The following is a 72,089-nucleotide window of genomic DNA, read 5'->3' as shown; positions in this document are numbered from 1 at the left end:
AAATTTAAAAATTACTTAACAGATGTTTTTTTTTGATAGAGTATTACCCGTTTCCAGTTAAATTTCTGAATGCTGGGATTCAAATCTTTAATAAATATAAAATATAATAAATAATTCTAGATAGGTACTTATAAAAATAATTTTGTATTTAGAAGGCAAGTGGTTTTAATATGTTGCTATAATTTTGAAGTTCTAAAAAATATAAAATTGTGTTATGTAATACAAGATGATGCTAAGAGATTATAGAATAATATACAGTGTGTTCACAAATAGAGTTGAAAAAAAGGAACAATTTTTTTATCTCATTTTATGAAAAAGTTGTTCATGTTAAAAAATGTTGAGTCTATACAGAAATTATTGGGAATATGACAGTTACATTTAATTTAAAAAATGTCTCAAATTTAGAATCAATCGCAATTTTACAACTCGGTGATTTAACAATTAAAAAAAATATTATCTTCAAACTTTGTATATCGACATAAAAATTATTTTGATGTCTTATATGAAAAGGAACTTTAAATACACAAAAAATAAGTTTCTTACTTTTGACAAAGCCTCCTTAATAGCGGTGGCTGATATTTTAAGCATGATGGTTGTTCGGGATGATATGCTGTGACCTATGTGTCTGATCGCCACCAGTTACAAAATTACCTTTCACTAACTGTAGTTAGGAATCTTTGATCTGCCCTTGTTGTTCTCGGGCTAGGCTCAGTGGGTGCGGACCTGCTATCAAAACCTTGGCCCTGATGTTCATTCCAGTTCTTGTTGATTCTATAAGCCGCTAGGGATGGCACAACTCCTCAGATAATAGTGAACCTTTGATATATGCCCTAGCAGCATCTTACTATCGCATTTCAAATATTTCACTGCTCTTCACTGCTGGTATCTTCAGTGGCGACTCTGTAAATGCTCCGCCGTGATTTCTGTAACTGTCGGCGAGCAGTTACATAGGCCCATAGTATAACAACCCGGAAACCCATCGTACTCTGAACAAAGTCTACTTAATTTTTCATGAATAAAAATATACAACAAATTACTATGTACCTAATCATACAGAATTGTTTCCCAAAATGCCAAAATTTGGGCTTAAAATTTTTTTCGTCATCACAGGTTTTGACAATATGTGGACACACGGGGTATGTATATGTTAGAAAAGGTTAATTTTTGTGTTTCTTAACTGGCACATGTGTATTATTGAGTTTTAAGGATAAAATCAATTACATTTTTAGTAATTCCTTTGTAGAGGACATCCTGTTTATGCTGGTCTACTTACAACAATATTATTCTAGATTTGAACAATTGTAGAATTTTTTAATAGGAATTACTTTTTTTATATAAAATGCGAAATAAATCGTTGGATACTTATTTTGAACTTATGTTTGTTCTTTTTATGCAGTTAATATTTCCCGAAAAAACTGAACTAATTTTCAACTGATAAAAAGAGTACAAGAATCATTTAGAACGAATTCATGAAGTTTCAAAGTAAACTTGCTAGTATCTATTTATCATTACCATATTCTCTGTCACAAAGTAATACACCAATAATAAAAAAGTAGGTCCATTTTACTTGCAATGTAATATTTTTTAAATAATGTAGGTATGTTAAAGTAAAGTATCATCATTACATTTAAGCCCCAAGTTAATAAAATCTACGTTTGAAAATTTAACAATCCAATTTTTTTTTTTTTTGAAAAGGAAAGTGATTTTGGAGACGAAGACAATGGTGATTCAGATTATAGCAGTAGTAAAAAGTCGAGAAAATCGAGGGGTTCCACTAAACACAGTTCTGCTCCTGCCACTCCGGCGGCAGAATCGAATACATCAAGTGGAGGTGAGTTAGTTTGAAACATATTTTTAAATTACTCAGTTTTAGTATAAACTAATCTAAATCAATTCATTGTGGTTATTTTAGGGATGCCCACTATAGAAGAGGTGTGTTCCACATTTGGATTAACAGATGTGGACCTGGATTACACCGAGACCGATTTCCAAAACCTGACAAGTTACAAATTATTCCAACAGCACGTTAGACCTCTTCTCGCTAAGGAAAATCCGAAAGTACCCATGTCTAAGCTGATGATGTTGGTGGCTGCGAAATGGCGTGAATTCTCCAACATAAATCCAAACCTTCAAACAGAAACTGAACGAACTGAACCTTCAGCTCCGTCAACATCCACATCTGAAGAAGGAGGTTACTCCAAACCAAGCCGTTCTAGAGCATCCAAAGAAGCCGCACAAAAAATCGTAGAGGTACTGTTAATCGACGATAATATATCTAATTATTATTCCCATCTGGTATTTTTAGGCTGATTCTGAACCATTTGATGACGACGATGAAGACGAAGAGGATGATGACGGAAAAACCAAGAAGAAACGAAGTTCTAGAGTAAAGAAAGCATCTAAAAAGGCGTCGAAGGTTCCGACACTAAAAATCAAATTAGGAAAGAGAAAACGAGGAAGTTCGGTAAGTATAACTTGAAGAAGAGGCAAACTTAGTCTTACACTGACTGTTTTTTTTTTAGGATGAAGATGGCGATATGAGCGTTGGTGCGTCGGACAGAGATTCGGACGCCGAATTCGAACAGATGCTCCAAGAAGCGGAGGAACCGAAAACTAACGAGGCTACCGGCGACGCTTCTCAACCTGCCGAGGGCGGCGGTGAGGAAATGCCGCAACCCAGACGCAAGGCCAAGACGAAAATCGGGAATAAGAGCAAGAAGAAGAAAAAGGTCAAAAGTGGCAAGAACGAAGAGGAAAATTGTGATCACCAAGATTATTGCGAAGTTTGCCAACAGGGAGGAGAAATCATTCTGTGCGACACCTGCCCTAGAGCGTATCACTTGGTATGTCTGGAACCAGAACTGGAGGAGGCTCCGGAAGGCAAATGGAGTTGCCCGCATTGCGAAAATGAGGGACCCCCGGAACAAGACGATGATGAACATCAAGAATTTTGCCGTGTCTGTAAGGACGGTGGTGAATTGTTGTGCTGTGATTCTTGTACTTCAGCTTATCACACTCACTGTTTGAACCCTCCCTTAACGGAGATTCCAGACGGTGACTGGAAATGCCCGAGATGCGGTTGTCCGCCTCTTATTGGTAAGGTCGCCAAAATCTTGACATGGAAATGGGTTGAACACACAAGTAAAAAAGAGGGAGAAGAACCGAAAAAATCCAGGCACAGAGAGTTTTTCGTCAAATGGCATGAGGTAAGAAAAGACTTGCTACATGAACAGTTTTTCAATTTCGTTTTGACGTTTTACAATCAATTCGTGGGATAACGAGATGCAATTTGTTTGGGGGTTGTTTAAAGACGTCGGGCCTGTGTTCGTGGAAATGGAGATATTTTTGAACATTTACTCAAATAAAATCATTAAAAATTACTTTTTTCCGTTGAGCTTCGTGCCCCGACGTCCTTCCTTTGTCCCTTGGGGGTATTTCGGTGGAAGCTTCTCCGCGTTTTCCTAGATAAATTTTCATTTTCCCGGGGCTCCTAGACAAGAACGGCAAATTTTCGTTGTGGGTGAGAGACAGAACCCGACGGGAACGACCACCCACGGACGTTTCGAGGGTCGATTTAAGGAGGTTCGATACCAAAAGAAAAATGGTAAGAATGTTTTCAAAGCAATTGAAATCTGTTAATAAATATGCAAACTGACTTGTGTAAAAATATCAGATCGATTGACAACGTAGTTTTTTTTGAAAAATGAATTTAAAAATTATGCTCTTTTACACAGGCTCTTATGGGAGTTGGGAAAAAACTTTAATCAAACGTGAATATTGCTCTTAAAAATGGTTAGGATCGAGAAAATAAAATTGTAATTAAAGAATTAAATATTACTAAACATTTTAAAACAATAAAAATATGCACTTACAATGTAATTATTGAGATAATGGAATGAATAGATAACGTTTTGACAAATTTGAACAAACATCTGATCCAATGAAAGGAAATATGGCAACATTGTACGCTGTATTTAATGCTTCGACTGATGCGTTATATTTGAATAGCTCAATTATAGATTATAAAATTATTCCAGTCGAAAATATATGTAGTAATAATTAATATTAAATAAATTTTTCGTGATCTAAAGCAATATACTAGCAATTTGAAACAAAAATTGAAAGGATCTCTTTGCAAAACGAACGGTTTAGTTGTTGTCATAATCTTCAATTTGACAAGTCGACGTCTCACTATCATACATTGAACTTCTTGATAGTTATCATATGGATTCTCGGTTTGCACATTTTATTTTTTTCTCATCAATCCACATTCTGTTTTATACTCATTTTACACTTTTCAGTCATTACTTTTCCTTTGTACCTTGGTTGTTCATTCATGTTTACGGAATTCGTGCAAAGTTGACAGTAATGACAGTTGACCCAACTTTTACCACCACGCCATGGCAATGTTGCCAGATTTCATCCATAATTTTACAAGCTCGTAATGAATAAATAGACGCTTTTATTCAAATAAATAGTGAACTGACGTGTATTAAACACGAAAAAAATATGCAAGCTAATATGTGTTGTATAAATTTCATTCTAAATAGAATACTTAGTTCGCTGAAATTAATTTATGTAAGGTTGGTACTGCAACAAGACTCCCGTGTATAAACATAGGCATACTCTCCGCACCGCCCGCCCCGTAAGAGGTGTATCGAACGTCCTTAAAATACTAAAGGCTTTTTTCCGAGGACCAAACGAGGGTTTGCTCAGCTTTTATGTGCGAGTTTCGTCCTTTCTTCGTCACCACGGGACGTTTTCGAAGGGTATTTTTTACTTTTTAACGCCCAAATTTGCTTTTTAAAAAGGTTCTGTATCTTGCATCTCTCTCGCGAAACCCCAATATTTTCGCAACATTCTCTCTCTTCTGTATCGCCCTCAACTTTTATTAGGTCAAATGTAACAAAATTTAAGACGAGATTAAGAATATTTTGATACAAACTGTCACCGCAGTAGAAACGTCAGAATTGTCCGATTTCGTCGTTCCCAGGGGCGGCAGTACGACGATGGGCGATTATTTTTATGTTTTATACCGTTCCGAGTCCTTCGCCGACGATTTTACGGCAGAAAACTGCAATTTTTAACATTACGAAAATGCTTGTTTACTTCGGCTATGAACAGGAATTCAAATACCGATACGGACAAACTTTGTCTAGAGGCAATGATTGCCTCAGTGATAAAATGGTCGCGTTGCGACCTGGAGGTCGACGGTTCGAATCTCGCACTGGATCCTTAAGAATTTTTTTTACTTATTGCTGTATTATACCTTCATTATGGTGTTTTCTTTTTGAATCTTTCCATAAGAAGAAAATATAACTTTTCAAATATATGTATACACAGGATGTCTAAAAACATTACGTTGAATTTCGAATGGTTGAGAGATAATTATGAAGTTACGATGTTGATGACTTTTATATGCAAATTAAAAATATTTCTTGAAGTTTAACGCCCTGTATCTTTTTAACGAAGCGTCCTAGATAAAAAACCATATGAAAAACTCACCTTAAAATTCACCAAAGAATACGAGGTTTCATTTTTGGTCACCATTTGTGAATCACCCTGTATATTCTCGTTGTTCCCGCGTTATTGTGATAGCACAAGTTCATTGTTTTCATAAATGCAATCACTATTTTAAAAAATGCATAGAAGAATAAACAATTAAAAAAAAAACGCTTTTATCACACACATTCAACACTCATAAATATAAAAAAATTATTAAACCGATTGTCTAATACTAAATAATTTTTCTCTTGTTTTACAGTTATCTTACTGGCATTGCAGTTGGATAACAGAGCTACAATTGGACGTATACCACCCGCTAATGTTCCGCAGTTACTACAGAAAATACGACATGGAGGAACCACCCAAATTGGAAGAACCGATGGACGAGTCTGACACACGCTGCAACAGGCTAGTAAAGATGGGAGGCACGCAAAATGATGAAGAACTGGAAGAGAAGTACTACAAATACGGCGTGAAGCCAGAATGGCTCATAGTCCATCGGGTCATCAATCATCGCACCATGCGAGACGGCAGAACTCTTTATCTTGTCAAGTGGAGAGAGTTAACTTACGATCAGGCGACGTGGGAGGAGGAATCCGATGATATTCCGGGGCTTAAGCAAGCTATTGAGTATTATATGGATTTGAGATCGGCGTGTATGAGTGGGGGCGGTAGCTCCAAGAACAAGAAAGGCAAAGGCAAAAAGATCAAGAGGGATCTTATCGATGACGATGATAGAACTACTCCGTAAGTAAAATTGTCGTACGTACGAGTTTGTACATATTGGGCCAACTAAACAGCTTAAGGCGCATTTTAATATCAGTTTAACTCTTTCAGGCACAGAAATTATATTAATTTTTTTACTCAAGCGTCACAAAAAATTAAACTATAGCTTTTGTGAATTATAATGATTTTATTGTAAAGAATACTTAAAACTAAATACATTACAGCTGATTTTGTGACCCTGTGTTAGCTCACAGACTCCTGAGGGGGGGGGGGGGTACAGGGTCTGTAAAACTATGGCTGAAGGGAAATGATTGTTAAATAATTTTTAAATGTAAGTACTTAAAAAATTCTGGTACAAAATATGTACCACCAAGACCTGGAGGAATAAAAAACGGTGGTACATTTTATGCACCACTGAGACTGAAAGAGTTAAGAGATTTTAAGTAATTTATTAATATTTATTTGAAGTTTATCAATATTTTTTTGTTGTCAAACAACTTCAATTTGTAAACATTTTTTATTTTTGTAAGGCATATGGATTCTGATGGGAGTAGTTCAAACGTCCTAAATACTTACGACCACAAATATTAGCCAAAAATAAAAAATACCCTGTATCTATTGTACATCAAGGCAGTTTCTACCAATTCTTGTAAATGGGGTCGTTTGAACTATTTCCTATCTCGCGAAATTGAAGAAATATCCCCAAAAGTTCATTGTAATTAATAATTTTTTTTTTTATTTTTCAGTCGCAGATATACGCCCCCTCCAGAAAAACCTTGCACTGACTTGAAGAAGAAATTCGACAAGCAACCAGCCTATCTGGACGAATTGGGCATGCAACTGCACGAATACCAATTGGAAGGTTTGAATTGGTTGCGTTACTCTTGGGCTAACGGAACAGACACCATCCTCGCTGACGAGATGGGTCTGGGAAAAACCATCCAAACCATAGTCTTTTTGTATTCCCTATACAAGGAAGGCCACTGCAAAGGGCCGTTCTTGATTAGTGTGCCCCTCTCGACCATCATCAATTGGGAGAGAGAATTCGAAACTTGGGCTCCAGACTTCTATTGCATCACTTACGTCGGTAAGAGCTTAAGTGATAATCCGATATTCTTTGTAACTGACTTTTATTTTTTTTTTTTTTCTAGGCGATAAAGATTGCAGAGCTGTGATCAGGGAAAATGAAATTAGTTTCGAAGAAGGCGCTGTTAGAGGCGGTCGTGCATCCAGAATAAGGGCAAGCTCCATTAAGTTCAACGTTTTGTTAACCAGCTACGAGTTGATCTCTATCGATGCGGCTTGCTTAGGGTCCATCGATTGGGCTGTTCTGGTCGTAGACGAAGCACATCGTCTGAAAAGCAACCAGTCCAAGGTAAACATTAAAACATTTGATCTAATACTATTTGGTCCTTCGAACCGGATATTTAATGATCCTACAAAAATTCTTTCAAAAAGCCATGTCCTCAGATATTCTAATCTAAACTAATTAGTGTAATGAATATTATAAGGAAAAAGGGATCAAATAATTACATCTTAAAAAAACATGGTATATTGAAGTGCACTAATTAATAATTGTCTCTGAGTTGGTTACCGTTTCTTGAATTGTACTCTCTGAATATTGATCCTTGGTGTTTCCATGGTGTTTGGTGAAATGAATAATGGTCCGAATATTTCGAAAATACTTCTTGTTGCATATTTTTGGGAAAGTTTCTGCACTCTGATGGATAAGTTGAATATTTGTGACGGTATACAGATTTTCATTAAAAAATAATAAAGATTCAAATTCAGTACAAGAAATTTAGAGGTGCATTTTTGAAGTCAAAATAAGCCTTTTTTTCCTACAAACGTGGGTCCACAAATGCTTAGTTTTCGATATACAGGGTGTTAAAGTTTTTTATTTCTATTTTTTAGGAATAATTTCCAAACAGATTTGAATGTTGGCATAGAACTTGGTGTACGGAAGTTTTTTAGGAGGCTAAATTTAAATATGTCATTGCTTTCGATGCTGCTTGTAGAAGGCGCCACCTATAAGGTTACGCTTGAATTAAATTGGCCCTAACTTTTTTGCTATCCTGTACATTGACATTTCGTATTAGTGTGTTTATTCCTCTATCAATTTTGGAATACTTGGTCAAAATCTCTCAGACCAACCATTTCCGAGATATTGGCTGATGAAGAGTTAAATATACACCATATTTTCAAGTTTTATTAACTATTTACAGTGAAAAATTTTTAAATTTATTTTCACCATCATCAGTAACGCAATGAATGATCTTAAATTACCGTTTTCAAGAAAATCATTGCTGACTAAACGGTAGTATTGTCATCAAAATACATACAGAAAAAAACATAGTAGGCTATGACTGCTTAGTTTGACAACTATTCCTAGAGGTTTTCTGTTGAAATCTAAGACTTGGGGAAAATACAGGCAGAAAACAGTTTATTACAAAAAAAAAAAAAACTAAATAAAAATACCCAAATTTATTGAACCTTAAAAATAATTTGATCGAAAATATGGTGCGCATTTAACTCTTCATCGGCCAATATTTCGGAAAGGGTTGTTCTGAGAGATTTCAACCAAGTATACCTGCTTAAAATTTCAGGGTTGCTTTCGTTGTGTAGCAAATAATGAAAAATTAAAGTATTTTTATTGAAAACAAAATTTGTGAAAAAGACGTGTTGTCGGGGCGAGCGTTCGCTGGAGAATCCCCTTGTGTGGAGTCAGTCGTATGTATCTGAGTAAGCATCTGGTCACCGGCGCCAATTCACCGTGGACCCTTCCTGGAACTCTGTTGCGTCCGAGCGGTGTCAGGCTGTCGCTCTTGACGTAATTAAAAATGGGTCACTTGCGGCATGTGTATCCACAAATTGATAGGGGAATAAAGCACTAATACGAATTGTCAATGTACAGGGTAGCAAAAAAGTTAGAGCCAATTTAATTCAAGCGTACCTTTATAGGTGGCGTCCTCTACTAGCAGCGTCAAAAGCAATATCATATTTAAATTTAGCATCCTAAAAAAAACCCCGTACCCCAAGTTTTATGCCAACATTTAAGTCTGTTTGGAAATTATTCCTAAAAAATCGAAATAAAAAACTTTAACACCCTGTATATCGAAAACTAAGCATTTGTGGACTCATGTTTATTATAGGAAAAAAAAAGTATTATTTTGATCTTAAAAATCCGTCCCTAAATTCTTTGTACGGAATTTTAAATCAGCCTGTATAGAAGGATAGGTTGTTCAAAGCATGAATGAGTGTTGGTCGATATTTATTTATTTCCAAATGGCCCATTGTTAAGTTTTGGTATAACTACTATTTGCCTTATTTTCCATTTACTGGGAAATATTGTATGTTGCAAATAAATCCAAGTTCTTTTTCTCTTAGAAGTCGTGATTATGTGTTTGATGGTATTCCCTTAGCATTTTTCTTTGTTTTAATTAATTTAAGAGTGTATGAAGGCAACATGTGGGAGAGTAATGTTTTGGGGTGGGGTATATTAAACTCTTGTGTTTTCTATTGATACAAGAATGAGGGTATCTTCTTCCGACAAATTTTTTAGGGGCTAGTGAAATTAAATCGGTATATAAATTCATCCAATTCTGAGACATTTTATCCAAAATCCAAACTAAATGGTCATAATTATGTTCTGCTTCTATATCTGATACTACTTCAATATTGGTAATAGAATCTGTCAACGAATATTTATATTATTGAAGTTTAGGATATTTATTTAGTTATTTATTTCAGTTTTTCAAAATATTGAACAGCTACAACATCACCTATAAACTTCTCCTTACCGGTACCCCACTGCAAAACAACTTGGAAGAATTGTTCCACCTTTTAAATTTCTTGAACGGACAGAAATTCAACGACTTGACAACTTTCCAAGCGGAGTTCGCAGATATATCCAAAGAAGATCAAGTCAAGAAGTTGCATGAACTTTTGGGGCCCCACATGCTGCGTCGTCTCAAAACTGACGTACTTAAAAACATGCCGACAAAATCCGAATTTATCGTACGTGTAGAACTGTCCCCCATGCAGAAGAAATACTACAAGTACATCCTGACCCGTAACTTCGAAGCTTTAAATCCGAAAGGAGGCGGCCAGCAAGTTTCTCTGCTTAATATTATGATGGACTTGAAAAAATGTTGTAATCATCCCTATCTGTTCCCGGCGGCAGCAGAGGAAGCTCCATTGGGTGCCCACGGCAGTTGGGATGTCCAACACCTTGTCAAGGCCTCAGGAAAGTTAGTGTTGCTGTCGAAAATGTTGAGGAAATTAAGAGAACAAGGCCACAGAGTGCTCATCTTCTCTCAGATGACGAAGATGTTGGATATCCTGGAAGATTTCCTGGAAGGGGAGGGTTATAAGTATGAGCGAATCGACGGCGCCATCACGGGTGGCTTACGTCAAGAGGCAATCGATAGATTCAATGCTCCGGGAGCTCAACAATTCGTATTCTTGTTGTCGACAAGGGCTGGCGGTTTGGGAATTAATTTGGCCACCGCAGATACAGTTATCATTTACGACTCGGATTGGAATCCTCACAACGATATCCAGGCCTTCTCGAGAGCCCATCGTATCGGTCAGGCCAACAAAGTCATGATTTACCGATTCGTTACCCGTAACAGTGTGGAAGAAAGGGTAACGCAAGTGGCAAAGAGGAAGATGATGTTAACCCACTTGGTGGTACGGCCTGGTATGGGAAAGGGGGCCAATTTTACCAAACAGGAGTTGGACGATATCTTGAGATTTGGTACTGAAGAATTGTTCAAGGAAAATGAAGGTAAGTTTACTTATTGGTCCTTCGAACAGGATTTTTTTTTTTGACATGTAGAACTAGAACTAATTTTATAGTAACTTCATGAAACTGTATTGAGTATCTGTCTTTCAAATTCCCTTTTTCTTTTAATATTTTTGTATATTATTTATTGTTAATGTGATTTCAGGGAAGGAAGATGAAGCTATCCATTACGATGACAAAGCCGTCAACGAACTGTTAGACAGATCGAAAGAAGGTATTGAACAGAAGGAAAGTTGGGCCAATGAATACCTCAGTTCCTTCAAGGTGGCCAGCTACGTCACCAAAGAAGGTGAGGCTGAAGAGGAAGTGGACACGGAAATTATCAAGCAGGAGGCTGAGAACACCGACCCAGCCTATTGGATAAAACTCTTGAGGCACCATTATGAACAGCAACAGGAAGATATCGCCCGTACCTTGGGTAAGGGCAAGCGTGTGAGGAAACAAGTCAATTATAATGACGGCGGAATGACTACCGATACCCGCGAGGATTCTACGTGGCAAGAGAATCTCTCGGATTACCATTCGGACTTCTCTGCTGGTTCGGACGAAGACAAAGAGGACGATGACTTTGACGAAAAGAATGACGGCGATCTCAGCAGGTAAAGGAATATTTTCTATATTACAATTTTGAAATATCCTAAATTTTTTGTGCTAATCCCACTTCTGATTTTCAACATTTCATTTTAGACGAAGCAGAAGAAGAATGGAACGTAAAGATGAACGAGACAGACCTTTGCCGCCCCTCTTGGCTAGGGTTGGAGGTAACATCGAGGTTTTGGGTTTCAATGCACGTCAAAGAAAGGCATTCCTAAACGCCATCATGCGATATGGCATGCCGCCTCAGGATGCTTTCAACTCGCAATGGCTCGTTAGAGACTTGAGGGGAAAATCGGAGAAGATATTCAAGGCGTACGTATCGCTGTTTATGAGACATTTGTGCGAACCCGGTGCAGATAACGCGGAAACGTTTGCCGATGGCGTGCCAAGAGAAGGTCTGAGCAGACAACATGTTTTGACCAGGATAGGAGTGATGTCGTTGATCCGGAAGAAGGTGCAGGAATTCGAGCACATAAATGGAGAATATAGTATGCCGGAGGTGATCAAGAAGTCGATCATGGATCAGAATAAGATCAGCATTACCCCGACTGACGGAGAAACTCCTAAGAGCACCACAACCAGCACAAGCGCTACTCCGGCGACTAGCGCAGCTCCCAGTCCGGCGCCCACTCAAGTCGATCCCGATAAGGACAAGGACAGTTCGATTGAAGAGAGTAAAGATGCCAAGTTGGAAAAGGAGGGTCTCTCTGAAGAAAAAGAGAAGACCGCTTCTGAAGAGATTAAGGAAGAATCGGCCAAAACAGAATCGACGGAGTCCTCGGAAGCCGACGTTAAGTCTGAGATTAAATCAGACGCAGATTCTGCATCTATCGCCAGTGACGAGAAGAAGGAAGAAAAAGAAGAGGACATTAAAAATGAAGAGATAGAGATAAAAGATGAAGTTAAAAAGGATGAAGATGAGAAGGAGAGTGAAATGAAGAAGGAAGAGGAAATTGAGAAGAAAGAAGAAAAACCAAAGATTGAAAAGAAGGAAGAAGAGGACGTGGTTGTCGTTGAGCAAGAGGACAAGGTAAAAGACCGTGCTTCTCATTAACTTTGGAGTTGTTATTATTATTTTCTGTTTCAGAAGGATAAGAGAGAGAGCGAACCAGAGACTAAAAAGAGATTCATGTTCAACATCGCCGACGGCGGCTTCACGGAACTCCACACTCTGTGGCTGAACGAGGAAAAAGCCGCCACCCCGGGTCGGGAATATGAAATCTGGCACAGGCGTCACGATTACTGGCTGCTAGCAGGCATCGTAACTCACGGCTATGGCAGGTGGCAAGACATCCAAGCCGATGCTAGGTTTGCCATCATCAATGAACCCTTCAAGATGGACGTTGGTAAAGGCAATTTTCTTGAGATCAAGAACAAGTTCCTGGCTAGGAGGTTCAAGGTAAATGGACTGTTTTGATTTAATTTAAAATAATGGTCCAGTTTTACAATATTTAATTAACTTAAAAAAAAATAAGATAATTAAAAATTGAAATAAAAACTCTACAAGTACTAGTTATCGTCATTCTGAAAATGAATTGTCAATTAATTTAACTGCCACAAGAGGGACAAATATCTTAATACAACCTAGTATTGGTTACGGGCATTGGCATTTCCAGACCTTTTAAAAAACGGAAGCTGTTTGAAAAAACTGTTCAAAATGAAAACAAGTTGTTCTATTTTACATTTTACTTATTTATTTTTTCAATGTAACTTTTATATATGTAAAATAATACAGGGTGATTCACAACTTATCCAAAAAAATTTGGGAATGCGGCATGAGAAATGGAGTCAATATTGTAAAAAAAAATTTTTGTAAAATCCTTATAGTTTCCGAGAAAAAAAAAATATTGAAATTGTAGTACTTTCAAGCATTACATCGTTGGACAACTGTAGTCTCTGGCGTCATTTACAATATGCGTGGGAACCATGTGTCCTCAGCGACTCCGAAAACCGAAATCCGATTTTACAATTGTGTTTACAATAGTTTTTTAGTAATTAGTGTCAAAACTGGCTTGCGTGTATAGCAACTCGGAATGGATGGATATTGTTTTAATTTGTAAACATTTGTTATGCTGAAGCATTTGTGTTAGTTCGTAGAAACTGAGTAAGACGGTCCCAAAAGTGTTACGTTAACATTAGTTGAATGATTTCCGGGCTGGTTGCCACGTCATCGATTTACAACTCTTGAAGTTTCAAGAGACATTGCTTTCTTCTTCAGAAATTACTCTGTAGGAAAAAAATTATCTTTTGAAGTGACAGTGTCAAAGGTATTGAATATGACTAGATTAATATCAATTGTTTTTTTTCCTTTTAAATCAGATTGAAGATATTTTGAATCACTTTATGTATTGAAATATACACAGGATGTAATGTTGTTTGTTGAATGGTAAGTGCTCTTAAGATTTTTTTATAGACATCATAACGAACTCAAACACATCCAAAATTGTTAAGAAATGGTTTTGTGAGAATAATGTGCAAATTTTAATATGGCCGAGTTAGTCTCCAGATATGAATCCCATTGAAAAAATGTACCCAAGTATTTCATGAAATTCATTATAATGAAATTAATTCAAATATGGTTACCTCAATGGTATATGCAGCCAATAAGTTATCAATAATAAAGATTTCTGAACGTTTAATTATTTGTTTTTATTTTTTGTTTTGTATAGAGTATTTTGTAACATCAGAATTTACTTGGATTTATATTATAGCACTAAAACACTAACCCCGCCTTGTAGAGTAGTATCATTAGCAGCAAAACATCACGACTTACTTTCTCTTCACAGCTCCTAGAACAGGCCCTGGTGATCGAAGAACAGCTACGCAGGGCGGCATACCTCAACCTGACGCAGGATCCCAACCATCCCGCAATGTCACTTAATGCCAGATTTGCCGAAGTCGAGTGCTTAGCGGAATCTCACCAGCACCTCAGTAAAGAATCGTTGGCAGGCAACAAGCCGGCGAACGCCGTCCTGCACAAAGTGCTCAACCAGCTGGAAGAGCTGCTGTCCGATATGAAATCGGACGTGTCCAGATTGCCTGCTACTCTAGCGAGGATACCTCCTGTGGCGCAAAGGTTGCAGATGTCTGAGAGGAGCATCCTGTCTCGGCTGGCAGCCACGTCTTCATCTAATACTCAAACGACAAGTAAGTGCCATCGAGTTTTTTTTTAATTCTGGCTAAATTAAGACATAATAAATAGGTGTGCCTCGAGATTCTCATTTAGGGGCAGTTTTCTTTAATATGCTTTCAATGATATTCACAAGAGCTTCTCATTGTAAATTTTTACTGATAATTTGAAGTTATCTTGGATATCCACAAGATTTTTTTTTTTTTCATATACTTTTTAACAGTATTTTGACCCGCAGAAGACGATGGAGCCATCTGAAATTCTCCATCACGCCAGGATTTTTCTTTAACTTTAAAAAATAGCTCAAAATTGGTGAAAATCTCGATTATTTTTTGTTAAAATAGTTATTTTGAAATTAAAATACACAGACGTGTTAATAGGATCAAAATAAAAACTTTTATTCCTGCACTTTTTTCTCTAAAATACCTCCTTGTCGATTTTGAGCCTTATTAAAATGCCTATAACTCCTCAAGGATGCACTAGAGAAAAGAGTGGAAGAATAAAAAGTTTTTATTTTACTCGATGAATGCAAACCGTAAACTAATAAAAAGGAATAATCCGGGTATGCCGATATTTTAAAATTAAAGTGTGTTCAATGGGTTAAAAAGAGATTTTTAATTTTCTCTTAATAAAACCGAAATGAATAGGAATTATATTATTTTTTTAAGAATGTTCATTACTATTAAATTTTGCATTATTATCTAGTAGTGATAATTAAATATGGTTCAGTAAGATTAAAAAATAAAAATGGGAATATTCAATACAGTCTCAAAGTTGAGTCATTTATTTTAACAGCTGGTAAAAAAAGTCGATTTACCAAAAATCGTTTATATAAAAGTTGTCAAATAAAGCAATTATTACCAATTATTTAAAAAAATTGAAATTTAAAAACTTTATAATACAAACCTGATTTATTGTAATTTTCGACCAATCCGTTGTAAGAGCATAAATTGTTTGTATACTACTGATACTGGGTATGTATTTTTTTTTTGTAGTTGCATGGTTTTGAGTACACACTTTTCGATTTGACAGTGCTAAATAATGCGAGATATTGTTTTTGATTTGTGGGTGTTTTGTGCAATAAAAGTGGCACATGTTTATGAAAACAATGAACTAGTGGATATAATATTAACTTACGGGAAGTGTCAACAAAATGCAGCTGCAGTATGTCGCTTGTACGCGGAAAGGTTTCGTTTACGAAATTGTAAATTTAGTTATTACTGTTATTAGACTCTGCGATACAGGGTATTTAAAGGAACAACAAGGAACGCTGGAAGACCTCCACGCGAAATGGTGGAGATCGAGGAAGAAATTTTAGAAATTGTCGAAAATGACCAAAAACGAGTACTAGGTCCATGTTAGTAAACAAACTTTATCTTATAACTAAATTAGAGTCGCGGAGCCGGATGATTTCGTAAAAGAAACCTTTTTGTGTACAAGTGACATGCTGCGGCTGAATTTTGTTGACACCCCTTAAGTTAATATTATGTACACTAGTTCATTGTTTTCATAAACATGTGCCATTTTTATTGCACAAAACACCCACAAATCAAAAATAATATGCATTATTTAGTACTGCGAAATCGAAAAGAGTGTGCTGAAAACCGTGCAACTACAAAAAAAAAGACATTCTCAATATCAGTAGTAAACAAACAATTTATGTTTTTACAACGGAATGGTCGAAAATGACAATAAATCTGGTTTGTGTTATAGTTTACATTCTACGACTACATAGCTGGACAACTGTAGTCTCTAGCGTCATTCGCAATGCGTGTGGAGAGCCACGTGGCTTCAGCGACTCCGAATACTGAAATTGGATTTTGCTATCGTCGTTGCAATAGTATTTACCCGTTACCTGTGGTGTTTACAATAGTTTTTTTAGTAGTTAGTGTCAAAAATGGTTTGCGTGTATAGCAGCTCTGAGTTGATTGATATCGTTTTAATTTATGGTGAAGCATTTGTGTTATGGTGAAGCAAGACAACATTTGTGTTAGTTCGTAGAAACTGAGTAAGACGGACCCAAATGCGTTTACACGTTGGTGGATAAAATTTTGAACAATTGTTGTAACATCGGGTATGTCAAATGATTTTATTATTTAAAAACACAAATTAATTGTATTAATTAATAAAGGCAAAAGCTGTTGAATTTACCAATATAAAATAGGTGCGATAAAATTCTGTTTACATATTTCTTTCCTTGCGAAAGTTTTTGTCCGTTTTTATCACACCGTGATGCCGGTCGCATTGTTCGAGGTTGGGTTTTACAGTGGACCAGTTTCCAGTGACGTGCAGAAGTGTATTTTTAAATCATTTTCGAACTGCCCTTTTTGATTTTTTCTTTACAAAATTGTATTTGTAAGGGTCCCCTGTACATCCAGAATTTTTTTTTGGATAAGTTCTGAATCACCCTGTATAAACGATTTTTGGTAAATCGACTTTTTTATGAGTTTTACCAGCTGTTAAAATAAATGACAATTTTGAGAACACCCTAAACTTCCCATCTGGAAAATAAGGAAATTAAAAAAGCAAAGCAAAAAAAGCCTGAGACACTTCGACTTTTTTTTTTAAGAGGGACACGTGATGGTGTAAGTTTTGATATCCTGGAAGCTACCCCTTAGGAAAGGATGTAAAATACCCTTAAACTTTAGTAACGCCCTATGTTGAGTTGACACCTCATTTTAAAGCTTTTTCAATTCTGCTCATGACAACATACGACTTTTTAAATTTTGGTTTGGATATGACGATAAAATCATCACTTATATAGAATAAGACAAAATATCAATGAATGAAAGAATGTTATTGTATTGAATGTTCAAATTGGTTTCCCTCCACTTCCATACAATAATAAAAACTTTGCTCCACTTCCGAACGAATAATTCGAAGCATTTCGGGCCTTCTTCAACAATTAGCCGACAAAGCTCCTCAAGTGAGTTCAGTCTTGTTGAGTAAATTTCCGTCTTTCTGTCCACATACAAAAAAGTCTAAAAATCGGAAAAACAGATTGAGTACAAAAAATTTGCATTCCTTGAAGCACGATCATTCTTTTCTTCACAGAACTGCAAGCGGCGATCAGGATCGTCTTCATCTTGTACCAAATTAATTTTGTATGGGTGATACTTATAAACAACATTATGAACTTAGGTACAGTAATTTCTGAAGTACTTGCAAGATTCCTGAGACTCAAATTTGGTTCCATTGCAATGTGACCCAGTACAACTACCAGATTACTCTCATTACGTATGACCTGTTCATGTTGATGTTTTCTGTTTGGAACCGATCCAGTTTTATTTTTTTTAATTTGGATATTTCCAGGTGGGAAGTTTTAATTGGAACACCCTGTATATTTTCAACTGTCTGCTATTTATAATTTTTTTGCAACCAGTTACTTATTGACTAATGTTAAACAAAATAAATAATTTTCAGCGCAAGTGATGAGCCAGTTCCCAGCAGGCTTCAACGCCGGCAACATCCAATTTGCCGCGGCGGCGGCCAATTTCGGCAACTTCAGGCCACAATATTCTGTACCCGGCCAACCACCCACCGGTTTCCCATCATAATAGCTTTGTAAGTTCCTCCTTGGGTAGGTTAAGCATTAAAATTGTATTTATTATCATTTTCGTTTCTCCTCTTTGCAGAATTCTAATTTATTGTGGAAGGGTATTGTCATTACACACACAAATACACACTCTTTTTGCTCAGACAGGCCTGGTCGATGTCCTAGTAAAATTTATTTAATTTAGTTTCATTTCTCCTCAAACTATTGTAGTAGTATTTTGGCATTTTTATTATTTATTACACGCGTGCGCATTATGTGTTTTCATTGTTCTTTGTCGTGACATATGGGATGAAAAAGACAATCTTAGCGTTGGTTAGCCAGTAGCGACTATTATTTTTCATTTGGAGCGTTGTGATTACGTTGAATTTTTTTATTGCATATGTTACCGGTCTGTGAGGACACAAAATGTCATTCCAAATCTTAGTGAAATAGAATTACCTCTTAGGAATTTGTTATATTAAGGGTTCCACTTGTTAAATGGTGGTGCGTTTTTTTAAATGGTATGTTTAATCTTGAGCATTCCTCCAATAAACAGATAGAGAACAAAATGTGTTGGTGTTTATTTACTCTCCCACTTCAGTCATCTTCGATATCACAAATATTATAAAAAAAAGTTAATGTTTTCTGAATAACCAAGGAGGGAAAACTTTTATTTCTCAATTTATTTCGGAGTAAGCTACAAATAAAATTCAATTGTATATTTGTAATTATTGTAATATTTACAAAAATCTTTTAATTTTTACTTTAAATACAAGGTGTGGCGTGTATAATCTATACAAATTAAACTACAGCTTTCTGACGATATTTGTAATAGAAAACTCACAAAAAAGTTATATCTTCGCGTTTTGTTTTTTGTAAATTAAAGTTCATTTATTCAACGAAAATGAAGGCCGACCCTGTGTTATTTATTAAAAACTTTGGACATTTTTTTATGCGACCCGAGATACAACTATAATTTAAGTTGGTATAATCTAATACTAGTAATTTTGAAAGGTTAGATTATATTGTCAAAAAATTTGTGCAGTCAACTGATTTGCATTGAATTCACTATTCACTTAATTATTAAATATTAAGCATCGTCCATCGACCCATCAGTGTTAAAAAGGGAAAGATTCCAGACAGAAGTTTTTATTTTGTATTTCCACGGTAGTGACAGTGTAATTTTTATAAAGAAGTAAACAATAAGAATAGCGTGCCGGTTACATTAAAAACCAGATTCTTATTTCTTATTTTGCTTAATTTTTTAGTTTCATTTTACAATGAACCGAGAAAATAATGCATTTACTATTTCTGAACGTGTCGATATGGTGTTAGTGTATGGTGCAGCCGGAGAAAATGCGCTCGCGGTGACTAGGTTGTACCGGGAACGATGGCCACAACGTCACAATCTTACAGTGCGTTGAGCGGTTGTGAGATACGGGAAGTGTTATTCCTCGAGGAGAAGGATGTAGTCAGCAAGTGAACCTTAATGTTGAAGATGCAGTTGAAAAATCTTGACAAAGACCCCACAATTAGTACTCGACTTGCACAGCAAGTATTATTATCTGCAACCAGTTCAACAGATTTTACCCCCAAATTGTGATCAATGAATGCGTTTTTGCAGATGTTTTTTACGGCAATGTGCAAATCAAGTAGACTGGGTGCATCGGTACCATGCCTGTATTCGCGCTAATAGGGATCAATTTGAACATATTCTCTAGAAATGGTTAGTTTCATTTCATTTTGTTTCATTTATTTTAATGGAATTTGTCTAGTGCACGCAGTTAGCAACTACAGATGCTTACGGATGTGGTTTTGTTTGCAAACTCTTGCAGTAACAATGCATTTAAGATAGTAATTACTATTAATTATTATAAGAAAACATGTTTTTTTTAAATATCTATTTTTCTTAGTTTGTACTTTTGCATTGAAAAATTCCTCAAAAATTGAGAAGTATCTTTCTATCTTTCAACGACGATTTGTTTACGCGGATGGTCTACAGCACTTTACTCATCGTACAGCACAAAGACAGGACTGTTCCAGAGAACATATTTTGATCCATAATTGAATTTAATTTACGAAAAAAAAAACCTCAAAAGTAACTAACATTTAATTAAACAATTCCTAACATTAATAATATAACAATAGTCAAATATGTTTAAAAAAATTGTCCTATATGCAGCGTGTTTCATTTAAAATTCTGAACATAATTTTTTATTTAGATACTCTACATATGGAATCTAATTAGTTACATCATTCTAGAACATTGTTTTACTTACCTAAATAGGATATAAATTCGTCGCTCCTGACGAGGATGGCTTAATTTTTGAGAAATAAAAATTAATCCAACAGGAACATTTTTCAAAATGCCATTTTTCGACTCAAAATGTTTTCACCGATCAATACAATGATTGTACAGGGTTAGTCGCTATATTCTGACAATTTATTGTGAGTTTATTATTGAAATTACAAAAAAGTTTTTAATACAAAAGTTTTAGCTTTTTTTATGAATTTTTATAATACAGTATTAGAAAAAACAATTGAATAATGGAAACCACTATAGTAAAGAATTTTTTTTTAAATGGAACAAATAATTATTTTTACCTTTAGCAGAAAACTTTTTAGGGACGCCTATGAAACTCATTAAATTTTATTGCTAAGCATTTTTATACATCTTCAACTGACTTCGGAGAATATAATAATAATTGAAAAAATTATTAATCTTGAAAAATTTTTCTAAATGCAGTTTTCAAGTAAAATTAAAAAATATATTATCATATGTAACCAGTTTGATGAAAATTAGTGGTTTTTTAGACATAGAGAAATTTCTTTATAAAACAATTTCAAAAGAAATTTGCCACATAAAAAATTAAATTGTTAGTTGCTGACCTAAGGATTCCGAAAGGGGTTGCACATATATTTGAAGATTTTTTTTTCATTTTTATTTCAAAATTTTAATTTTTCTTAGTTACAAAATTATGAAGTTTGAAAAATTATAATAGGATCAATTTAAAGTTTAAATAGATACAACTACAGAGAATTTAATTTTGTGGAAAATTTGTATCCATCATCATATATTGTGCTCATATACAGGGTGTTCCTAAATAAGTGTCGCAACGGAAAACTGTAAATTCCTTTTGAAAAATGAAACATAATTTTCCTCTTCCATTTTTCTCTCCGAGCTTTCGTTTTCGAGATACACGGTGTCAAAACTTTAATTTTTTTTAGTTTTTCGCCAATATCTTAGGAATCGTTTGAACTACAGGACTGAGCTTTTGTACACACATCACCACTATTAATAGCTACTTTTTCGCACCCTTCTCGAATTCATTGGACGTGCCAGTGGTGGAGATTTTAAGGTATCGTAAGGGTTTTTCCCCCTTAAATTTTATGCCACTGGAAAAATTGACTTTTGACAGCAAATTCTAAAGCGCCAATGAATTTTACACAATAAGAGTTCTCTTGGTTCATTGCTCTAAAGTCAACCGTTTTCAAGAAAAATGACTGTTTATGAACAAAAGCAAACATTTTGCTAACGTTTCGAAAATTTTTTGCATTTTCCATTTTGAACATTTTGCAAGTGCAAGTAACTGAACAGAACATCCGGAGAACGAAATGCATCGTTTATGAAATCCATGTCAATACTATCGAAAAGTTGACCGATAGAGGTGAAGCCGCAGCGGCAGAAAGAAACATGATTAGAAGATGTAATGCCTGCATTCAAACCAACGGACATAATTTTGAACAGTTTCTGTAAATTTTACTCGCCAAATTGATAAAAAAAAAGTTAAAATCCTATCTGTTGTTAAATTTCGTTAAAATTGTTAATTATTACTAGCTATTTTTTGAATTACAAAAGATTTTCGAAACGTTAGCAAAATGTTTGCTTTTGTTCATAAACAGTCATTTTTCTTGAAAACGGTTGACTTTAGAGCAATGAACCAAGAGAACTCTTATTGTGTAAAATTCATTGGCGCTTTAGAATTTGCTGGCAAAAGTCAATTTTTCCAGTGGCGTAAAATTTAGGGGGGGAAAACCCTTACAATACCTTAAAATCTCCACCACTGGTACGTCCAATGAATTCGAGAAGGGTGCGAAAAAGTAGCTATTAATAGTGGTAATGTGTGCACAAAAGCTCAGTCCTGTAGTTCAAACAATTCCTAAGATATTGGCGAAAAACTAAAAAAAAATTAAAGTTTTGACACCGTGTATCTCGAAAATGAAAGCCCGGAGAGAAAAATGGAAGAGGAAAAGTATGTTTCTTTTTTCAAGAGGAATTTACAGTTTTCCATTGCGACACTTATTTAGGAACACCCTGTATGTGCAACACTAAGATTTCTTGGTCTGTAACTACTATTTTAATTTATTTTGCAAATTTCTTCCCAAAAAAAAAAAAATAAATAAATAAATATGGGTCTATGCATAATCAAAATATGAGCATTTTAATTTAACCCTACACTGCCACTGCATTTAACAATTATTACCAAAGATGACACATCAAAAGTTGTGATATTCGTTTCCACACACAGATAAATGATTTTATAAACACTAAATTCGACTATTGACATCTCTAATAGGCTGTAAGTACTCACATTAAAAAAGAGAGAAAAAATAGTCTCCTTCCCAATTTCATCCACAGTATATGAAAATTTAATTAAAAAAAAAATTGATTACCAAAGTAATAAATTATGATATAAAAATAGATTTGAAATTACAGTTTCTTGAACACAGAATTTAATAATATGGCTACTAATAAGAAATTAACAAAAAAAAGCATGTCTAAATATTATTTTTTATTGAATCACCAAAATAACAATGAGATTGCATTCCTTACATATTAAAACTAATTTTAAACTAAAAATTTTATACATGTCATGAAATTAAAGTACAAAAGAAACAAAAACTATCACCTTATTTCAAAGGGAAATACGACTGAAGCAATCCTTCGTAGATATTTTGATCAATTTTTAAGAATAAGCAAAATATCACTCGGTTTACTTTATCACTATTGGTTTCTAAGAATTTACGTACTGTGTATAGAGCTACGTGAGCAGCTGACTCATTAGGGTATCCATAAATCCCTGTGGAAATACAAGGGAAAGCTATAGATTCCAGTTTTTTGTCTAGCATTATTTGCAAGCTGTTCTGATAACAGTTTCTTAGCAGATTTTCTTTTTCTCCTTGGGGGCCTACTGTATGTATCACATCTAAAATGTAAGATAAAATTTGTTAATAGAAATATTTGATAATTGAACATTACATTTTGCAGGCAATTTGTACCCTCCAGTGATTTTAGCTTGCCCAGTGGGACAACCACCTAATGTTTTACATTCTGCCAAGAGATTTGGACCTGCAGCTTTGTGGATACAACCGTCTACTCCACCTCCACCCATAAGACTTGAATTTGCTGCATTGACTATTGCATCAACCTAATAAAACAAAATGAAATTCTATACATACTGACACTGACAGTGCCAGAGGCAAAGATTATCACCATTACTATTCTGCATTGACGAATATGTTTTTACATATGCACAAATACAAAAAATTGTAAAAGTATAAATTACCTCTAATGTGGTGATATCTCCGGAGAAAACAGATATCTTATCGGCCACAATGGCGTTTTTCGAGGAGTCTATTTCGTAACCCTGTTTTGCTTCTATTTTTCGTAAAAGGGAATTACCTGATGCATACTGTTTCCAAGTTGGTATATTATCCAAAGTCTCATACTTTTTACATAAATCTCGTTTCTTGTTAATGTCCATAGAAAGAAACTTTTCCATTTCTGCTTGCCAGTTATTCATCGTACTTATTTTCTTGAACTTAACTTCTTTGAAAACACATACACTGCACCGCAATACTTGGAAAACAGCTGATTTTGAAGCCGCAAACATTTTGACAGTGGTACCAACACATGGTCAGGGCCCGAGAACTTATACTTGAAAATCACTTGAAAATATAGGGAAACTGGGAACCACGTGACTTGAGATGGATATACAAGTTTGAGAAAGAGTCTATAGATGTCGCTACAAAGATTTTGTAGACTACAAATTTTGACAATTGCAATTATGAATCATTTCATGTAATTTATGTTGTTCATGTTTATTGTTGGTTAGATTTGGCGAGTGTTGGTGTGTTTTATTTGTGTTTTTAGTGTGTTTTATTAGACATTTCATTCACTGTATAACATAATAATGTCTGATCATATAATCACATTTTTTTATTAATAATAAAATGTTTAGTTTTTTTGTTCGTTTTAATAAAAAATGTCTGAAAGTTTGTCGTGATGAGAGGTAGGTAGTTTTTTTATGGATATCAACACAACGAAAAATTTAAAGTTGCATAATAAATCTCTATTACAAGAATTATTCAGATTGGTTTAGTAAAATTATTTACTTGTAATATTTTTTTATTCACCGTGAAAACTAATACAATATAGAAAGCACTGAAAGCTGCTCTATAATCATTTCCACTCCTTTTTTTTCAAAATGTGTACTGAAATTTGAAATTTTTTCAATAAACATTTCAAAAAGTTAGTATCAAAATTATTTCTTATTTTAAGTAGGAAGGCTATTAGAGCTTTTAAAAGTGTCTTTAATGCTTGAGTGATTTTAATGCTTTTTATCAAATGTACTTATTTTCTCATGGTGACAAAAATTATCTACGTGAAAATTATTTTACAAAACCAATTTCTGAGTGATCTGTGTAGGGTGAGATTTGTTATGTAATTTTAAATTTAGCGGCGGCAGAATACCTAAAATAAATATTGGATAGGTATATAGTTGTAGAGCGTACAACTAGATGGCGCTTGCATCTTTTACCGGCTACAGGTAATTTAACTCGCTGTATTACCGATAATTCCTAGAAAAGGAAAGCAATAGAAGTTGGAGAAAGTGTCAACAGTTAGCGCTCTTACTAACCACGAAATTTGTTCAAGTTTCCTATCTACAGTATCATTTATCTAGGGACCTAACAATCCCAGTTTCCGAAACTAAAATAAATTTCTTCATTTCGAAGATATTGGCAGCGGGAGTGATAAATGGCACACTCTGTACATATATTTAAAATTATAATACAAAGAAGCTTCTGCATCCATGCCTGAACTTTAATCAGGATTTTGAGTGAGTGAATGAATTTTATTATTCAATCCCCCACCCCTTAGTTCTTCCCCTAAATCAGGGGATGATAAAACCGGCTCCTGAAAAGGAGTTTTTTGTTTTAGTGATGCTTTTATTCGCGTTCAACGACAACAGAAACCTTTTATGCATATTTTCTTTAATTTTCATTTTCCATACCCTCGCCCCTAAAATAGGGAAGAAAATATTTTCATTCATTTTAATATAATATAATAATAATAATCTTTATTTGAAAATAGGAAACATCCTAATATACAAAAATTTTTGTTGTCAACAATTTTGACTCCATATAACTTTTTATAATGCAATAAAATTAAACTAACATTAAAAACTAGTTAAAAATTATACCGGAGAACAGTGTGAGAACAAACTTACATTACTAATAAATCGACTTAACATACTCTAACATTTTCTTTTTAAATTCCCTCAATGACACAACATTCCTGACATCATTTGGCAATCTGTTGTACTGATCAAGACCTTTATATAACAACATATTTCTGGTCTGACTTAAGGCATGCCTTGGTATATGCAAATTATTATTAAATCGTGTATTATACTCATGAACCTCATTCGCATAAACGATATACCTCTGAAGGTAATGAGGGACCAAGCCATTAATTATTTTAAAAACATATATCATAGCCATAAACAGCAATCTATTCCTAACACAGATCCACTGCAGAGATGATATTGATAACATAAGTCGTATAGGGGTATGTCTGTTACATCTGATATTAATTCTCATTCCTCTGTTTTGTAATTTTTGTAGAGCTCCAGTTTTATTGAGATCTATAATGAATCTTTTTCCATAACTTATTTCAATTGAGCATTGAATCCACCATAATGTGTCTTAATTTCACTGTATTTATCGAAGATATAACATTTTTGAAGGAAAAAAAAATCGATTTTCACTTTTTTCACCTATTCACCTTCATTTCCACCTCCAAAATAGGGTATGATGACATTCGCAATAATTTTCCCTAAATCTGCATTAAATAAGCTTTAATTTAAAAAAAATGTAAAACGATTCGTTAATTCTTCGAGATATTTGATTTTGAAATAAAAAAATTCTATACGGCTATTTATATGTGCTTAACAGGAAACCTGATAACCGCAACAGCAGTGTTGAAAAATCTTTACAAGCTGAGACATTTTTCTGCGGACGCCCATGATTGCAAGTGCTGTTAGTTTGTTTTTACAATCTAATTTAAACTTTCACAATCTTTTAATAAACACAAGAAACAATACGTAGGTAACAAAATTTTGCACCACACGTAAAAAAATTACGTTTAATAAGAAAAAAAAAACAGTAAAAGTCTATTATTTGGTTACGAGGGACTAAACGAGCCCAAACTACATAGTAAATATGCGCTACTTCCACTCCGTCTTTTACAGCTGCACCACTGTAACCATAACCACCGCTGTGAACACTTTTCAAACTTAGGGGTTAGCTGGAGCAGTATTTTGCACGTCGAGTGAAAATAACTGCACATTGCAAATTTTACATTTCTTTTTTGTGTTTCGTAAGACTAATGTATTTAATTGTGTAGATGACATTGTAAACTAAATGAAATATTTTTACTACGGCAAGGAGGGGGAGGGGGGTGGCGCCCCAGAGCTCCCTGCACCGGCCGTCACTGCAATTAACACAAATTCTTTTTTTAAAACCCACTGAAAATTGCCGAATTATACATTGTCGCGTTTTTTACGGACCACCCAGTATCAACAAAAGTAAAACACGTTCTAGGAACTGAGTACTGAACTAGAGAATAATATTTAATTTTGTTTTAATCTACTTTAAGTGTATGCAAATCGTTAATAACGTAAAAATTTGTGTTAAAAATACAGATTAATTATATATGAAGCATTTGCAATTCAAACACGGGATTAAAACATCCTGTATTATTGATAAATGACAGGAAAAGGCACTCGACATGGGTTTTGATAAAAGAGAGATCAAAATCATAAATATTCCTCTGTTTTAGGTGTATCATGAGGCCAATATTTTGAGTACCGATTAAAATTTGGTTAAGTAATCAGATTAGGATTAAACTGAAAATATACAGTGTCACCGATAAAGTACATTCATATTCATATAAGAACATTTTTATTATTTATTGATTTTCGTAAAATTTAATTTATAATTTTCAATTTTGTAGAATACAGGGTGCCTAGTAAAGAATGCGACATACTTCGAGAATAGTTTCCTTGGATGAAAATAAACCGATTTAGAGCTTTACTCTGGTGCAATCTTGCTTCTTTAACTCTTTTAACTTCGCTTTTTAAGATATTTCAGTGAAATTCCATATGGAGAAATTTTTAGGGTAGCCGAATATGAAGATCAGAGAAAATGCAATTTTTTATAGCAGTCATCAGTTACGGATAGCCGAGACAGAACCGTCAATTTATTTTGGCAATTCTGCAAAAATTTCTTGTAACAGTGTCATAGTTATAGGTATTTTGATTCTAGAATTATTTTGATTTCCACTAAAAAAAGGCAAATTTAACAGTTGTTTTGAACGTTATTAAATAATAATAAAAAAATTGAACGCCACAAAATATACAAATATGACCTAAACTTATGATAAAGATGTTTGGTAGATTTGTGGTCAAAACAGACCTGTAGGTATCTATTATATAAGTTTTGTACTGAAAATTCAACTTATGCGTATCGACCAGATATTCTTCAATTTAAGCCGGTGATTTATTCTTATTCGATTGAGTTTCTTTCTTAAGGGGGGCAAATGGCGGATTTTTATAAAATATTAAACCTATACACATTTTGAACTTGGAGTAAGAACTGTAGGATAGGTACATTTTTTGCCTAAATCTAAATACTATTACGTACAAACTAGCCAAACGTCTAACCTTATTTGTCTATTTCAGAAGTGTTTTAAAAATACAGATCCTGCTCTTTACAATGACAATGTAGTATAATACAGAGTGATCCAGAATGATTGAAGTGTTTGGAGATCGCAGCCTGTGCCTGTCTCTGTCAATACCACAGATTTTTATATGCTAAAGATGGCGCTAGAAACAGGCTCCGTTCCCCAAACGCTTCAATCATTCTGGATCTCTCAGTAGTTTAATGCCCCTATTTAATTAATGATATAATTTAATTGGACTGAGACTGAGGTTAAAAAGAAGTGTCATGACAGCTTTCAGCTTATAAACTTCTACTATGAATATCGTTTAAAATAATTGTTAAAACTTCCATTTTCTTGTTGTTGCTATTGTTGTTCTGCATCATCCACAATCTTTTCTCTATTATCATCTTTCATCTTAAAGAAATATAGACACCTTATGATATGTTTTCAGATTACAACAAGGTAAATATAAAACAACTATCGGATCACAATTTTTAACTAATACTACTTTTTAAGGTCTGTAAGCTTTTAAGGAAGAAAAATTGGTCTAATGTAACTTGGTTTAAATCGATTTATTTCCGTTCAAGGAAGGATCCATTCTTATCAAGTATTAGGATGTTATCAGTGAATATATAGAGTACCTAGTTATCTAAGCACCTACATTTTCATCTGTATACTGGCGTGCCTCAAAGATCAGTTTTGGACCCCAGTAATAGTTTTAAGTAATTTTATTATATAAAATATATTTTTTCAACAGCTACATTGGCGAATACCACTTTATCGTATCCTTTTGAGGAAAGAAACGGTACTTTGTCGACGTAGGACTCTTATGAGAGTAACATAAACGGGTTTGAATAATATAAATGATTATGCATTTATTAAGATGTAATTTGTACTAATTTATTAATTTTGATTCAAATTTGCAAAATGTTTTTGATAGTCACTAGTCTTCTACAGGGTGTTAAAAAAAAGAGTGTAAAATATTTAAGGAGGTAATAGTATGAACCAAAATAAGCAGAAAAGTCTGAATAAACATGGGTCAGCAAAGTAACGGTTGCGGAGACATGGAATGTTTTATGTTTTTTAGCCCCTTTTTTTATTTTGCAAAAACGTTGTGTATTTTCTTATAATAGTTGATGTTTAGTGAAATAAACAGTACGTATTTGACAGTTGTTCTCAGTGCACAAGTTTTCTTTCGCTATGGCTGGTTACTCTAACGCAGACACACATGTCTAACAGACATGCATTTTATGTATGGTCGTGCTGATGGGATCGCCACCGAAGCGCGACGTCTTTATGTTGACGCTTATCTAAATCGCCAGATTCCTTCACAACGCATGTTTGGAAGAATTCACCAAAGATTGCGTGATACTTGTTGCTTGAGCAAACAGTGCCATTTATCCGGAAAACCAAGGTCGGTATCCACTCCTAGAGCAGAAGAAGAAATTCTAGCACTGGTAGAGCAGAATCCAGGTACGAGTGTGCGGAGAATATCAGCCGAGGTAGGAATTAGTGGTCCTCTTGTTTGGAGAATCCTTCACGAGCAACTGCTTTATCCATACCATGTGTAACGAGTACGGGCCTTAAATCCAATAAATGATCATCAAGCACGTTTGGTTTTTTGCGGCTGGTTTCTGCGTCATGATGCTGAAGACCCTCGTTTTCTTGCAAACATTCTTTTTACTGATGACGCCGGGTTCACAAGAAATGGAGTGTTTAATTTTCACAATACGCATATTTGGGCCGACAAAAATCCTCATGCTCTAATAGAATCTGGACATCAGGCACGTTTTTCATTAAACATTTGGATGGGTATTGTAGGTGACAGGTTTCTAGATCCTGTTGTTTTACCAAACCGATTAACAGGCGCTGCTTACCTCAACTTTCTGCAGAACACACTGTATGAGTTTTTGGAAGACATTCCTTTGAATCAGAGGCAACAAATGTGGTTCCAGCATGATGGTGCTCCAGCTCATTTTTCCATGGCCGTTAGAGAGCATTTACACCAAACTTTTCCACATAGATGGGTAGGAAGGGCCGGACCTGTTTTATGGCCTCCAAGATCGCCTGATCTGAACCCTCTAGATTTCTTTGTTTGGGGATATTTGAAGACATTGGTGTATGGTACTCCTGTAAATAGCCTGGAAGAGTTGCAGCTACAGATTAATCAAAAGTGTCAAGAAATCCAAACCAAGGAGGGTGTTTTCGAAAGAGTTCGAATATCGTTGAGACGAAGATGTCGTGCCTGCTTGGAAATGGACGGAGGGCACTTTGAACATCTTCTGTAACTTTGTTTTTTGTTTGTTAAAAGCTTCCTTTGTTGGTTTATTCCTAATAAAATAAAATGTTTGAAAAACGAATAGTGGTCCATATATCCGCAACCGTTACTTTGCGGACCCATGTTTATTAAGACTTTTCTGCTTATTTTGGTTCATACCATTACCTCCTGAAATATTTTACACTCTTTTTTAACACCCTGTATAGACGCTGTTGGTTGCGTACAGTATGAAAATGTATGAAAAATTCATAAAAAATTTGGTTTGGAACAGAGGTAATGTTTTAATCTAATTGTAAGTACATTTACAGGGTGGTCCCGAAGTAATGGGCCAAAATTCATAGGTAGATTCCCCAAGCAAAAATATTGCGATTTAGCTACACAAAAGAGGGACCGCAAAAATCGCCCGTTTTTTCACAATTCGCAGAGAACTAAGGAAAATAGATAAAAATATGTTTTTGGTCTCAAATTACTCATCGTAAAAAATTAAGATGGGCATATAGCTTTCAGTTTTTTAAAAATTTTCAAAAATCACCCCTATTTAGGGGTTGAAAAGATGCCCAAAATGAAGAATTGAATATTACCAATAAATATAAAAACTATTGGCATGTGAATTTTTCTATCGAATGATTCTTGATACAAAGAAAGATTTATTCTCATGACTGAAATAAGCATGTTGAATTAGAAAATCCACCTTTAAGCGCGCTCAGGGGGTGGAATCATCCTCAAAAATAGAGAATATCAGAAATAATTGTAAAAATTCCAAAAATATATATATGTATTAAGATAATTTTTATATCAATTGGTAATATTCAAATTCTTCATTTTTGGCATTTTTTCAACCCAAGTAGGGGTGATTCTTAAAATTTTCAAAATACTAAAAGCTATGCTCATTTCAGTGTTTTACGACAAGTAATTTGGGACCAAAAACATATTTTTATGTATTTTTTTTTATTTTCCGCGAATTGTGAAAAAACGGGCGAAAATCACAGGTTTTTTGCGGTCACTCTTTGGGTAGAGGAATTGAAATCTGTTCACATTTTGGTTAAAGTTCATAGAGGGCGCTAGCTGCAGTAGGTTGAATGTGTTAAAAACGACATAACTTTTTTATACTTTAAGGTATCTCATCTTTAGTTGTGCTTTAGTATTAAATTCTTATTTTCCAACTAGTTATACTTTATAAAAGTAGTTGTCTCGTACTGTTTTCGAGATATTTGGCTTTGAAACTTTAAAAAGCATTTGCTAAAGTGTCATTAAAACGTTTACTGAAAAAGGTGCAAAATGGATTAAATGGTTGTCTCCTTGCATGATTATCTAACTTTCTTAATAACCGTAAATTCAGAATCGAAGTGTGATGTTCCTCAAGGCTCATATTATACCTATTTTATACATCTGATGTACTTGTTATGTTGGTTTCCAAATATTCCCTCCATGCCGATCACTGTAATCCTGAGAAATCGTTCTAACACCATATGTAAAAATATACTGGGTGTTCTAATTAAAAAAACTCATATGTGTGGGCTCTATTTCTGAATCGCGATATATAGATTTTGAAAATATCACTAAAAAATTCAGAAAAATATCTAGCATTTTTGTATACGTTATTTTTTAATGAAATAACCCTGATAACCCCACGGCCAAATTATAATAGACCCTGTATATACGTGTATATTTCACACAGATTTATTCATAATCTAATCGCTAGATTAGATCGAGTGTTACTCAAAATACTCTTGAACTTGTAAGCAGTTTTACAGCATCGAATACGAAGCTTTCTGTACTCACCCTCCTGCTAAAAACGGTCCGCAATTTTTCGAAGTTACAGACGTTATTAGTGCTCTTCGGGATCTATTATTAAATGTGCCTCAGGATCTGAAAGAGTTTCGCCGCCACCCTTCCATTTATCTGATAATTTTGTTTGGATAGCGCCGGGGATTTAGATTCGCGTGAAAGGTTTCAAAAGCTGTGCAAATGCAGGTCAGTTCTGGCGAAAAACTGAGTGCGTCGATCTTCCCGTCACATTTTTATAGTGAGTAATTTCCATTTATCTAAGCGTTAGAAATACTTTGTGAATCCAGAATAGGTTGTGAAAACGATTTGCAAATATTTACATTGATATGGAACCGTTGTTTTATTTATATACATGTTAGTTTAAGTCGTTATTCTATTGAAACGCTTTAACTGATATTTTTAGTCAGAAAAATGTTCTTGATAACAGTCGCGGTTTAGTTTGGATCATTTAAATATTTTAACGGTGTCAGGAATAAAATTAAAAAATCGTAAGTAATATAATTGTATGGAACCCAGAAATTATTATTAGGAAGATTAGTTAATTTATTTAAATATATACGGGGTGGTTAGTCGTTACAACATAATTTTATTTATTTGAAAATATGAAAGACAATTATTATTAAGACAAAAATTGTAATGTAAGCTATTTATAAAAGATTAGAATGTGCAATAGAAAAAACAAGGCACAGTTGCAGTCCCTAATTTTAGTTTTCCAGAGGGAGCAAAAACTAATAGACTTTTAGCACTGCAAATTGTTAGATTAGATTTGATAATTTTAACATACAGGGTGTCCGCAAATTTCACCGACAACGTTTGACTGCGTATTCACGACGATAAATAAATGCGATCTACGAAAAAAAGTTAAATAAAAACTTTTTAGTTTTTAAGTTACAGGCCTTCAAAGTTGTCAAAAATAAAACTAATTTAATTAATAACTTCATAACTTTTACCGTTCGTGTTAAAATTTGGCACATTTGTTTGGACTATTAAGGCGTATTATTTCTTAAAGCTTTAGTCAAATAGATATACTGGGTGATAGTTTTCTCCGTTTACCTCTCCCTTTTAGCGGTCAAAACTTTAAAACGGGTTTTATTAAAAAAAATTGTCTCTTGAGAAAAATGGCATTATTTGCAGGTCGGTATGTTTCGGTTTGCGCAGCAATGTCACGGATTACGAACTTTGAGTTCAGTAGGCGATGAAAACAAGATGTCGATTGCTATGGCTATCCGGTAATGTCATGATGGTCGTGTTTCTTTAGAATTCTCATCACTCCACAGATGCAAATTATGAAAATTTACAACTCCGTTCCTTGTAAAACAAGATTCGTCGGTAAAAAACAATTTTTAAATCAAAGTATTATCTTCTGCGAAGTGCGAAAAGTATTTGGGGGTATTCTAATCTGATTCACCCTTTTGCTTAACTCGAATTTTTGCTTTTTTAATATCAACTTATTTCTATTCGAAAGTTAACGCCTATTGAAATATAGACCACCAAATTTTGTTGCTATTTAATATTTTCAAATTAATTAAATAAAGTTACTTATCATCCATTGCTTTTTATTTATTAAGAAGCACCCATGGTAAAATTTCTTACACCCAATTATATATGAGTCATCCTGTATAGTATATGGGGCGTTCCACGCCAAATCGGACTGTTCGAAAAATTTAATTTTTATATTTCCTTATTTTTTGATATTTTTTAGTACCCCTCAAAAAAGCGTTTCTGGTAAATTTTGAGATTTTTTTGATTACTTGTTCAAAAGATATAAAATTTTCAAAAAATCTCTCTTTTTTTGGTTTTCTGATCATAACTTTCTTAATAATGGTCCAAATTAAAGCTTTTTTTTATAAAAATCTTTGTTTTTAGATGGCCTTTACAGATAAAAATACAAAAAAAATATTCAAAATGTTTTTGATTAAGATTTTGGAGTTTGAAATTTTAAATCGTATTTTTGAAAGTGTGTATCTTTCGATTTTTGTGAAAATATTTTATTTCAAACTACTATTCTTTTAACAACTTTTAGGACTGGTCCGGTTGTGGGCCCTCCATAATTACTATTTTTTTTTGATTTTTGAAAATTAAAAAAAAATTTTTTTTCTCTATAAATCATTATAAGTACCGATTTTTGTATACCCTTTTTTACTTATTTTAAATTAATATTAATACTTTTTAATTATTAATAGGTGTTTAAAATCAATAAGTAAACGTAGTCTATTTATAAACAATGATAACAAACGTTTTTATTTATTTTCGTGTTCTTTTAAAAATTGTTGCAAAATTATTTTATAAATTTTTTTTTTGTTGCAAAGTATTTTTTTTTATTTAAATAATAGTATCTTTATGAATTTCTATTCTATTTAAAAAGAGTCGCACATCTTATGATTATTATTGATGTCAAATTTTCACCTGAGAAACACTATTTAGATGCAAAAGAAAAATTAAATTTGCGATACAATATAGGGACCCAAAAATTTCATTCAATCATTCTAAGGAGCAATGGAAATATATTAGGTAAGGAGTATTCTAGTTTACAAAATAATATTTTGTTCCTTGGAATGATTGAATGAAATTTTCGGTTTGTTTGGCTGTATGGTAACGCAAATCTATTTTTTTGCATCTAAATAGTGTTTTTCAGGTGAAAATTTGACAGCAATATTCATAAGATGTGCGACTCTTTTTAAATTGGATAGAAATTCGTAAAGATACTATTATTTAAATAAAAAAAAATACTTTGCAACAAAAAATAGCATTGATAAAATAATTTTTAAAAGAACACAAAAATAAATAAAAAATTTTGTTATAATTGTTTATAAATAGACAACGTTTACTTATTGATTTTAAACATCAGTTAATAATTAAAAAGTATTAAAATTAATTTAAAATAAGTAAAGAAGAGTATACAGTGACAAAAATCGGTACTTATAATGATTTCTAGAGAAAAAAAAATTTTTTTAATTTTCAAAAATCCAAAAAAAATAGTAATTATGGAGGGCCCACGACCGGACCGGTCCTAAAAGTTGTTAAAAGAATAGTAGTTTGAAATAAAATATTTTCACAAAAATCGAAAGATACACTCACTTTCAAAAATACGATTTAAAATTTCAAACTCAAAAATCTTAATCAAAAACATTTTGAATATTTTTTTTGTATTTTTATCTGTAAACGTCATCTAAAAACAAAGAATTTTATAAAAAAAGCTTTAATTTGGACCATTATTAAGAAAGTTATGATCAGAAAACCAAAAAAAGGGCGTTTTTTTTGAATATTTTATATCTTTTGAACAAGTAATCTAAAAATTTTCACAATTTGCCAGAAAGGATTTTTTGCGGGGTACTAAAAAATATCAAAAAATTAAGGAAATCGAAAACTTTAATTTTTCGAACCGTCCGATTTGGCGTGGAATGCCCCATATACTTTAAAAAGTAACCTTTTTAAATCCTCGAGCGCATATTGTCCTTGGGATTAAAAGATGCGCTTGTCCCTTTGGCATATAATTAATTATGTATAAACTACAGAAATGTATTTATTCCTTAATATATGACCTTGAAAATAACAGAAATGAAAAATGATTTTTTAATCTGTTTTTGTGTACCTACAATAAGAAATTTTATTAACAGAATCATCATCGCGGGATATTAAATACATTTTTAATGTACTACACAAGAAATAATTTAATAATTAACTTATTTGTTATTTGTCGCCTTATACAAACGATGGAAAAATTTCAATACTGCCGCATTGTTTCTTTATTGTCGACGTAGGTCTTTTATAGCATATGGAACAAACTTAATTTATGGTAAACAGAATAATCAACTTGAATTCTTATTGTTTATTTGCAAAGAAACATATGGCTTTTATGTCAGATATACTTTTCGACATCACAGACAGGTTTTACAGCGGTATATCTCTTTTATAGCAATCAAGTGTTGAATACAGTGGCGGCTGGTATGGGGAAGCTCTGGGGCGCCACCCCCTTAAAAATTTCCATAACAAAAAAAATTCGTTTAAAATTTAGTTTACAATTGTTGAATATTATGAGAAATATAGTTATAAAAATTAAAGCTCATAGGACCGATCTAAGTGTGTTTACTTTATCTTTCCGTTTATTTATTAAGACCGAGCTTGGTGCATGCTTTTCTCAAAGAGGTATGTTGATAACTGTAGAAATATGTATCATAAGCCCATCTAAAAAGCAATTCCTCAATAAACGCTGAGCTGAACAGACGTCGCTAATTTTATTTATTAGGGGTTCCTCGCAGCTCGCCTCTATATCTATAAAGTGTTTACAGCGGTAGTCATGGTTACCGTCGCGTAGTAGTGATAGACGGAGTAGCGCATATTTACCATGCACTTTGCGCTCTGTTTAGTCCGACCATAAGCAAATATGGTAATAGCTGTTCACCAGATCAATGCTGCGAGAAATTCCAAGTTTTAACGAAAAACTAATTGAAAAGTTTATTTCGGACAAAATCACTCATTCAAAATTCAATTTCACTATAAAAAATAATGTTGCGTAAAATTTTTCCTATATTTCAATAGTACCTACTTAAAATAAAATTACCCAATTATATTTGATTTTGTTTTTCAATATTTTGTACTTAAATTTTTCCGCCCTTCCTGGTATGGAAGTGAAGAGCCGCCACTGGTTAAATACTATGAAATATGAAATCGGAAGGTACCAATAAATAACAGCTATTCATGCTGTTATTATTACGATAATTCGAAAGCTTTTATGATTAAATATCAATAAGCTTGTACATGATGTCGAGGTTTACAGGTGTACAGGTTACTGTCATTAACATAATAAGTAAAATACAAATATCGAATGTAATAATCTGACGCTAATCCTTACACCCTTCAAAATACTTCTGTATCAATTTCTGTAGATATATGAATTCTGGAATCCAGGTAGGAACATATTTTAATTTAATTCAGTTATTATTGTGAGGTCCGAGGTTCAGCCAAAGACATTTTTAGTGTTGAATATTCATAATGTAGGGCCTCTTGAGATAGTGAAATATTATGTCTAGCCCTGTGTTTATTTATGTTACGGTACGGGATACCGGTGTGAACCATAGAGAAGGCATTCGACTCTGAGTCTTCCTAGTATTCAGTTTATACTTTTACATATATGTATTTCATTTATTAACGTATTATTAAAGTAATTTAAGATTAAGTGAGTTGCTAATTTCGGCTTGTCCTGACATTATACTATTTACCTACTTCATTTTCTAAATAAAATTTCAATTTTGTACTACAGCTGGAAGAATCTATACTTTTTCTTGCAGATTTAAGTTTAAAAAATAAAAAACATTGTAGCAGCCTAAGCCCAGGATGCAGATCGTCGTGTTACAGCTATCGTCATTTATGATCGGGTTATCAAATATTGTGCCTCCTATTTGCAGAAGAATAGAGAAATGTGTACTGAAAATGACTAATTTGTTGATGTTACTCATTTATTTATTCCTCAGCGAATAGTCACAAATAAATTTAAGATAGGTATAAAAAATTCTTTCAGTATATAAAAACATTTTTTGTTCAAATAAGATTTTATAAGATTATTGATAAGCCTAATACTATCTGGTAAATAATTATACACCTGGAGTCCAAGGTGAATGTATAGAAATTTTATATTTACAATATGGTCCATGATAATTACCATTATGTCGTGTAATTTTTCTTAATCTTATTATGAAAAACATAAACACAATTGATGAAATAACAACAGATAATTTTTTTCAACATTTTTAAACACACCCACACGAAGAAGTATAGCTAGGGCACTCATCTATTAATACTCCCAAAAATTTTACTTTATCACTACTACTAGTTGACAGTCCCTATCTGGAATGTGAATATCTAAATTTAACATACATATATTTTTTCGATTATAAAGTCTTATAAAATGATAGTTTAGCCTTGATTTATTCAAAATATCCAAAGCATTTTAACAATTTTGTTCCGGTAAAGAATCTAATTTCATCCTCTGCGTACGGGTTACAAAACAATCAGATTCACAACCATCAATATAAACAGAAGGGGACCTAGAACTGATCCTTGCGATACACCCATACTAATTACAAAATTATCAGCATTAACTATTCCATTCTGTATGTTTGAGAGACTAACATACTGTTCTCTTTCTTTGAGAAAAGAGGCTGCCCAACTTACGGATGTATTTTGAATTTCACAACGCACTCGAATAACCTTCTGAGATTACAAAAAGTCCTATCAGGGCATTTGCCGGTCTCGATATAATCAATAAGTTTATCATAAAAAGTATGTGTGTACAGATCTATCAACACGAATTTAACAAACTGTGTAAAAAAAGCGTATTCAAACATTTTAGAAAACCCAGATATCAGGGCAAATGGCCTATTAGACTAGGCGGTATCTGTTTTGGTTTGGATGAATCGTATATCCACGGAGATTTTTGGCTTTTTTGCTTTCAAATATCACTAGAAATCAAAATTTTTCTATGCGAATAAAAAAAACGTGGGCTTAACTTTTGGTGGCACAATATGTTAAAAAAATTCGAAAAATGTCATATTTTTTCTTCCTATTTAATTATGTATCTTTTCAAGAGTGAATTTTAGGTGAAAATGGAAGAGAAATTGGGTATAGGACCTTCATACTTGTTTCAGATGTTTTGGAAGATTACCAGTAATATAAAATAAAATAAATAATAAAATATGGAATGTTGGTTCCATACCATGTTTGAAGAGTATTCGAGTTTCGACATTATGTAATTTTTTTAAAGAACTTGTACGCAGGATCCAGAACAGGTTATCTACACATCAAATAATACAAAACTTTTAATTTTCCACCATAACTTGAGTTGACGTTTAAACACGCTCCAGGCTGGGACCGCAAAGGTCCTACAGTGAGGTCCGCGTTGGTTTGAAAATGTGTCCTCCTTGAAAAACACCCATCTTGAGATAGTGGCCGTCTCCTAAGGGTTATTGATCTGAAAATGATTTTGATTAACGTTGACCCGAAGGCTTCGCTGCAGTCTGAATTTCGTAAAATGTTCAATTGTATTTTTTCCGAAAATGTGATCAAATTTTTCACGTCTTTAAGTATCGACGGCGCGGCGGTGGCTCAGCCATTGGTACCATACTTTGTTAGCAACGTTTGCTACGGCTGATGGTGCTTTCCGCGGCTTCGCAGGAGAACTTCGAGGAAATTTCGGAACATATGAAATTTTGTTTTCCCGCCGTGCGCCTTCCGATGTACGCCGTAGGGCATCCGTGGTTTCTTGTCCATAATCTCATACTTCTGGTGGGAATGACTCTGACCTACCGTAACATTCGGTCATTAACCTAGCTTTTAATCCAGCTTTTATCAGTGGCGGTTCGTCGTAAGAAGCAACTGAGGACAAGACTCTCTGTAAAATTTAGCTCTCATACCGTATATTTTAATACCTACTATTCTACTAGGTATAAACCTAAACTAGAAACTTTTTATTTCCGCGCTTTGTTGGTGGTCGCCCTGCCAACAGCATCGACTTCCGTCGGTGTCGTCTGCTGCGGTTTTAGTGATTGGGGGCAGCTGAGAGGTCGGGGAAGTTTCTTTAGAAATTTTTCCTTGGTGGAAATCCATGGCTTCGTAGCTTGGATTCGAAGGTTGAGCGAAAATTTGAAAGCCGCTCGAATCTTGGAATACGACAAAATCCCTAGAAAGTGGAGAACTTTCAACAAAAATAAATATGACAGGCTTAAGAGTGATACAAAAGGTTTATTTGGAGGGTACTCTGAAAACATAACAACACAAATATACTTTTCCAAAGCATTTTGGTGCGCTGAATTCGAATCCGAGCTCCAAATTCTCAATTGGTTCTGGTTTTCGAGATATTCTATTCTAAAAGTGTCAAAATCGCGATTTTTTGACATATTTGAGGTTACGTTACATGCAAAAGTAATTTTTTTTGCTGAAACCATTAATGAGGACTTAAAACTTTTTAAAACGCATCTGGATTTTTCCCGATATCATTTTTCGTCTTTGATAAATCGCATGTTGAAAAGTAGTATTTTTAGAGTGTATAGTGTATGGGTTTGGAGGTTTTTACAAAAATTTTTTTTTATATGAACATTTTGAAAAATAGTTTTTTCTTTTGATTAAAATATGTGAACTTAAATTCCATGATCAAGTGGAAAATGGGGGTTCACTTGACGTGATTTGGCTTATATGTATACAGGGTCTCTGGAAAGGTCATATAAAAAATGAAGGGGTATACAGGGGAGCTCAAAATAGTTGTAGTAGGTACTTCATAAAAAAATTTCTTCCTATCGCGTTTAAAGAAAGAAGTTTGAATACAAATTCCAATTATAACTTCTAAGTCTTTACCATGACAACAATGAAATTTGGACAACTAAAGTAACTTATGATAATGTTCATTACTAAGTTGAAATTGATATTCAATATGCCTGGATAATACAGGAGCAGACGAAATTATCAATTTTCCATACATCTTTGACAACGTTGCCTTTGGCATTTTTCTTTCATGGTTCGATTTCTCTCTCACTTTGCTAAAAAAAAGGTATACCATATGTATATCAGTCGATATACGTTTTTGAGAAAATCGAATTGTATTAACAACATACATGTATTGTATCAAAAATTTTGAAAATTAAGATGACTGTCAACAAGTAGGTATGTATAATTAGCAGTTAGATATGCAGTTAGATATTTGTCATAAACCATTTTGACACCATTTGTTAATTCAATATCATGGAGGATTTTAGTTATGAAAAATTTGCAGATAGGTATTCATCTAATGTACGAACCTGCATAATATAATGCTTCTGAACAAGGACATTTAAATAAAGGGGACTATGCATGTCACAGTCTATCTCATATGTTGGGTGAAGCTAGACAAGGGGAAAACAGAGGGCTTTATTTTCATCCAACTGATGCGCGCGATTACATCTCCAGTGTCGTACATTTTGGATGGGTCAAAATAAAATATTTTATAGTCCTAAGTCAATATATTTCAACAGCTACTCAGTATTTTTATAATAAATATTTATATTATTTTTATAACTTCTTGGAATCCCAATAACTGTAACCATTTCTTTCTTGTTGCACCTTCCTCAAGCATCCTAAAAACGTTCACATTTCACTTTTAGAATACTGAGGCAAATTTTCAGTGAGACATAAAAATATATTCCCAAAGGAGAACATCAGTGAACCACCACCATATTTTTGCTGTTGTATTTATTCAGTTTTTATGCTCGTGCATTTAGTAAAATTGTAAATATATTTTTGAAAAGGTTTTTGTCGTAGAGGAAAATGAAAATGATGAATGATTAAAATTTGTAATGTTGGGTATAAGGGATAACATTGAAATACCTATAAATATATTAAATATAAATAATGTCTGTAACTTATTTGTGGTGCAGCATTTTCCTTTGATTTTAATGGCCAAACGTGGTTCATATTATTGTTTTCTTACTATTTCAGCAAAAATTTAAAAAAATACCAAGTCAGTTTTATAAAATTTTACCGTTATTCAAATAAAAGTTACCCACACGCACGACAATGGCCACAGTTGCTTATACAATCCAAAGTCACCTTCAAGCACGCTTACCTGTGGAAGGATAGCTGATGTGGATGTTTATAATCCAATTTCTTACAAATTCTGCACTGTCTAACCATATTCACACCTTAAAAGTTTATCCAAAATACATGTATAAACACTAATCACGTTTCATTTACTAAAATCACAACTATTTTCTAACAAGAAACGCCATATTCTTCCAACCACGGCAGAACGAACGAGGAACACGCTACAAATTATTGCGTAGTTGCCAAGTCTTCAAACATGGCAAATATGAAAAATGAAAAATAGTTTAATATGTACAGAATTTAACAATATTGTATGCATAACTTAATAATATAATAATAATTTTCACAATTGTGATGAAAATTGCGATAAAAATATTAAGTACATTTCCAGTATAATTATACAGCTGACAACAATGATACAATTAGACTGTGAATGTAAATAAATAAGTCCCCTTTATTTAAATGTCCTTGCTTCTGAAGCTGTTCGGATTTACGGCAACCGCATTCCAAATAGAATTTGCATATTTGAAGTGACGAAAATCCTCATTCAGGCAAAACACTAACAAAAATTTATCATTAATGTATGGATGGGAATAATTGGAAACTACTTAGTGGGACCGCATATCACTGATGACGCTTTAAATGGGGATAAATACCTACATTTACTGCAAGAACACTTTAACCCGTTTATTGGAAGACGTCCCTTTAAATGTTTGAAATAACGTGTGGCTTATGGCCGATGGTGTACCACCCCATTTTAGCAGAACAGTAAGGGCTTATTTAAATACCACATTTCCGGACCGATGGATCGGTCGAGGTAGTCCTTTTCCGTGTCTGCCTCGGTCTCCAGATCTTAATCCTCTCGATATTTTTCCTTGGGGCCATCTTAAAAGCCTTGTTTATCAAACTCCTACAAATAGTAGGGAAGAAATATTAAATAATAATACATAATGATATATGCCGACATCATTAGAAATGATCACCACATGTTGAGTACAGAAGAGGTATTTGAGCAATTTCAGAAAATGCATTGAAGTTCAAGGTGCATATATTGAACATCTTACTTAACAGTTCTCTTTTTTCTTTTCATTCTATAGAAACCAAGATTTTACAAAAAAGTTTATATCATATTTTTGTACAATAAATGTACGTTGTTAATAAAATTCGATTTTCTCAAAAACGGTACAAGATATCGACTGATATACCTTTTTTTTAGCAAAGTTAGAGAAGAATCGAACTATGATAGAAAAATGTTAAATTTGGAAACGGTGTAGAATCCATTCATATTGAATAAACATTACAATTACTTTAATGGCCCAAATTTCGTTGTTGTCATGGTAACGACTTAGAAGTTATAATTGGAATTTGTTTTTCAAACTTCTTTCTTTGAAGGCGAACAACTCCACAACGGAACCCGATAGGATTTTTTTTTTATGAAGTACTACAACTATTTTGAGCTCCCCTTCATTTTTGACATGACCTTTCCGGACACCCTGTATATTATCAAAACTGAAGTATAAAGTTGTTTTTGCGGATTACTCTTCATTTTCATCCAATTTCGATGACTCCATCAGTGATCTAGTTTCAGGACATATATTTTTTTAATTGGCAAAAAGATAGAGCCAATAATTATGCAAATTACACTGAAAATATCAAGTGTATTTGTCGATCAAATTACATTCTACATGCGTGTAATAAATTAATAAATATTGATCGACAGACACCAATAAATCATATTATATTTTCAACATGACACTGCGTACATTGGTATCACATTATATGTAAGTCGCATTTTTCATTCCCTCCGTGTAAGCCAATTATTGCTTTACAGTTTAACAATAAAATATAATGGCGGCATAAGTGTGGATTTACTAGCAGATAACTAATAATCTAATCGATATACAGTTTTAATACCTTTCGTGATCTCACAATAGAAAATTCTGTTTCTTGCCTCAGTACCAATACATGGTTTTTGGGATGCTATCTTGGAGTTTTTTAAACCAGTTTTTGGGCAATTGAAATAAGGTAAGAGTTTATTTCCTTAGAACTACTGAAACAAAAAAGTTATACTCGTATACAATTCATGTTTAAACACAGATCGTGATCAGAAGATACGTTTAGTTTTTATCGAAACGTCGTTGAATATTCGTAAATTCTTGTTTCTGTTGAGATTTATCGTGAATATGTTGATGAAACTGCAAGACCTCTGGGGCCATATCTAGTGAAACAAATGCGTTTTGAACATAACTGTACAAAATAAAACTAAACGCATCTGTGATATTTACGTCGATAGGTATTAACTTATTGTTCGAATTTTGATCACGGCTGTTAGTAAATCCACAAAGACGAGATAAGTAGTATTAAAACAAATAATGGATGTTTCATATGTCGGCGAAAAAAGATAAACAAAGCCTTATACACTTCATACGACTCGAGAGATCATTTGAAACATCGACTTTGATAACAAAAATAGAATTTTCAAAGTATCCATTGCAGGTGTGTGTTTATTTTGTCATAACGGTGTGTGTATAAGAGTTATTTACATTCACAGTGTGAATTTCTCAATACACTAAACTTGCTTCATAAGGAGTAATCGGAACCAATATACAAAGTGTAACTAAAATGCTTGATCAAACTTTAATGACGGATGTAGGATTTGCCATTAAAGTTCAACAAATTAACATAAAGGGTTCCTGTAAACATGTTCCGGAAACACTTAGTTTTCGATATACAGGATGTTAAAGTTTGAGAATAAAATTGGGTTTCTTAAATTGCAAATAACAGCTGAAAGATTTCGTTCATATGTAGTTTTATTTTCTTTTGTCTACAAACGTAGTTCTTAAGGTAAACATAGTAATTTTCGATTGTAATTTTTTTCCAAGTTATTTCAAATTTGATCCACTATAATGACTGAGTAATAAATGTTCCAAAAATCATATTACTATAATACACGAAATAAATATATATATTTTTTTAATTAATCATATTGTGGTAAAGAACTACATCCGGATATCTAGTAAACAACTAAGATCATGAGCTAAACAATTCACTTGATACGATACTAGTCCTGCTATCATAATAATTACAGATTAGTGGGTCACTCTCTGTCAGTAGGTATAAACAATGTTTGAGTAGCAGGAACTTGTATTTTATATCTAGGTAATTATTACAACAACCTTTGATTAAAATAAAGTAATATTTTCGCATCCCTTATCTGATTTTTTTTGCAAATTGAAGTCATATTTTCATTAATTTTGAAAACCCTGTACATCGTCAACATTTCCGGACACGTGTTTAGAACTAAATAATGCAGTAAACTTTAGTTAAACATCTCCATTTTTTTTAATTCCTCGATTTCTTATTGTGCTTTAAATGTTATTTATTACTTTTTTATTTAGCTGTTTCCCGACGATAAAAATTTAACAGAATATAATTTTTTGATTAGAAAAGAAGATGGGTATTGTTAAAATGTCATCCTGTTTGGTAAATATATTCCAAAGAATAATTACCGGCACTTATTAATAGACCACGATCTAATTCAGATCATATACAGGGTGGGCCATTAGTGTGAGAAAGTAAAATAACTCCCTTGTTACTCATAATACAGAAAAAAAGTTTATGAGAAAATTCTATATCTGGCAATATAAACAGTTTATCATTTTAGTGCGGGATTGTCAAGTTATATAGAAAATTCTACGAATTTTGAAAAAAACATGACCTCAAAGAAGTTGTAATAAGTTTCAACTATTAACACTTGGAACAAAATAATTAGACAGAGTTATAGGCAAATGTTAGACAATGGCTATTTTAGCTAATATCGATATTTTATACAGGGCATTTTTATTTGTAATACGATCATTTTTAAAAAGTTTAAACTTAATTTTCTAAAATTTTTCAAATCAAACACCCTGTATTTTATTGTTCTATTTTATTCACATATCGGTCCACTTCAACTTTTATTAAGCATGCTCTATATCTAAAATTGTTAGTTTTTAAGATGTAGCAACATTTCTGAAAAAACTTAATTTTTATTATTTTCGATCGCACGAAATGGCTTTGGAAAAAGCTGTCACATTGTGTCAACTTGTCAGTTCATAATTTATCATTCCATTTTGAGTTAATTCTATTATTTAATATTTATTTGTGATATTCTATAAAATAATAAAAAATAAGTTTTTTAAAAAATGTTGCTATATCTTAAAAACTAACAATTTTAGATATAGAACACGCTTAATAAAAGTTGAAGTGGACCGATGTGAATAAAATAGAATAAAATACAGGGTGATCGATTTGAAAAATTTTAGAAAATTAAGTTTAAACTTTCTAAAAATGATCGTATTTAAAAAAAATGCCCTGTATAAAATATCGATATTAGCTAATATATGAGTTGAAAGTTAATACAACTTCTTCGAGGTCATGTTTTTTCCAAAATTCAAAGAATTTTCTACATAATTTGGCAACCCCGCACTAAAATGTTCAACTGTTTATATTGCCATATATAGAATTTTCTCAGAAATCCATATGTTTAAAAATATACTGGGTGCTCCATTTAAAAAATGTAATATTTGGCGTGTCCCGTTTTTACAAATCGCCCTGTATGTTTCAAATTAATTTTGTCCTTTAGGTTTTTTGATTCTGTACAATTTTTATATAAACTTTTTTTTCTGTATTATGAACAACAAGGGTGTTAATTTACTTTCTCACACTAATGGCCCACCCTGTATGTATTTTGTCGATTTGAGCAATGTCGAAAATGTGCGCATGTACAAAAGCATATTTTTCTATTATCACATTAGTAATACTTAGGAATGTAAAAGTAAACGTAAATGGTTACGTATTTCTTCGACACTTTAAACAAAACGAAAATATATATTAAGTTATAACATAATTGGTTTTAATTATATACCAAGTGAAAATAGTAGAATATATAATTAGATATCGTTAAGATGATTTATTCGAGTTTTTTGAAAGTCAAATAAAATCTAGTTTATTGGTGGTCTGGCCGTAGCTGCATAAATATTTCCAACTTCGTTAATAAATAAATAGGAAGTGATTTTGTTTGATGGTACAAATTGTAAATATACTATCAATCAATTTATTTTAATTCTGCTAAATGTATTTCATTTATCAAGGGCTGCTCAAGATCGCTCCAGATGGTGCTGTCGCTCTCCAAACAATATTTACAAATTATTTGGCCAAAATCTATAAGGCCAAGTTGTATCATATACACGGTGTACACATGTCTCAAGCAGGCTCCAATTGTTGGGGTCACTTGCCAAATATTTGTAAACAAATGCCATATCGGGTGCATGGCGCATATGGATATATTCGATAGTATGTCTTCACTTTCAAAATAAGTAAATACTCATACAACATTAGTAAAGGTCCTATACTAATAATACAAATGCAATCCTTCGTTAACGGACATGCGAAAGTTCGTTAGCTGCCATGAAAAGTCTTTCTCTAAGATGTTCAATATTATTAATTTATTAAGTATTAACAATGACCTTCATAGTAACCCAGAAAAAGATATGTATTGATCCATTGGATTAATATCTGGAGATCGTGGTGGCCTGTGCACAGTAGTGTTTCGGTCTCGCCCAGTCCAGTGGTTTGAGAATAATTGATTATATTTAAGTTCTGACGCACTTTTCAAGCCGAATCCACATATTGTTGCGGACGGCAACTTAAACTCTTAAATAATAAATTATTACCATATTGCTGGATCGGACGAAGCCAAAATGCTTCTGTTCAGCGGCTACCACGATCTCCTGATTTTAACCCAATACATTTTTTTTTCAGGGGTAGAATGAAAAATATTGTTTATTTTGCAAGTGCCGTCACTCTTTAAATTAGTTTTCTCATGTGAATAGACAAAGGCCGAAATTTGTTTTGTAATAAAGTCAACAAAAATGTTAGAAGCTGATTACACATATCACTTGCATGTATTGCAGTTATTACTTATATTTTTTATTATTAGTATTACTAATATATTTACATAACTTCAGCAGTAATCATTTGTTTAATTATGTTCGCGTATGAGAATATTAAAAATATTGTTTAAAATGTAAACATTAAATTTAAATTAATGTTTAATTTGTAATTTGCTAAAAGTATATGTCTGCTTTTGTTTTTTTTTTATTGGTTTTAAAAATTGTTAACGAAAAGAATAAAGTCTTTACAACTTACGTGCATCCTGCGTGCGTAACGTGCGTCCGTCATCCTTATACAGGGTGTAGGAAGTTTGACTGCCATTACTTCTGCATGAGATAGAGTAATCTTAGATGAACAAAAAAGTTGTATATTACAGGGGCGTAAGATTAACAGTTTTCAAAATACAGCGAGTATTAATATTGGGGAGTTTCATCACAACGTGACAACAGCGCTTAACCTAACACAGCTGGTGCATACCACGTGTGCACGCGGCAGACTTGTCCTACGGAAAAAATGTAAATAACTTATTGTGAAACATTTAGTAAATTTCAAGACTATTTTTTTCAGTTTTTAAATAAATAAAATAAAATGTATCGATTTTGTAGTATGAAGATAGTGTTGTGCTTAAATTTTAGATCGAAATTTTAGTAATTATGAATTTCTCATAATAAAATTATGAATTTGAAAAATATGTAATTAAAGTACCCAAAGATTCACGTCATCCAAATAATTATACGCATTAAAAATAATTTAGGTACTTATTAAAAAGTAAAATTCAGTAATTTTTAAACGCACAAGCACAAAACATATCCTCAAAATGTCCATTACCATTTTCGATGCACGCACGACACCTTCGAATCCAATTTTCGCGCACTCACTGGAAAACACCTCAAGAAAAGGAAATAGTCGTACGCAAAAAACACTCAGACACGATCCAATTCCAGATACCAACTGAATTGCGTAATGCTGGACAGCTTAGTACTTACCTCATGTTATCCGCCGTTGTCACATTGCTCGATATGAATTTTATCGAATTTTAAATTTATTACAACGCTAATTATTTTTAGAATTAAACATAAAGAAGTTCAAAAAAAGTGATAAACATTGTATTTTATGGTAATCTATGCACGCAACTATGTCTATATTCCTTAATTAATCGAACTTTTCTACATCAAATTGGAGATTTTGATAATTTTTTTCTCGGAAATGGTTGAGTTTTTTGTTTATTTTAATGTATTCTATCGTCTGTTAAAATTAAGGCAGTCAAACTTATAACACCTTGTATATGACCTTTTAAAAAGTGGTATTTATCTCGAAAATTATAATAAATGAAATACTTCAAAGAGATAAAATACTCACGAGAAATTGTAGAAAATCGAAAAGAGGCTAAGGAGTCAATGCAACTGAATAAATAACATCCATGTTAAATTTGAAGCTAACATACTATAACTATACTATAATAAAAACTAAGCGGTTTTGAAAATTATGTATCTTTTAAATGAAGCATTGCATACAGGAAAGTTCGGTCTATCATATGTCACCTACCTATCATCTTATTTTCATCCCAGACCTTCTTTTCTAGGACATCCTGTATTTCTGTTTTTCTTCCATCTGTTGCAGGTTGGAAAAATAATTCTGATGTTAAGACTACAATCAGCGTTGGTAAACAATAAAGAAAAACACTGACCATATCGGATAATCGGATGTAGGTATTATTCTAAGAATAACTGACAGCAGTTGAAATGTTTATCGTGTTCGTTTCTTTCATGATCCTTTTCGAGATAGAGGTGAGTTTATTTTTATAGGTTATAATTATTATATCGTTACGCGCATATGCGTTGTTGGTTTAGAACATGTTAATGAATCGATGAACATCGAGTGAATGTTGTGTATTTTCTTTTAATTTTTCGATGAGAGAACGATGACCCTCGTAAACAAATAGGTTACCTACATTAGAAAATTTCAATGAAACTAATTGTGAAGTAGACTAAATTTTTCACGTAAACCTCGCCTACCCCTTTATTAATATCCGAGCTAAAGGATGTTACCGGATAGGCGAAAAGTGGGTGGTCTGAATCACACGACAATGGTATCTACAAGGTGATTAAGTCATAATGTTATTCATTTTAAGGGAAGATAGGGGAAAATGAGTGAATCTTGACCTACCGCATTCGGTCATTAACCTAGCTTTTACTGCGTTTTTAATAGTGAACGACAATAACACACCTTTTTACCAAGACCGAGACCACATATAAATGAATAAGAATTTTTTTTATATTCTAAATAATAAATATTAACAAGTATTATTTATTACTTAATAAAAACAAATGTATAGGTAACGATAATAATAGTTTTCAGGTATTAGGTTATACAATTTAGTATTTTTAATATTATTAAAGTTTTCACTACGCTTTATAATTGAATAATTATGAGTTTTTAGTATTATGCAGGACGTATATCTTATTGCGTGACTTATTGCTTTTCAAAGAGTAGTATGGGTATCTATCAATCTATGACAGTTTGACAATTCACTACGACTGGGAAATCAGCTGTTTCACTTCAATATGTGCTTAAAATTAATGACATTATGACTGAATCATCCTGTATATGTTTTTGGGACCGCTAAATCCGAATCTGTCGCCCATTTGACCCGATGAGGTCTGGGTTAAGATCAGTTCAAGGTCAAATGTAGAAAATCAATTGCCATCGATGCAAACCAATATACGTTTATGGAGTCGCTGAATCCGAATCCGGGACCATTTGACCCGATCAGGTCTGCTACATACTCTCAAGTTCTAAACTCAAAACACTCAAGGTCATTTATGCGTATTAAAATTTGAATCACAAATAAGATTAAAGAAAGAAAACTCTGAGCTCGTGAATCTCGAGTTGATTGTTTTGACATGACAGAATTCTGGTATCAATAAGCCAATTTAAGTAAGCTTTAAACCAATGTGTCCGATAACGTTTCATGTACATTAATATACACCGTGAGTCCGTGTCGATTGAAATTCCTGAGAACAGTTTTTCAAGATAAGTGTTTTCTTGCCTTGACGAATCACTTGAAATCACTACATCTCACTAGGTATTATGGTATCAAGACTCACTTTTGTGGTACCGAACTATTTTGTAGTCAAAACATCTGCGAAATTGATTTACGTTACTTTTTCTCGAAAGTAATCGGTTAACGTGCTTATATCCCATATGTATGTACAGGCCCTATCGATAAATTATCATTATTCATTTGTTACATTTATTGCATGTGACAATAATGTAAGTAACAAAGTGCCTCTTTTTGTGGCAATGTCAAGAATTAAACAAATCCTCTTGTTCTGTATTTCACCTATCCGAGAACACCCTGTACATTAAATAAGTATAGGAAACTTATTCGATGATCGACGCAGATAATATTAGGAACTAGGATAAAGTCAACAGGATTTATATCAATAAACCACAATATTATCAAAGAAGAAAAAAGTTTATTACTAGAAACTATCATTAACTAATAATTTCGAATAATCGCTTTATAACACGTTTTAGATAAAAGGCTATCAAGTTATCGTGTTTAATTTTTAGTGGTCCTAAATTTATAAATAGTGTACTTCATTTGAGTATCTGTATTTTTAACTGAATTCAATTGGTAATATACATTGAGTTTTCTTAAAAACAGAAAACAAATATATCTTAGGCTTAAATTACAAATTATTTTGCCAGAACCTATAGTGTCAAGTTGTATCATATACACGGTGTACATATGTCTCAAGCAGACCCCAATTAATTGTTATGGTCACTTGCCAAATATATGTCAAACGTAAACAAATGCCGTATCGTGTGTATGATGCATATGGATACAGAAGTGGATCTTATTTGTGGAAGGGCGAAATGGGCGGTGACTATTAGACGCCTTCATTATAGCCATCTTTCTCTATCACACGGATTTCTATGACTTCTATGATCTATGATCGCTCTCATGTAACGGCCGATGAACCATGGGGACTTTCCGACCCTGTATATGTAAATACCCATGAGTTTACATATATACATAAAACTAAACGCATTGGCGGAACTTCGAAATTTGGGCCTCCCAACAAAATTCAATTCAGGCCCTTTTCACAACACCTTACGGTCATTAACCTAGCTTTTAATATTTGTTATACGTTTTCAAAAAAAATTGTAGTACCTTATTGTGTGACTTATTGCTTTTCAAAGAATAATATGGTACCTACCTATTTAAAATAGATAAAACAGCTCCGAATTAACGGGAGTTAAGGGGTAATTTGCAAAAAAAGTATGGCGTAAAAATGTGTATTTTTTAAAGAGACCACCATGATTTTTTTGTTCTAATTCTCATTAAATCCTCTGAATCGCTATCCCTACATTTACCTGTATATCATTTCATAAGAAATAGTGTTAGGACAAAAATACTATATATAGTATGTCCAAAATTATTTTCAAATTAAAATAGGAATTTCGTGAAGAAAAATCGTTGATTCTCAGTTATGAAATGAAAAATATTATGATTAGGTTCATGTTAGACCTTAAATTTATCTATATTATATTTCATTAAAATAAACAAAGAAATCTCTAGCTAAAACAGTTTATCAGTAGGCGCTGATCTTTGTAGTTAAGTTAGTCAAAATAATGGCTTTCCTGTGTCATCCAGTAACAAACTATTTTTTACTATATAAGTAATCGATCGTTAAAGTTTTTATTGTAGAGAACGAGCCATATGGCGGAAGTGAGACAGGTAAATATTGAAAATCCTGGAAAGCAAATGAAAATATATTTTTTATGACAGTGTGCACCTCGGATAGCTACCACCACGTTGAGTTATGTAACAGATAAGGTCGATTAAATGCACCTATCTATCTATAATTCATAGTTTACGTAGAATCTACAACTTGGTAAACACAATCTAAGTACCGAATAAATATTTAATTCGGAAACGCGCAGAACTATGCGATACAATTTGTGGCTCACGCGATTGAATATATACAGGGTGTTCCAAAAAGTCCCGATTTCTACGATAACCATTCAGGATTGGGTTCTGCTAAAGAAAGTTTCAGATAAAAGTTGTAGGATATCAAGAAGCTAATGTGCTGATATCCTTGGATATAACCTTGACCTCAATTTTCAAGATTAAACAGGATCAACTTGAAAGTATTAAATGAAATGTTCTTTTTTACCAGCAATCGATAGAGCGTCAAGTTTTACCTCTAAATATGAGGTGTATGAGGTCAGAAATTTTTTATTAATATTTATATTCTAACGCAATTAACAATGGCCAAATGAACAGAAGAATCACAAAATACAATAATCTTGAAAGAAGAAAATTAAATTAAGCGAAATTGCTTTGGTGGTGTAGAAACATTGTCTTCAACAATTCGATCTTGTCAAATTATTCAGACAACTGACCCACAAAGATAAACCGGAAAAAATTCTAATATTCGGAAGAAAAAATTGGAACTACATCGATTACTGGCAAGAAAGTAGGGTATTCGATATAATATTTCCAGTTGACCCCGGTTTGACCTTGGAAAGTCACCATCATATTGGATCTTGATGTCATACAACGTTTATATAAAACTTTTTTGATAAAAGTGAATCTGGAAAGTTATCAAAGGATTCGGGTCTTTTTGAGACACCTTGTATATAGGACCATATTGCTGAATTTACGGACAAATCCCCAAAAGGATAAGCGGTATTTACTGTACTACTGCACAAATAATAATAGTTACTGAATGGTTTGCGGATGTCGCGAAATTAGTTTTTAATTATGATTAAATTGAAGCCATATGTTGCCGATATAGGAGCTTTATAGATAAAGCAGAAGTTGAAACACTATTACACTAATAACACAGACCCACAAAAAAAAAGTTGAAAATACCAGAGACTAGACCCACCTATCCTTATGTATTTTGTCGCGCTGAAACCGAATCCGGAGTCAAAATTGCTCCATCACCCCCCCCCCAGTTTTTTTAAATCGCGAAAAACTACCCCAAAAACACGGAAAATCTTCAAATTCTCGCTTGAGCACGGGTCCGAAGGTTGAGGTATACGTGAGAACCAGCACAATAAGACTATTTTATATGTATAGTTTTTCGCGATTTAAAAAAAAACTGGAGGGTGATGGAGAAATTTTGACTCCGGATTCGGTTTCAGCGCGTCAAAATACATAAGGATAGGCGGGTCTAGTCTCTAGTATTTTCAACTTTTTTTTTGCGGGTCTGTGTAATTATTAATACAATTAAATTATGTGAAATTGGATTGGACATATCTAAAGAGTTCCACACTTCCACAGACCTAGATTGTTATGGGTCAATTTTTGACACCGAAAGTCTATTTATACGAATTTTAGTTTAATGTAGCTTGTATCTTGACTGATAAAATCAGAGCAGAGAAAAATCGTTTTTCGGGTTATTGGGGTTAGAATTATCATTTTCACATTTAAATTTACATTTTTGACTCCCTTGGACCCCCTGCAAGAAAAGCACACCGCCATTTTTGACACATTATTGTGTACGTTGTGCCCGTAAATTGTTCATTAAACATAAGGCGCAACCATAACGCATTATTACAATATCCCCTATCTATGCGACCGCCTCTATATGTACACCAGGAAAATTAGCGAAAATAAAAGAGAAACTCGAAAAAAGTTCTATCCGCTAGATTATTGTAAAATTGTCTAAAGGAACATAATACAAGACATCTCTCGTCTCGTGAGTCAAAAACTTTTATTAGCTAACTTTTCTATTTAAACAAATAAGTGAGGAAAACAGTTTTTTCACTTTGCAGGGAAAACCATCAATTTTAGTGAAAAGTGACCCTCAGACAGCTTATAGGAAGTAAAATTATCTACAAAATGAGACTAGTTAAATTAAAATCAGTTAATAAACAAAAAAGTTATTGCAAATAAACAAGAAAAGTGCCCATTTTTTCATTTGTTTATAACTATCGCATTTATTGTTAAAATTTTATAAAACCTATGACAAGTTGAAGGTTTTGTCATACTTTCAAAGTGTGCCAAAAGTGGGCGCTGTAGGTGCAATAGTTTTCGCACAATTCTATTTGTTTATAGCGGAGGCTCCAAAAGTTATGAACTTTAAGCCTCTGTACAGGCGTTAATTTTCAATCAAACATGATTCTGAAAGCGTCATTGTAATCTTAAAGATGCAATTAAGCGGCTTATTAAAAAATATCACCGTTTTTTTGACATTAACATTCTCAAATTGTGCATTAGAAAACCGTGCGTTTTTCGCTTATAAACAATTTGAATAACATTGTTGCTATTTATGCTATCTCACCGAAAATAGATGCAATGGATAGCTGGCAAAAAAATACAGTTTTAAAATAAAAAAGGTACCCTCTACGACCAACAGGAGCCAAGATAAGATTTTTTTTTTAAATCGTAGCGCAATTGTTTATAAATATTGACTTGAATTTTTCGCAAAATAAAGTTTACGAGTAAACTACGATTTCCCGTGAATTGCATTGAAAAATGTGGAAAATTAACGACTCACAAGCCCTTTAAAGAGAAGAATTTTACTCCCTATAAGTATAAGCTGTCTATGAGTCACTTTTCGCTAAAATTTATGGTTATCCCTGCAAAGTGAAAAAACTGCTTTCCTCACTTATTTGTTTAAATAGAAAAGTTAGCTAATAAAAGTTTTTGACTCACGAGACGAGAGATGTCTTGTATTATGTTCCTTTTGACAATTTTACAATAATCTAGCGGATAGGACTTTTTTCAAGTAAAAATTTAATTTGCTTGGTCTAATGACATTATCTCGAACGTTACACCGAGGCTATATAAAATTGTGTATCTCACGTACATGCGAAGTAATTAACGAATTTTTCAGGTACTTGCCAACTACACCGAGGTTAAACTAACATCAGGTAAATATTTACATTTCTAGTCTTGAATTGATGTATCTGTGGTAGTTTAAATGCCTATGATAACAAACGCGGTTTGAATTTAGATGGACCCCTGCACGTAAAGCCGTTCCTATTCGAGAACAGCAGCATCCACTTCAATATCACATTGGATAATAACTGCGGTAAGTATACTAACATCACTCGTATGAGACACGAGTTGAATCCTTCAACACGTCATATCTTTATTTTTGAAAACAGGAACGAATGGTTGCATAAGCAACCATAAGGCAACTTGCTTGAAAATTTATTATTACATTGTGACGTCATTTAGTGCGACCGATACACAACCTGCCCGTCTGCGACTATCTTATGCTGACGAGACGGAACTCAATCAAGTGAATTTGGTTGTCTCTAGACTCTTGTTACTTACTATGTATGCTCTTGCTGTCGAACCGTATCGTCTCTGTTATTCATCTTCCCCATCCTCTATCACACTAAATGACGTCACGAATTAGGACGGCGACAAACATTCGTTTTTTTTAGGCGCCAAATTTTAATAATTAATTATTTTTAACTAACAACCTCTAAGAGATTTCTAACATTTCACAACTTATTATTTATATAAGGTTCTACATTATTTCTAGACATTTAAAAAATATATACAAGTTGCCCTATGTCGAAAATTCTGTTCCATTTAAATAAAAATTTGGACACATCAATAAATGTTACAATCGTACTTTTAGGTAATTGTTCAACGAAGGAGATTTACGCTGAAATTTACAATATAGATGGAGAATGCATTTATTCAAGCTACGATAATATTACGGATGTGAGTATGATAATATTCTGTAGGTTTCTTTCTTGTAAGGTATTTTCAAAATTGTGATGGTTTTTTTAACAGGATACAAATAGGTAAATTTACAACAAATCACCTGTGTAGAAGTTGCAAAATAACGACGATACTGAATTAAAAATTTTATATTATATTCGGCGCATTTCTTCTACCGAAAATTTCACGTAATTTACGCACAGTCTCAGCTACACACTCTCCGTACTTGTAATGAATTTTCATCTCCACTCATTCATCTATCGTATAGCGCTCTATTTTGTCTAACTGCAACATGTTCTATAAATATGGTAAAAGCTTATTATATTATGGAAAAAATTATATTTAAATTTAAAAAAGCAAAAAATCATTCGAGAAAATAATAAACAGAAGTTTCAGACACAGCCACAAGAAAATATTGCCGCAAATGACTCACTTACCAAATGACACATACTGAATTTCTTACAATTTGCAATTAGCGCCTTCGCTAGCGGTATAATTATCTAAACTCTCGTTTATATTTGATCCAACCTCGTAGGAACATTTATATCGATTAAGGTTCTCATCTTCGTTATATTGCAATTTTTATTATAGGAGATAGATTTTTTATTTATTTATATTTATTTTATTTTTTATAATATTACAAAACGTTGCCTAATTTTAAGAACAAGCTTTATAGGGTCAAAGGCGCTCAGAGATGGACTTTGAGGGGGGAGGGGAGGGTCGTTTGTATGTCAAAAAAAAATTTAAAAAGAGGAAGAAGAAAAACATTTTTAAACAGAAAAATGTTTATATAAGATGTAACTGAAATACTTTTTGTCAGATTTTAATAACGAATTTTACATCATAAATTAACAAAAAAGTTAATAAACCCATGTGTTTCAAGATGTATTGTCAAATATTAAGGAAAAATTATTTTATTCCAAATTTCAAAAAACAATTAAAAAGTAGTCATGTAAATAATATTTCATTCATGGATAACGTGATTATCAGAATAATATTATTTTTCACATTTCATAAATAATAACTTCATGATAATTAATATTACGGCTCTTAGGTATTTATCAGGATAAATTTAATAATATTTTATGACATTATCTAAAAAACAATGCATATATGAACAACGTACAAGATCATAATCTGTGTTCAATTTGAAAAAGGCGCGTGAAACTGAAAAGTGCGAAGAGAAAATGACATGTCACTTTTGGAACTAAGGCCTTATATAAGATGTTCTGAAAAAATACCGTAAATTCAGGTGCTAATAGAACAATCGTAAATAAGATTTTTTCCTACATATTGTCTCTTTGTGAGCTTCAAGGCAGTAGATGGTTTTTTAAAATAACGTATTTTTGGCCCTATCATTTTCGAAAAGAACAATATATTGCATTGATATTTAGTGCAACAAAGTTTTTGACGATGGTGAAAATACGTCAGTGTTGTTAGTTTTCACAGCGTCATTTTAGAATATAACGTTTTTGAGGTTAGGTTTCCTGCATTACTACAATAGACGCTTTTAGTGTGACGTCACATACTTAGGCAACCCGCAACAAATTGTCGTAGTTGAAATTGCACAGATCGAATCTAATGGTGGTCAATGAATCTAATCCTTGTTTACTATTTACATAGATACTATAGAAATGAACAACTTCAAATTAACTTATTTTTAAAAGGATTTTGAAGTATTTAAGAAGAGCCAATACGTGTTTCGTAAAATAGATACACTTTTGTGCTTAAATATTTTTTAAATATTTCTAATATTACCAGAATATCGGGATATTTAACGTCATGACAAAGAAGACATTTTTTTGGCACTTATGTCGAAAGTACATAAGGTCGAAAATACTGAGAAAGTCTTATGTGACGTCACTACTAAAAAGGTCTATTGAGATTGTAACATACTACAATAGACTACTATTAGAGCAGTGGCGGTTTTACCATAAGAGCTGCGGAGCTGCAGAACACATAAAATTTTATGTATTTAATCATATTAAATATCAACAAAATATTTAAAGAATCCAAATGTATTTATTGCGACGCGAGCTACGCTCCTTAATATATGCAACCTCATATACAAAATGTGTGGACAGCGAACAATTACATGCGTCCTTTGTTTTTATTGGTTAATCAGGCACGTGCAGTAAATGCAGTAGTATTTCGTACGTGGTATATGGTGGTTTATTTCTGCGAGCGGCACGTGTGAATATTTTCGTTTAGGCGTCTACGGATATTATAGTTATTAAAATGAATAGCGTTTCGTTTAAAAAAAAACTTTATTTGGTTCTCTGCCTTATGAGGATATACTAAAAATAAAAGATGTAAAAGTTATAAAAAAACAATAATGTATACACAAAAACAGAGTGGGTGTGCGGGTGTGATTTAAAAAATTTACTTTTTTGTTTTCCGTGCTTACTTTTCGGTGGGGATAAAGCATGGACAATATACAGTGTGAGAGATTTAAGTCATTAAGTCTAGGTAAAATAAACATAAGAAGTCAGTTAGATTCTGCATATTGGGATAATATACGGAAACACAATGAACAGGTAATGAAAAATCGTTATGTATTATCTAAAATCATAGATTGCATAAAATTTTGCCGTGCTTTCGAATTAGCACTTCGCGGACACGACGAGACAGAAAATTCGGACAACTCTGATGTGTTTCGTGGACTCATAAATTTTAGTGCAGATCTTGACGACATATTAAAAGAACATCTAGCCACATGGGTATGACCGGGATTTTCTGTGATTGTACCGGGAATTAGATGTATGGTCCCGAATTTCGGATTTGCACGTATAACTCCCGGAATATAATATAATGTACATATATATAAAAAAAGATAAAGAAAAAATCATAACACGGCGAGGAAAATTAAAATTCGTTGAATCGCTGGTAAATTTCACAAACGATTTTTTTGTTTATAAACAATATTCAATAATTTAATAAAATATATTTAGTTTATTCCAATTTATTTATACCATCAGTAGGTAATTCGTAAATAGATATTTCAAAAAGGTATCAATTTCAAAAATCATCCTTGTGAAAATCTGTATTTTTTTATAAATTCATTGTTCCTTGAAATTCAGAAGTGCCAGGAAAACGCGTGACCTTGAAAATTTTAAAATTTTTCGCCTGCGGCGCCGTTTAGAGACTCCGGGCACTTAATATCCCGGAATTCAATTCAACAAATGTAACAACCCTAAGCAGAACACATTCAATCAATGTTCACGCGCCGCCACTGTATTAGAGGGATCTGTACAGTGGCGGCTCTTGAATTCCATATCAGGGAGGGCGGAAAAATTTAGGAACAAAGTATTGAAAAAAAGTCAATTATAATTGGGTAGTTTTATTTTAAGTACTATTGAAATGTAGGAAAAATGTGCTCAACATTATTTTTCATAGTGAAAGTCCATTCTTCTGCTTTCAATTACTTTTTCATTAGTTTGTTAATTTGTTGCACCACTGATTTTAAATAGATGGCAATGCGAGTGCTGTTAGTCTGACTTTGCAATCTAATTTAAACTTTTCCAACCATTTAAAAAGCACACAAAAGACAATATGTAAGTAACAAAATTTTACACCACACGTAAACAAATTACGTTTAATAAGAAAAAAGGTGTGAAATAGCTATTATTTAGTTAGAGGCGAATTAAACAAAGCCCAAACTGCACTGCGCTACTCCCACTCCGTCATTCACTGCTGCGTGTCGGTAACCATGACCACCACTGTAAACACTTTACAGATTTAGGGGTGAGCTACGAGGAGCCCACGTATTCAGTGTTTATCAAATAAATTTTGCAAGTCGAGTTAAATTGACTGTACATTAGAAACTTAACATTTCCTTTTTAATTATCCAGATAACATTGAATTAATTTTTTTTTTCTATGAAAATTTCTAGGGGGGGCGGCGCCCTAGAGCCCTAGAGGATGTTTCCCCCTCGGCTTCCCCCTAAATAATCTTAAATATGAAAAGAAATTATTCCTCAGGCTCTAAGAAGAAAACTGCATCTAAATTCTAAAATGACCAATTTCTGACGTGTAGGACGTTGAAAATTTGAATTTATTTCTTATTTCAAATTTGTGTCACATATATTCTCTTAAGGGTTTTTATAATTTTGAAAAAAATTGGACGTCACTGATTTCTGCAATATACCTATTAATAATGTATTTGTATCAAATGGAGGTTTACATTGTAATGCAGGAACCCTAAACTCAAAAAAGTTATATTCTAAAAACAAGTCGATAAATTCACGGTCTGTAAGAAAAAAAACACATTTTTTTGATGTTCTTCTAACCCTTGAATTTATGTTCGTGGAAAATTTAACTTATTTTTATATTTAACACTCTGCCATTAAAATTTGGCACAGCATTTCTTTACACCTTGTATGAAAATCAAATCGAAAAAGAAATTATACCAAGACCTAGTCAAATCTTTACCAGTCAAACAACCATAAAAACTGCCGCTGGGTTTGCTCCCCGAAAACGTACCTACCAATTCGAGTAAAAATTATTCAAAGCCGGTTGTTTTATTCTCTAGCAATGCTTTTGATCAATATGAATTACATTTTATTTCAGTACAACAGTATAATAATTCCAAGTTTAAACAACAGCGACCTGTTTGAAAATATATTGCCAGGTTCCATTTACATGATAAATATAGAATTTGAAGACAGCCCTGCGATTAAGAATTACACAGTGCCTGGTAAGTTATTACTTAAATTAAAGTAATAGCTTTGTTCCTAGAGCAATTCAAAACAAGTTTCCTACACTCAGGAGCATGCGCATTTCGATATAATGTTTAAATGTTCAAAATTAATTTTTCGAATCAAATGCGATTGCTTCACGTTGTTGGAAACTGTTTCTAATGCAGTAGGAATAAAGATAGTAACTTGTACCATGATTTTTAGAGTGTGTAGGGAATTATTGTGTATGCGTGACGCAATGGACAAATTTGATAAAACTGATTGACGTGGAATTTATCGGGGACCATGATTATAGAGTGCATTATTCCTCTCAGAATACAAGTTTGAAAAAAGGAAATTATCACATCACGAATGCTTTTTAGTGAGTAGAAAAGAATATAAAATAGTTACACGGGAAAAGATACGCTGCGGACCAAGGGCCAATATTTTGGTAGGTTAGTTGGCACCAGTCTCAGAAATTTAAGTCTGTACTGTTAAGACTTGTAATCAAGCTATTAAATTGTGAATGAACATATGAAATGTACAGAAAATTATTTAGTCTAATCGCCTACTTATGTAAAAATATTGGCCCTTATTCGGTCAGGAAAACCTACGCCTTAAAGAAGTAGCCGCGTCTAAATTTCTCGAATAGGTGCATACCTATAACATATAACCACATATATTATTAAGCTGTGATATAACTACCTACATATTACTTTGATCCTACCTTATCGTTGTTGTTATCTATGCCCTATCTCGTTCGGGACCTACCTGGAAATACAGGAAAATGAAAAGAAAACAATAAAATATTTTTTTTAATTACCTACCTTTTTCTCCTCTCCCTTTTGCTGTTTCATTAACACAACATTGTTCATTGCGTGGTAACCACATTTAACCACAATTTAGTAATTCACAAGAGTTTTATTTTCACTTATTTCTGAATTAATTATACTTACTTTTTTAAATGGTTTTACAAACGTCTTTAAACGTACCGACACCTGACCGATTGCTCTGCTTGCAGCTTTTAGTAGCACCAGCAACTTTTTTGTCAACTGTTTTTGAGTAGGTCTTGAACAACTGCTGTTTAATTGCACCAATGAAAATATCTGTCGAAAAACAACGAACTACTTTATCGGTACGGTAGCGATGTTGGTTACCTATTCCAATTTCCATATTTCAGAAGTAGTTTTAAGTAATTTGAATGTAAAAGCGAAGGTTTGTCCATGCATATTGTTCTCCTTAAAAAATCGTCGGTGTTTGTAGTAGTTCGTGGTAATGTTTACGTTAAGTGCTTATTCTGTGAATATAAACCGATGTATAAAAAATAGGTAAATCTCGATTTTGTGCAAGTTAATGTTAATGTTAATGATTAGTGATAGTGAGGCATTTCGTATTTTTGTGATGTGAATAATAGACAAATCATCAACTGTAGGCACAGCGTCTGAACCTGACAATCAGTGGCTCGGCATCTCACAAAGGTGAGCAGATAGTAAATAAGTAGGTACCTACCTACTATTGGTTATTTATTAGTACTTAGCTTACAGACAGATTTATATTAAAAAGCCATTTTGATCAATAAACATTTTTATTAGCTTTAATAAACTAAAGATATCAAGATAGGTACTTAAACGGTTTAAAACAACAATAACAATGAGTAAATTTGAAAAACATTACCTTCTTACCTACATAACTACTATCTACTAAATCCTTTTTAAAATTGAAGTTAGATGCAGAAACAACTTCTTTGGTATTATACCTACCATTTCTCATTCAATTTTATCCCATATTTTTTGCACTTTTTACTTTTTACTTGGCAATATTTTAAGTTAAAGGAATTATGACAACATAACCTCAAACCTGTTTTCATCCAATTTGTTAGCACCAGCTGTTTATTATACTTTTTATATTGCCTAACATAAAAAATTTGCTTTTCCAATACTTCTTTTTGACGTTACGTACCTAGCTAATTGAAATATGTATTATACAGGGTGGTCCGAATTTTATGCAGGAAACTTCGAGGACAGATAGATCTCTTTAAAATAATAGGAGTTTGCCTTATAAACATAGGTCTGGAACTTTTGTTTATATCTCAGGAATCTATTAACCGATCTCAATAAAATTTGGTACAAATAATGTACGATAGTAGGCCTTGCATTCCCTAAAAAATGAGCTCTAAAGGTTTAGCCAGTGGTGTACAACTGAACAGGGGTCACCCCCTTTTTATAAAAAAAACCTACGCCACTGTATTTTTTACAAGTTATTGTAACGGATTTATATTCTAATGCACTAAATACGTAAAAAAGGTGACTTGAATTTTTTCCTTAAGGTTCACCATTTTCAAGTTATTCACACAAATACAATCCCCTTGTGGCAGACACTTCAAATCATAATATTACAAAAATATTTATGTTTATGCTTAAAAGTAAGTGCAATTTGTAAGCACATCAACAAAATTCTTTCCACATCACTTGTGAGGTAGTGTTCCTGGTGTGTTTTAGTTTTCCCTGGAGGCATTATCTTTACAAATAAGAACAATTTAAATCAAAATAATAATAAAAATACATTTACCAAGCAACAACAACTAAACAAGAAACAAAATTAACGTTACGTATTTACAGCAATTGTTTAAAATGCGAACCACCCACATCGATACATTTCTGACATCTTCTATTAATGGAACTAATTGAAGCTAATATCATGTGGTGGTTTTCTTTTAATTCATTACACCCGTCTTCTATTCGCTGCAGTAGTTGTGGTCTAGTATCTATTGGAGTAGAGTAAACTTTTCAGGTAGGTCACCCCAAACATAGAAGTCCAGGGAGTTTAGATCTGGCGATCTGGCTGGCCAAGACACTGGACCCTCTGCACCATTATGGTTGACATTGGCATTTGGTCTTCTACCTATCCATCATCTCATATAATTTTCATTAAGCCATTCTTGTATTATTCTCCTAAAATGCGCAGGAGCACCATCCATTTGTATCCAGCTATTTTGTCGTATATTTAATGGAACATCCTCTAATAATTCAAATAGATGGTTTTCTAGAAAGTTTAGAAATGCTGGGAATTTAGATGGGGTGACAAGAAATAAAGTCCGAATTATTCCGAGCCAGAAAATTCGTTGAAAAGATCTTATCCGAATTTCACGAGGATTTTCTTGTGACCAAATATTGTGAAAATTCACTACCCCTCGCCTTGTGAACGTAGCCTCATCGGTCCAAAGTATTTCTAGTAAGAATTCAAACAACCACTGATAAAAATTCAGGCGTCTCTCTGCATCTCCCGGAAGTAAATTTTGCACAGGTTGTAAATGGTACGGATTTCTGCCATCCTTACGTAGAACTTTTCAAATTTTCAATTTACTCACCCCAAGTTGCCGAGACGTTCTTCGTGTACTTAGCCGAGGATCGTCGTCAAATGCTTTTAAAATTTCATTTCTGTGCCTTTCATTCCTTTGTCGTGATTTTCCAAATATTGTTTTAATCCAAAAAGATGAAAGCGACGAGTGTAAAGAATTTTGTTGATGTGCTTACAAATTGCACTTACTTTTAAGCATAAACATAAATATTCTTGTAATATTATGGTTAGAAGTATCCGCCACAAGGAGATTGTATTCGTATGAATAACTTGAGAACGGTGAACTTTAGGGAAAAAATTCACGTTACCTTTTTTACGTATTTTGTACATTAGAATATAAATCCGTTACAATAGCTTGTAAGAAATACAGTGGCGCAAGTTTTTTTTTATAAAAAAGGGGTGACCCTGTCCAGTTGTACACCACTGGTTTAACCTTTAGAGCTCGTATTTTAGGGAATACAAGGCCTACTATCATACATTATCTGCACTAAATTTGATTGAAATCGGTCGATGGATTCCGGAGATATAAACAAAAAATATTTTTTTTAACAACTTCAACACCCTGTATCTCTAAAACGAGGCCGTTCCAGACCTATGTTTATAAGACAAACACCTATTATTTTAAAAAGATCTATCTGCCCTCGAAGTTTCCTGCATAAAATTCGGACCACCCTGTATAATATGTATGTACCGTGTGACCATAAGGACATTCTATTTTTTTTTTGGAATATATAGATAAACTTTATAAATATAAAATCGGGTGTCCCAAAAATTTTTTAGACAGTTGTTTTGGTTCTTAATAGGCCAACACTGTATGTATATGATACCGATACCCACTCTAAAACTTTCGCGTTTTCTTTACATTTTGCCCCATTTTTTTCTGGTAAGTCCTAAAACTAAGCGGCATGAGTTGAAAAAGCGCAAGGTAGGAATAGCAATTAAATTACTCATATATGTAGAGGTTTTAATACAAGATTTTTTTTTAATTAATGTGAATACCCTGTTTTTTAATAACGATTTTACTTGGTACTTTGATATTTAGACCATATCGGAATAATCGGCTACTTCTTGGCTTGGGTATAGTTAAACAAACTATAAGAAAAACAACAAAAAAACTCTTTTTACTAGATTGTTAACGGTTTCTGTAGAAACATTTTATTTTAGTATAAGGCAGGACAACAATGATCGCTTTGACGTACCTAAACTTAAATATATAAAAAGCGCATTTGAAATTCCAATGGAATATTTAAGACATGGGGATGTCTATAAACTAGTCATAGAATATACGGACGATAATAACATTAATCCAATCTGCAAATATAAGTCCGATCTTAAGTTTGTCGGTAAGTTTAAGTGTAGGTATACCACATATTGCAGAATCAAAGAAAAAAATAGAAAGTTATTCGGAATTAATCAGAAAAATTGAGTTGCTAAAAAAATGAAATTTAATTTTGAGGTAAATTATCATCAGGTATATCTAGGTCTAACTTGTAGCTTCCAGTATAAAAATATTCTTGAAATATTGTGTTACCCTGGGGGACATCTAGATGCATATGTATGTACAGAGTGTACCAAGTTTGATGGGACTCGCGGGCAAGTTTTACTGAAGCTCAAAAATGGATGGACTTTTTGTTTTATGTCAGTGTTTCTAATAAAAAAGTACCTGCATTTTCGCTGTTCTTCGATCCTGTACTTTAGTAACACAGATCCAGTTGTTAGTCAAAATTGACATTTTTCCGAGGTAACGCTTTGTATATTTGTAACATCAGTTTTTTTCTATTTCGAGTAGTTTTCGGGATAACTCCCATCCAATTTGGTTTACCCGGTTATTGTTTTTTACGGAAACAAAAAGAGCACACTGATATTTTCACTTTATATATTTCTTGAAGTTTCTTTGATTCTGGCTCATAGTACCATCTTGAGATAGTAATGATGGTATAAATAACATTATGGGGACAAACCTCTTTATAATCTTTTTAGCACAACTCCCATCCAAACACGACAATTTCCTGAACTTCAAAAGAATAAGCATCTTTGTATTGTTCTGCCTTGCGTTAATATTGCTGTGTATTGTTGTGAAGTGGTCACTATTTTCATCTAAGGCCTTAGAAAGTATTAAAAAAGTTTTATTTTCGGACTACAGAAGATCTCCGATTATCCAGAATTTAAAAAAGTCTTCATTTAGGTAAGTAAGATTTACTGTAATACTTTAACAAATTTGACGAATAATTTTCTTTAGTTTGCCTAATCAAGAAATAAACACTTTGTATACGCCTTTGGAAGTATTAGTACGTATTTCACGTGTACTTTTTTTTTTCTGTGTTTAAAATAAGTAATACATTTTAGGAAGATCCTTATGAATTTCCTCGACAGAACATTGAAATAAAAAAAGTCTTAGGTGTGGGAGCCTTTGGAGAAGTGTATTATGCCAAAGCTTACAATCTAAATGGTATATCAGGGTTCACGATGGTTGCCGTGAAACTGCTAAGAGGTTAAGTAATAATTTTTAAATTGTTTTTTACAAGAAGTGATTAATAATACTTTTTCAATGAAAGCCATTTTTGATCAAACTTGGCCTTGAAACAAATGCGACAATGCAGCTGTAATAAGCTGAATCATGACACCTGTGCTAAAAATCCGACATTGACTTAAGATTTTTTTATTCAGAAGGTGCTCCTAAAGAAGAACAGACGGATTTCTTGGCGGAAATAAAAATGTTCAAAAACATTGGCGTTCACAAGAACGTCGTTAAGTTTCTGGGCTGTGTGACAAAAAGTCAGCCGTATATGACTATAATGGAACTGGTAGCAAACGGCGCTTTGAAAGAGTATCTTTTAAAATTGAGAGAAATATGGATCAAAAACAAAGACAGAAGGCTTTTCTTTCCAGAGTAAGGGTTCCTAATTTTACGGATTCGAATCAATTGATATTTTAATAATCAGAGTAACTACAATGGTAAAAAATTCTAACGGCATACTCAAATTCCTCTTGGGATATAATGGTCCAATCAAATTGTCGAAAATACCTTATTTTTTGCTTTACAGTAATTGAAAATATGTAAAAATTAGGAAAAATTCCCTAGAATTCAGTGAACCACTTTACTCCATCTGAATTTTTGGGCTTAATTTTGAAAATGGCGTCCAAAGTTCGCAAAAAGATTTTTTTATTTATAAAAAAAATTGAACATTTTAGAAAAAAAATGTTTCAAACAAAAGTTGTAGGAATTTTTAATACGGATGGAATAAGTCCAAATAGGGTTGCCAGATCTCCGGGTTTTGATGGTACATCTTCGGGTTCCGGATTAACATGTCATTTCTCCGGGTTTTCTGGAAAAATCGTGATTTCTTCGAACACATTTCTCACATTTTCTGATTCCTTTTTCTTTTGTTAGACATCGATTTCCTCGGGACCACTTTTTTTAGGCATCAATTATGTAAACAGGTCATATCTCCGGGTCTGTCACGAAATAGATCTGGTAACCCTAAGCCCAAACCGGGTATGACCAAAATTAATTAGTTATTGCAAAAAAACCGCTAAAAATCACAATTTTTACAAATAGCTGTATCTCTTTCAAAAATAAATATTTTTTTTATGAAGCTTGGTGAAGGGGTAGCTCTTGGTGAGCAAACTAAAATGATTTTTTCAAAATTGAAAAATATTTTATAGTTTTTGCAAAAATCGAGTTTTTCGAAAAAAAAGTGTTTTTATAAAATCACCATAATTCATAGGCCGCCACATCTTTAGGAACGGGGTTGGGCTTAAAATTTTCTTTAATAATTACACTATCATGTGCAAATATTGCGCGAGCCTCAAATCGATTTCAAATATCGCAAAAAAACTATCGAAAAATCGGTTTTCTTTTCGGTGCCATAAAACGTTGATTAACTTTTTGATTTCAATTCGTATCAAAATGTCGATACTGCCATTTGAAAGATGACATTTTTTCATGACTTTTAAAAAAGTCTGTCCTACGACCAAAATTGTTTTTTTCAAAAAATCGCCACAACCTCATTTATTAATATTAAGAGCTGAAATTTACACATGTTATAGTTGAATACTTGTATTTCTATATAAGAAATAGTCCACAACGATTGGTCCCATTTTCTTTCATTAAACTTTATTTTTATGGGCCCCGTATTGCTTGCTCGACTCGACACGTTGATGCGCGCAGTGGGGGGAGAAGACTATAGGACATACTACTATTGTAATGTATGTCGATCCTACATAACGAACTACGTGTATTTTTTCTTTTCATGTACATTTACATTTATAAAGCTTTTTTATCAGTTATGAATTTGTATATAATGGTACGTATTTTATTGATATAATAAAATAGTAAAAGTAATGTCGGTTAGTTGAAAGTAGAAAAAGTCTTGATTTATTAAACACGTAGATGCGAAAGCGTTGATTGCAAAACTAATGCGTGTAGCTGCCGAAAACATGTATTAAAATGTTCTAATTTATGTTTGAAGTGCAAAGATTACAATAATTGTTGTAATATCGAAGAAAAAACCATAGTTATTGAAGATATTGAGGAAGATATGGACGAGCATGTTTATCAGAAAATGACAATCGAATCAGACGAAGAAAACTTCATTGAATTCGACGGAATTTTTCCTAATTTTTACATATTTTCAATTATTGAACTATTTTTTGCCACCTGAAAAAGTAATTTGATTGGACTATAAATAGAATCTAGTATGTAGTGTTATTGAGATTATGAGATTATATCTGTAGCATCGTTTATTACCAAAATATTTTATAAATTTGTTTTTCTTCTGTATTTTCCAGTGACATGGACGAAAAACTGTTAAAAATGTCCGACCCAAAAGAATCAGGTGAGGTATTGGTGGATTGTTTTTTTTCTTGAGAAATTCTAATTTTAAAATATTTGATATCTACAAGTACCTAAATAATAAGATTGGGTGTAATTATAATAATCCATCTAAAAATATAAAAATGTGAGAGTTGAATGACGTTTGACTGTGCTGGATTCAGTTTTAGGTAGAGGCGTGCGTACTGTTTTTAGAAAAAGTTCAAAATAATCGGTAGGTATAATACATCATATGTATTGTATCATTTGATAACACTAACATACGTCTTAACTAAATGGAATTAGATGTGATAACATTGTTCTCCTACCCTTTGTTAGGTCGTTCAACTCTCAAACATTTTTAGATTGTCATTACTTCGATACCGATTTTTTCAAGATTACAAACTCACTAATACAGAATTAATGTGCTATGGATGTAGAACTAACAGATTGGTGTTTTTAGATTATATAATGAGGTTTGATGCTGACGTGCAAACTCCTCTTTTGTCAGATATCGGCAGCCGGCCCGAACCAGTGCTGGACCACAGGGAATTAGAGAATTTTGCTCTCCAGATCGCCACCGGGATGGCCTACTTGGAAAAAATTCCCGTAGTTCATAGGTAAGGCAAGAAATATGTCGGGAATAACTGGAAGGTGAAAATGTTATTCAATTTCATTTGTAGGGATTTGGCGGCGAGAAATATTTTGATCACGAAAGAGAAAATATTGAAAATATCGGATTTTGGGATGTCTAGGTGTGGTCCGTACGTCAATCGACATTTCAAGAAAGTGCCCTTGAGATGGATGGCCATTGAAGCCATTGAACAGTTCAAGACTGATAGTAAAAGTGACGTGTGGTCATTTGGGGTGCTCTTGTGGGAAATCGGCACGTTAGGTAAAGGATAAATGATATTTATTCATTTATTGCAAAGATTTGACTTGCTCTAGATTCCTTCATTTGTTTTCCTAGGCTTTACTTATGAAAAAATAGACTCAAACTGAAATAGTCAGCTGAAAACATACTAAATAGTTTGTAATGTTCTGTACTGAGTAGATCCTTTGTAACATTTTCTACTGATTTCACATCCATAGTACGATTTAAATGCGCAATTATCATTAGACAGTTGTTGTTTGTGATACGGAAGACGCTAAATGTTTAATTTTCACGTTTACGTATTAATTGTGTATATTTTAGGGGCATTTCCTTATGAGAATATACCAAACGACTTAATCCTGCAAGCGTTAAAATCGGGGGCTCGTCTTTCCAGACCGGAAATCTGCACCGACGACCTCTACACTTTGATGCGGAGGTGTTGGATTGAGAACCCTAAAGACAGGCCGACCTTCGCAGACATCGTCGAGGACTTTAACGCCAAAAAACACGTCTATGTGGACTTTAACCGGGTGAATCCTAACTATGTATTCCCACCTACGGATCCGAAATAGTGGTTTTGAGATAGTTCTGGAGATAAAATCTAAAAGGCGAAATGACTGCCAAACCAAGCGATCGAAGGTTAGAGCTGACCCAAAGAATTCTACTCTAAACCACTATGTCAACTACATTCTTTGAGATCTTGAAGAGTTTGTTATAATTAACTGAAGAATTGTGATCTATGTAAAGCTAAACTTATTAACAACAGTATTTATTTTAAAGTTCAAAAAGGTGTATATTTGATTGAATATTAAAGCCGAATCAGTTGTAAGTGTTGTGAGAAAATGGTACAAAATCATAGGATATTAGAAACTAAGGTACCTAATTATTAGTTGTAGGTATATATTAACGTTAATTTATAATGTGAATCTTAACTACTATCCAGATAAACGACAATAAAGCATTTTTTTTATTCTTCGTATTTCATTAATAAACAATTTAGGTTTAGCTACTTACAAAAGAAACTTAAGAGTGTTAACAAATTCAAGTACTTAAGTAAGACCGAGAGTAAGAATAACATTAATTAGGTATGTGTGTTTTTATAATTATTTGTACATAATAGTACAACAAAATCATTTTCAAACGATAGGCATGCCTTTTTATTATTATTACAAGGTTTTATTTAACTTGCCTTGTTAGTATGGGTAAAATCTGGCCACTGAATTTTAAAGCAGTTATCCCCAACCGATTTAGCTGAAATTTTGCATACCCTTTTAGTTTGGATGACAATGCATGGTTATCTAAGTGACGTCATTTTAAATCCAATATGGCGGATCCCCATGATATGGGTATCAAATGAATGGGTTTGCTGAGAAGAATACGAAAATAAAATGACGTCACTAAAAGCTTGTTTAAAAAAAAAATTATTCATGAACTTTTTAATACACCTGCCTGTTCAATTACTCCCTTTGGAGCGCAAGATATGGACACAAATATATTTGATATGCAACTTCATTTCCGCCATCTTGAGTGTCCAGACGCCATCTGTTGTTCTTAAATTTTACTAATAGACCTTGCCGTGTTATTTTTTCTTTTGATTATCAAAATAGGTATTGGGGTTGTTTTATTCTTTATTTATTTTACATTTATTTTCAATCACAAGAAAATCACACATAACGGCAGCTTTTCGTCGTGAGAGCGGGTCGTAGGTTAGGAAGCAGCTAGCTAAAATTGTGTATACTGTATGGTGTTAAATTAGGGCGCCACGTAACTTATGAGTGTAAGTTATCTAGCTG

General features: G+C 33.1%; 3 protein-coding genes across 5 annotated transcripts in view; 2 read left to right on the top strand and 1 right to left on the bottom strand.

The window, feature by feature from the left end:
* The window catches only part of LOC108911063 (chromodomain-helicase-DNA-binding protein Mi-2 homolog), a 20,298-nt gene extending 1,429 nt beyond the window's left edge, over positions 1-18,869 (top strand). The window contains exons 4-16 of one of the 2 annotated variants that reach the window (XM_018715894.1): positions 1,696-1,831; positions 1,913-2,250; positions 2,306-2,464; positions 2,523-3,206; positions 5,765-6,252; positions 6,978-7,318; positions 7,383-7,606; positions 9,982-11,020; positions 11,184-11,637; positions 11,726-12,665; positions 12,726-13,034; positions 14,422-14,782; positions 18,189-18,869. In XM_018715894.1, the coding sequence (XP_018571410.1) occupies positions 1,696-1,831; positions 1,913-2,250; positions 2,306-2,464; positions 2,523-3,206; positions 5,765-6,252; positions 6,978-7,318; positions 7,383-7,606; positions 9,982-11,020; positions 11,184-11,637; positions 11,726-12,665; positions 12,726-13,034; positions 14,422-14,782; positions 18,189-18,322 (5,607 nt within the window). In that variant the 3' untranslated portion in view covers positions 18,323-18,869. Of the gene's footprint in view, positions 1-1,695; positions 1,832-1,912; positions 2,251-2,305; positions 2,465-2,522; positions 3,207-5,764; positions 6,253-6,977; positions 7,319-7,382; positions 7,607-9,981; positions 11,021-11,183; positions 11,638-11,725; positions 12,666-12,722; positions 13,035-14,421; positions 14,783-18,188 lie in introns of both variants that reach the window. The other variant, XM_018715893.1, reaches the window with a different exon arrangement.
* A 4,209-nt stretch (positions 18,870-23,078) lies between these two features.
* Positions 23,079-24,234, bottom strand: LOC108911056 (macro domain-containing protein CT2219). The gene is made up of 3 exons (XM_018715882.1): positions 23,868-24,234; positions 23,561-23,729; positions 23,079-23,507 (listed from the first exon to the last, which is right to left on the bottom strand). The coding sequence occupies exons 1-3, from the start codon at positions 24,192-24,194 to the stop codon at positions 23,212-23,214; spliced, it is 792 nt and encodes a 263-aa protein (XP_018571398.1). The 5' UTR covers positions 24,195-24,234; the 3' UTR covers positions 23,079-23,211.
* An 8,193-nt stretch (positions 24,235-32,427) lies between these two features.
* On the top strand, positions 32,428-71,266 carry LOC108911064 (fibroblast growth factor receptor 3). 2 transcript variants are annotated; one of them, XM_018715896.2, is made up of 16 exons: positions 32,428-32,610; positions 49,494-49,660; positions 55,733-55,769; positions 55,853-55,930; positions 56,492-56,577; positions 61,146-61,272; positions 61,478-61,634; positions 65,774-65,952; positions 66,590-66,794; positions 66,849-66,897; positions 66,956-67,100; positions 67,277-67,499; positions 69,401-69,447; positions 69,886-70,042; positions 70,106-70,317; positions 70,618-71,266. In XM_018715896.2, exons 2-16 carry the CDS (start codon positions 49,616-49,618, stop codon positions 70,866-70,868), a joined length of 1,998 nt encoding a protein of 665 aa, XP_018571412.1. In that variant the 5' UTR covers positions 32,428-32,610; positions 49,494-49,615; the 3' UTR covers positions 70,869-71,266. The 2 variants fall into 2 exon arrangements, with proteins under 2 accessions (XP_018571412.1, XP_018571411.1); XM_018715895.2 differs by lacking the exon at positions 32,428-32,610 and adding an exon at positions 43,838-43,964.
* Positions 71,267-72,089: the final 823 nt, after the last annotated feature.

This window comes from Anoplophora glabripennis, unplaced genomic scaffold (genome assembly GCF_000390285.2).
Source record: "Anoplophora glabripennis isolate ALB-LARVAE unplaced genomic scaffold, Agla_2.0 scaffold437, whole genome shotgun sequence".
NCBI classification, from domain to species: Eukaryota; Metazoa; Arthropoda; class Insecta; order Coleoptera; family Cerambycidae; genus Anoplophora; species Anoplophora glabripennis.
Note: the sequence above shows the minus strand (reverse complement) of the source record. Positions and strands in the feature narration are given on the sequence as shown.

Coding starts and splice junctions, on each gene's coding strand:
- LOC108911056 (XM_018715882.1), bottom strand. CDS start 24,194: ATGTTTGCGGCTTCAAAATCAGCTGTTTTCCAAGTATTGCGGTGCAGT. Junction 23,730..23,867: donor GAGATATCACCACATTAGAG/GTAATTTATACT, acceptor TTGTTTTATTAG/GTTGATGCAATAGTCAATGC. Junction 23,508..23,560: donor GTACAAATTGCCTGCAAAAT/GTAATGTTCAAT, acceptor CTTACATTTTAG/ATGTGATACATACAGTAGGC.
- LOC108911064 (XM_018715896.2), top strand. CDS start 49,616: ATGTTTATCGTGTTCGTTTCTTTCATGATCCTTTTCGAGATAGAG. Junction 55,770..55,852: donor CGAGGTTAAACTAACATCAG/GTAAATATTTAC, acceptor GTTTGAATTTAG/ATGGACCCCTGCACGTAAAG. Junction 69,448..69,885: donor GTCCGACCCAAAAGAATCAG/GTGAGGTATTGG, acceptor TGGTGTTTTTAG/ATTATATAATGAGGTTTGAT.